This window comes from Platichthys flesus, chromosome 8 (assembly GCF_949316205.1).
Source record: "Platichthys flesus chromosome 8, fPlaFle2.1, whole genome shotgun sequence".
NCBI classification, from domain to species: Eukaryota; Metazoa; Chordata; class Actinopteri; order Pleuronectiformes; family Pleuronectidae; genus Platichthys; species Platichthys flesus.
This window is the reverse complement of record NC_084952.1, coordinates 18,719,124-18,790,092: the sequence shown is the minus strand read 5'-3', so window position 1 is coordinate 18,790,092 and position 70,969 is coordinate 18,719,124. Positions and strand designations below refer to the sequence as shown.

At 43.0% G+C, this 70,969-nt stretch overlaps 6 protein-coding genes across 8 annotated transcripts in view; 4 read left to right on the top strand and 2 right to left on the bottom strand.

Moving 5' to 3' along the window:
* The window catches only part of LOC133959294 (charged multivesicular body protein 1b-like), a 9,555-nt gene extending 2,746 nt beyond the window's left edge, over nt 1-6,809 (bottom strand). The window contains exons 1-7 of the mRNA XM_062394414.1: nt 6,255-6,809; nt 5,344-5,441; nt 5,067-5,213; nt 3,777-3,845; nt 3,570-3,677; nt 3,407-3,450; nt 3,037-3,109 (exon numbers count right to left, since the gene is read on the bottom strand). Coding sequence (XP_062250398.1) covers nt 3,037-3,109; nt 3,407-3,450; nt 3,570-3,677; nt 3,777-3,845; nt 5,067-5,213; nt 5,344-5,441; nt 6,255-6,270 — 555 coding nt within the window. The 5' untranslated portion in view covers nt 6,271-6,809. The remainder of the gene's footprint in view (nt 1-3,036; nt 3,110-3,406; nt 3,451-3,569; nt 3,678-3,776; nt 3,846-5,066; nt 5,214-5,343; nt 5,442-6,254) is intronic.
* A 4,219-nt stretch (nt 6,810-11,028) lies between these two features.
* On the top strand, nt 11,029-16,771 carry LOC133959240 (mucin-2). Its single transcript, XM_062394359.1, has 3 exons — nt 11,029-11,034; nt 11,305-11,619; nt 11,986-16,771. Exons 1-3 carry the CDS (start codon nt 11,029-11,031, stop codon nt 15,313-15,315), a joined length of 3,651 nt encoding a protein of 1,216 aa, XP_062250343.1. The 3' UTR covers nt 15,316-16,771.
* Nucleotides 16,772-25,798: 9,027 nt separating this feature from the next.
* Nucleotides 25,799-29,141, bottom strand: hmgn6 (high mobility group nucleosome binding domain 6). Of its 2 annotated transcripts, none has more exons than XM_062393781.1 (6): nt 28,982-29,141; nt 27,986-28,012; nt 27,787-27,816; nt 27,080-27,130; nt 26,870-26,989; nt 25,799-26,779 (listed from the first exon to the last, which is right to left on the bottom strand). In XM_062393781.1, exons 1-6 carry the CDS (start codon nt 28,994-28,996, stop codon nt 26,732-26,734), a joined length of 291 nt encoding a protein of 96 aa, XP_062249765.1. In that variant the 5' UTR covers nt 28,997-29,141; the 3' UTR covers nt 25,799-26,731. The 2 variants fall into 2 exon arrangements, with proteins under 2 accessions (XP_062249765.1, XP_062249766.1); XM_062393782.1 differs by having other exon boundaries at nt 27,080-27,127.
* A 952-nt stretch (nt 29,142-30,093) lies between these two features.
* sh3bgrl (SH3 domain binding glutamate-rich protein like) lies at nt 30,094-42,887 on the top strand. The gene is made up of 4 exons (XM_062393867.1): nt 30,094-30,335; nt 39,397-39,582; nt 41,637-41,717; nt 42,111-42,887. Exons 1-4 carry the CDS (start codon nt 30,291-30,293, stop codon nt 42,144-42,146), a joined length of 348 nt encoding a protein of 115 aa, XP_062249851.1. The 5' UTR covers nt 30,094-30,290; the 3' UTR covers nt 42,147-42,887.
* Nucleotides 42,888-44,023: 1,136 nt separating this feature from the next.
* Nucleotides 44,024-47,374, top strand: si:dkey-237j10.2 (uncharacterized protein LOC568721 homolog). Of its 2 annotated transcripts, none has more exons than XM_062394510.1 (2): nt 44,024-44,147; nt 44,868-47,374. In XM_062394510.1, the coding sequence occupies exons 1-2, from the start codon at nt 44,057-44,059 to the stop codon at nt 45,548-45,550; spliced, it is 774 nt and encodes a 257-aa protein (XP_062250494.1). In that variant the 5' UTR covers nt 44,024-44,056; the 3' UTR covers nt 45,551-47,374. The 2 variants fall into 2 exon arrangements, with proteins under 2 accessions (XP_062250494.1, XP_062250493.1); XM_062394509.1 differs by having other exon boundaries at nt 44,024-44,219.
* Nucleotides 47,375-50,606: 3,232 nt separating this feature from the next.
* On the top strand, nt 50,607-57,569 carry LOC133958395 (transmembrane protein 182-like). The gene is made up of 5 exons (XM_062393155.1): nt 50,607-50,981; nt 55,488-55,614; nt 55,939-56,037; nt 56,556-56,693; nt 56,987-57,569. The coding sequence occupies exons 1-5, from the start codon at nt 50,808-50,810 to the stop codon at nt 57,205-57,207; spliced, it is 759 nt and encodes a 252-aa protein (XP_062249139.1). The 5' UTR covers nt 50,607-50,807; the 3' UTR covers nt 57,208-57,569.
* Nucleotides 57,570-70,969: the final 13,400 nt, after the last annotated feature.

Here is a 70,969-nt window from a genome sequence, read left to right as displayed (position 1 = left end):
TGAAACACCATCAACCTCGAGCTCTGCCTCCAACATAGAGGGCGTGTTATTCGGATTCAGGAGTTCCTCAAAGTGTTCCTTCCAACGTCCGACAACCTCCTCAGTTGAGGTCAACAGAGTCCCATCCTTACTGTACACAGCTTGGATGGTTCCCCGTTTCCCCCTCCTGAGGTGCCGGATAGTCTTCCAGAAACACTTTGGTGCCGACCGAAAGTCCTTCTTCATGACCTCTCCGAACTTCTCCCACACCCGCTGCTTAGCCTCCGACACGGCAGCAGCTGCAGCCCTTCGGGCCTGTCGGTACCCTGCAACCGAGTCAGGAGTCCTCCAGGATATCATATCCCGGAAGGCCTCCTTCTTCAATCGGACGGCTTCCCTGACCACCGGTGTCCACCACGGTGTCCGAGGGTTACCGCCCCTTGAGGAGCCTAAGACCCTGAGGCCACAGCTAGCCGCCGCAGCTTCAGCAATGGAGGCTTTGAACACTGCCCACTCCGGCTCAATGCCCCCAACCTCCACAGGAATGCCAGAAAAACTCCGCCGGAGGTGTGAGTTGAAGATACCTAGGACGGGGGCCTCCTCCAGACGTTCCCAGTTCACCCGCACTACTCGTTTGGGCTTACCAGGTCTATCCGGAAATTTCCCCCACTCCCTGATCCAACTCACAACCAGATGGTGGTCGGTTGACAGTTCCGCCCCTCTCTTTACCCGAGTGTCCAAAACATGCGGCCTCAGATCAGATGACACGATCACAAAATCGATCATTGATCTTCGGCCTAGGGTACTCTGGTACCAGGTACACTTATGAGCACCCTTATGTTCGAACATGGTGTTTGTTATGGACAATCCATGGCTAGCACAGAAGTCCAATAACAAACGACCGCTCGGGTTCAGATCAGGGAGGCCGTTCCTCCCCACCACGCCTCTCCAGGAGTCTCCATCGTTGCCCACGTGGGCGTTGAAGTCACCCAGCAGAAGTACGGAGTCCCCTACTGGAGCCCCATACAGGACTCCATTCAGGGTCTCCAAGAAGGCCGAGTACTCTGAACTGCTGTTTGGTGCATACGCACAAACAACAGTCAGAGTTTTCCCCCCTACAACCCTTAGGCGCAGGGAGGCGACCCTCTCGTCTACCGGGGTAAACTCCAACACCGCGGCGCTCAGCCGGGGATTTATGAGTATCCCCACACCCGCCCGACGCCTCACGCCCTTGGCAACTCCGGAGAAGAATAAAGTCCAACCCTTATCCAGGAGTACGGTACCAGAGCTGAGACTGTGCGTGGAGGTAAGCCCTACCAGATCTAACTGATAGCGCTCCACCTCCCTCACAAGCTCCGGTTCCTTTCCCCACAGCGAGGTGACGTTCCACGTCCCCAGAGCCAGCTTCTGACGCCCGGGTCTGGTCCGTCGAGACCCCCTACCTTCGCTGCCACCCATGTGGCTGCGCACCCGACCCCAACGGGTCTTCCCACAGGTGGTGGGCCCATGAGATGAAGAGAGGGGGGGTGCCACGTAGTTTGTTCGGGCTATGCCCGACCGGGCTCCGTGGCAAACCCGGCCACCAAACGCTCGCCATCGAGCCCTCCGTCTGGGCCTAGCTCCAGACGGGGGCCCCGGGCTTCCTCCGGGCTGGGTCCCATCTCCTCTTTTGTCGATATTCATTGAGGGTTTTGAACCATTCTTAGTCTGGCCCCTCACCTGAGACCACTCTGCCATGGGAGACCCTACCAGGAGCACAAGGCTCCAGACAATACAGCCCTCAGGTTCACGGGGACACGCAAACCTCTCCACCACGATAAGGTGACGGTTCAAGGAGAGGACTTAGTAACATGTGAATTGTTTTTATGTCATGGTGTTGTCTTACAGGAAGCTGAAAAAGCTCCAGCAGAAGCTGTGCACCCGGTGATATTTTAGTGCAACACTTAATGTGATGAGTATGGTGAATATTTATATCGATGGGGGAGACGTGTGTGGAGCTGTGATTGAAAAAAATCCTCTGGTAATTAAAGGGTTGTGTTCATTGTGGAAACATTGTTTCCTATATATTTCAAGCTGTCCACAGCCACTGTTAAAAGCTACAATTATTCAACACTTTTCACTTGTAGAGGGGGTGAGTGTTTCAGTGGAGCATCACTTTCTTTAGTTCTTTTATTCTAACAAAATTGGTGAAACTACTTCATGTAAACCGATGAGACCTACTGTGTGATTTGTAACACCCTTTAATTATCAGAATTGGGCTATATATCGCAGCCCAATAATCCTCCCCTCACACTGAATGAGAAATAGAAATTGTTATAAAACATGACAAAGTTGTCTGTTTTCTCTATTCAACTTAATTTGAAGCATAAACGAATAATAACTTCTGTGTGTTCTTGTTGGAGGGAGAAGTTCGTGGTTACATGCATGTTGAGGAATTCTGACCATCCTCACACATTGCTGTATATGGGCATGCTGGGGGAGACATCCTCAGACCTGGGGGTGATGCATCAAGTCTACATTACATTTTTAGCATAAGACATCAGCTGCTGCCTGATTTCTCCTTTCACCGGCTTCCAGAAAAGTTCCATAAAAATACTGAACACTTACTCTAGCCCAATCTGTGATACTATGCTAAAATTGAGGCCAAAATTCTGCTAAAGTAAAAGGTGGAATATGAAGGTCGGGGCTTGCGGACACTTGGGTGACACCACACCAGCAGTATGGAACTTAATGTGTTTTCTGTTCCTTTTCATTATGTCTGAAGTGTAAGTCGCCACTCACTTCAATTGTATAGGACTCGGCTGGAACAAAGTTGACCCCGTAAACTCCTGAAGTGTTTTGTGTACTCAACCACCCCCCCCCCCCCTCCATTTGCATAGTGGTAAGTAAGTATATGATGAGAGTGAATTTTCATTTTTTGGTGAACTACCCATTAAACCGTAAGTTACGTACTTGAACAATATGAGCAAAGACAGTAAACTTAACATGAAAATTCTGTACTGGGATACAAAACACATCAAATAGGGAAATTCACAATGATAAGATTGGATGTGTCACCTGCTCTGTTGAGGCCACAGACGAGGCCAGTGATGAAGTCTGGCCTGAAGGAAGCTCCAGGTTAAGATCCAAACTGAGAAAGAGAGTAAGAGACACACACAGGGGCAGTTTTACTATAAATTATCTTTGGCTACGATCAACAAAACAGAGATCATTAAATCACTCTGACCTTACAACACAGCTTATTTAAAACTGCAGCAATAATCATTGAAATTAAATTAATTGAAATAAAGCTTTTAGCACAGCCTATTCTGACTTTTAAAAGTTGTATCCTTCTAGATTTAAAGAGTAGGTATAATATGTTTTTATTTCACTGCATTTATGTTTCTGCGTCATTCATGCGGCGCTTAAAAATAAACACCGTACTCACCCTGCTTCATCAGCCATCTCATGCAACAGCATATCCACTTCATTCTAAATAGCAAACAGGAATTTTAAAATGTTTGATTAATTCTGGAACAAAAAGGTCCTAATAAGCAGCAGCAGGAGCACAGACGTTTCCTCTTCTTATGACAAACGGGGGGGCTTGTTACCTGCGGTGTCGTCAGAGTTGTGGTGTTGCCCATCGTGTCTTCCATCTGAGCTGTCTGCACGTCAAGAGTTTCAAATTGCTTTTCAAACTTGTCCATTAATGCAGAGACCTGGTGAAGAGGGTGGAGGCACAAAACAAAGTTTCAAAACTCTTAGAGAAAAAGCATATAACAATTTCCCTTGGTCTTGTGTATAGGTTAATACTTTACCTTCTCCAGGTTCATGCTTTTCAGTATAGCATCCATACTCTTGACCACCCCGGACATGGATTTAGATACCTGTGTAGAAAACACATGAAATAGAGTCTTCTTTATTTCTACAAGTCAGATTTTTCATGATTTAAAACAGGCTCAGTGAAATTTGATGTCAAACTTTGATATGGCTAATGACAAGTCTTATCTTAAAGTGCTGTATCCTAATACTTCCACTAGGTGTCACTTTTAGCTTTTTAACCAGATACTTTATCAGGACAACCTCTCATCTTGACACCATCCCTAACGTTTCAAAGATGACCCTGGTTGAGGATTAATCTTTGCAAATCCAAAACATTAATAATTGATTTTAGTTTATGATATTAAAGGGCTATATTATTCACATTTTACAAGACAGGCAGCAGCATTAAAACAAAATACAGATGTTCTAAGAAGTGTTTTTTTCCACTATACCATCTCATGCTGTGCTTCAGTTTATAAATATACTATTAATCTCTATTTTATGAAAGGAGCCCTGTCTCAGAGTGAACTTGCACTAAAGCATTTTACAAGAGGCTGACACTCATCTGAGAGCGAGATGCTAATAGCACAACATCTGAAGCACATTCAATGACTGAATGTAATTGGTGGTGCTTTGCTTACAGATCAGTCTCCTTTTCAAAGAGTTTTTTCAGAGTGAAAATCGCCTATGGACTTTTTGCCGGGAAATGGTTACATCGTGTAGCTCTACACCTTCTGATTTAAGATGTACTTTACAAATAGTAACTGTGATAAGTACATGCACAGTGAATGGCATTATCTGGTAAATATCAATACATATAGCTATGACAGAAGGAGCACATATCGGTTACAGCCATTTCATTCCTACATCTCTGACCTAAAAATACAGGGGGCTACTCTTAAGATACAAACCAAGGAGGCAGTAGGTGGCTGGGTTGAAAAAGTGTATGACTAGTGGCTCGGTCGTTTTGCTGAAATTACATGGTAGGACCCCAAGAATGAACTGTAATGTCCCTTCTTTGGATCAAGCTGTCTCATCCTCATTTCTATTCATCTAATTTATCAAAATCTCATCAAGACAGAAAATTCCTCAAAGTAAAATGACAAATATGTTATAATGTTGACCAGGCTAGTAATAATCTTACATTAGGAGACATGGTTGGGTTATCATTATCTGGAAAAAACAGAGGGAGTAGGTTTGGTGTTTTTCTCTGATTCTCATAAACCTGTTTCCTCTCATAAAACAGCCCAAAATGCCTCTGTGACTCATTGTCATTCAGTCCTGACCTGGTTCAGTGTGACAGCAGTCTGGACCCTGGACGCCACCGCATCCACACGGGCGCTCATCCTCAAGAGGTTAAGGGACTGATGCTTTTGACGGATGGCGTTCTCTGCATGGATCCTGGCTGCCTCCATGTTGCCCTTATGGATGGCCTTAGAAACAAAGAAAGAAGAAAATATATATATATATATGTATACACATATAATAGAATGTAGTTATTCTGCATTTCAGATTGGCCATGCCTCCGCGTCTCTGGTAAATGAACAAATTATACAAACCAACCCGCTTCACTTTAGCCTTTTCTGCCTTTTCCTCTTTGTCACATTTCTTTGAGTTGCGCTGTAGCTCCTTGGCCGCAAACTTGAGGTTGAATAAGTGTTCTTGTGACTAGTCAAAGGATCATTTAGAGCAGTAATTGTAGAAATCACAATTATATTGATAATGGATTAGCATTGGACAATATGGCCCAACATGTTCTGCAAATGAAAAGATTAATGATCAAGTCGATAACAATAATCATCACAATAAATGTCCCTTTCTTTTCAAGTTTGCTCTTGAGTGAAAGCTCTGGTTTTAAACTCTTCTTTACGGGAAAAAACACAAGGAGCAAAACATTTTAAAATCTGGCAAAGCTCAATCATGTGAATGTTATATGTGTGTGTTATATCTCCTCACTGTGCCGCACAATGCATAGGCATTATTTTTGAATTACAGTAAATTGAACCTTTGATATATTGCTGTTGAGCAAAATTTGTTTTATCACCCAGTCCTGCACTGGACATATAACAATGTATGTAACGACATTCAGCTTATTCAAACCAACACAGTGAGTATAATAATAATTATAATAATACACTTTATATATATATAGTGTATTATTATTATTATTCTCTGCACTGTGTATATATATATATATATACACTAGCAGGTGCTTTATATATGTAATACCAAATAATACATGTAGTGCAATTACAAAATTAAACAATTTAAATACGAATTGATTCACTAATATAAACTCAAATTTAAACACGTGTCACGGGTATGAGCTCGCTAACTCTCCTTGTTTTCCTTCATAGCTAAATGACTGGGCAAAAGTTACAAGCTACGTGGTTAGCTATCAAACTAAACTGATATTTAGCTAGCAGCTACCTCCACTGATAGATTACTGAATACCATTAGCCAGGAAAGGATACTCTCCATATGCGACATGATGAGGTCTGATACAAACAGATATATATATTAGAGATAAAAACAGTTTGCAGCCTCTAGCTTCTTTCCCACAGTTGTTTATTTGGATTATTCAGGCTGCATTCAAGGAGAGGAGCGAGGCGAGATCATTCACTCACGCGTACTTCCGCCTTTGTTTAAATTCAGGGTAGCAGCTCGACACGACTGTTTGACAATGCGCGGAGTGATTTTTCTTAATATTTGAGCTAAATCTACATTTTATTCCCAGTTAATTGTTATTATCTTTAAACGAAACCATATGAAATAGAAAGGGCTGCGTGGCATATGATTTCTGCTGAACTAGATAAGGATTGCTGTTTAGAAAGCGGCACAGGAACTATCTTCACTTAATCTTCATCTTTGGACACAAATCGCTAATACCTCTCTCTCTCTCTCTCTCTCTCCCTTGTGTGTCCCTCCCTGTGTCTCTCTGTCTCTCTATCTCTGTGTGTCTCTCTGTCTCTACCTCCCTATCTGTGTCGCTCTCTCTCTGACTCTCTGTCTCTCTCTCGCTGTCTCTCTTTACCTCCCCCTCTGTGTGTGTGTGTGTATGGCTCTCTCTGTCTCTCTACCTCCCTCTCTGTGAGTATCTCTCGCGCTGTCTGTCTTACTCTCGTCGTCGTCACGTCACATGGTCACGACTTTGCATGAGCGTGGACGCGCCTCTCTACGTCACGAGCGTTTGAGAGACGATCGGGCTGCGCGTGTCCACAGCAGACAACTTCCATCCAGGCTAAAAATAGTTTGTTCCCGGTTTCGGTAGGTTGTGGTACACGTCTAATGACGTCATATGTGCTTTTTTTGTAATTGAAAAAAAAAAAGAATAGAAAGGAAAGGAGTAAGCTGACCTTTTTTTCTCGGGAGCCACCCACTGCTCGCCTCAACACAATCTTCTGTAACTTTATTTCTGAGTAACGCGTGCAGGGCCTTGTGTGGTAACATCTGGGGCTGATGTTTTGTCGCGTGCACAGAGGCACAGGCAAAACAAAGGGAGAGATCAAGCTGGTTGGGGGTGAAGAGATGGAGATGCAGAATGGAAGAGAATGGAAAGAGAAAGAAAAGGCTTCTTGTGTGTACGTGCACCGGCCAGTGGAAGGGACCGCGGTTGGGGTTGGGCAGGGGGGGGGGATTAACGGCTGGGTCAGGGGGAGGGGGCATGTATGACTCATGCTGTATCTGCTGATAGTCTGTATATGGCCACTGCACGAAGATATAATGATTTGTGTCTGACGTGGATGAGGAGTGTTTCAGAAATGAAGTGTTTATTCATTATTAGAGGGTCCTATGAGGGGAGGTGGTCTCCGCATGATTAAAATGGGTGCATAAACCTATAAAGTTCTGATGTTAACCCCTGCATGACCAGGGGCCAACATTTGGATCGTGGCTTTAACCATTTAAGTAAATTTAAACATACGAACACCAATTCAATTTGTGTTATTTTGTGTTTTTATAGTCTTTATGGCCACTGAAAGTGCTGCAGTATAGTTTTACCATTCACACACACACACACACACACACATACACACACGCTGTGTGTACATTTCTCTATCTTAGTGAGGACCTTATTCAAATAATGCATTCCCTAGCTACTTACCCTTACCATCAAAACTAAATGCCTAACCCTTACCATACCTAATTCTAATCGTAAACCTAGTTCAATCCCCAACCCTAAACCAAGTTTTAACACTGAATAAGGCATAAAAAGTCAGAAACAGGTCAGACAGGGAGGAGTATCACTCAATAGGTTGTAGGCTCAAAATGCCCCTCACAAAGATATCTATACACCGACACACACAGTGTGTCTTTGTGCAGCACTTACGTTGTCACACACTCTCACAGGGAAAATTTGGTGCTTAGTATCTTGCCCAAGGGCACTTCAGCACAAAAGGGTTAATCTCCATTTACAAACACAGTGAAGAGCGTTTCCACTTACGTCATAATGACCCTGAGAGTCGTTTACACTCGGCCTTTAATTTTGACTTTTACAACACAAAGTCTGGACTAAAGCTTCCCTCGGAATTAAACTCGTATTTTCAACTTTTTTTATTGTTATTTTTGTTAGGGACAATCATGGAGCTCCTGCACATGTTAACGCCACCACCATAACAACTAACAAAGCCCCAAATCACACACACACACACACACACACACACACACACACACACACACACACACACAAGCAGTCACAAGTGAATGACGGCAGGTCGCCATGGAAACTGCGTTACGCTCCGGGCGGTCGGGGTAGAAAACAAGAAGAGAGCGAGGACTCGTCTCGGTCCTCCTCATTTTCAGCACCACGCGCCCCCCGGACAGCGCCCGCCCGGATGAACTCTCGCGCAGTCTCCAGCCCCACGCGCCTCGGAAGCGACAGAGCCGCGTCAGCACCGAGTCTCACCACCGGAGCGCACCGGGACTTCAACAGCAAAACTAACCTGAGAGGAGACGCGCACTCCGCGGACCCGAAGCTCGGTGGATACCCGAGGTTTTAAGTCCCCCCGATCGAAGCCGGTCGCTCCATCACAAGCCACAGCAACAGGTAAGACCCCTCCAACACCAAATAATCAACTTTGGATGCATAAACTCATAAACTCAGAGTATACTCAGTTTCTTAATCCGGCAGGTACTTAGCTGCGGTTAATTGCGTTCATGTGGCAGATCTCAGGTGTAAGTGCGTTATTAGGTGATTAGAGTGAAGCCCAGCAGGACAGAGTGGAACTCAGCGAGGGATCGAGGATCATTCCCCTTAAATCTTGTAAGTAGTGACGGAGTGTGAAACTGCACAAGAGGTGAATTATAACCTCCAGCTGATGGGGTTTCCACTCCCACTTCTTAGAAAAGTACTGCCAGGACCCAAGTTTAGAAGAGGATATTTAAAGATCCTATTCTCTATATGTTTTTACAGTATATAGTTAGTCATACACCCTTATAGGACAAGTGGTATGAATATGGTTAGACTTTTAGGCTTGCAACAAATGTTGAGCTTAGGGGAATAGCAAAGAAATAATGATATTTAGATAAATGCAGATACATTAAAAGTGTACATATTACAGCTCCATCCACTCTGTCCCATATGTAAAAGAAAGCCCCTACATACAGACAAAGAAGTCAAATATTTGTCTGGTTCTATTATATAATTTAACAGAGACTATAGGAAACCATAAGTTCCCAGGGAATGATTTCTTTGTTTGTTTTAGATCTATAGCCTCGTGTCTATGAGAGCCTTGGATTTGTTGGGTTGTCATTGGCCATAGATTATGTGAGAGCTGAGCCGATACGCCTGGATGAGTCACTCAGGCTGCAAGTTTGCAGAAGCATGCGAAAGGGGAGGGGGGGGGGGGTAACAGGGACAAGCAGAAAAACAGTCCTGCAGTGCCTCCCTGCCTCCTCAACACATAGTTTCACTGTATATATACATATATATATATATATATATATGAATGTGTTTATATATATATGTATATATACATGAGAAGTGTCATCATCTGTATTTATCACATCACCTCTCATGTATATATACATGAGAAGTGTCATCATCTGTATTTATCACATCTGGATGATTTGAAGTTCACCTATGTGTCAGCCAAAAAACCTTTTTGTTATCAGGCTCAACTTCTTTGTCTTGTGGTAAGGATGCCCCGTTTTGAGGTTTAGTTTTGTAGCTTTTACGGAGGTTATGGAGTAAAGTGCTGTTTGGGAAAATTGTGCGAATGTTCGTGGTTGTAAAGGACAAATGTATAGCTCTCTGGTGACTGACAAACTGCTACCAGAAAGCATCCCATTACCACTCATTAGTATCCTAATGTTTACCCTGCTAGTATTGACAAATCATAGCAATCAGCAGCATTCAGCTGTAGCACTGAGTGACAACTATTGATTAAAGCAAACAATAGATCATAATGGGCTGCTATGAACCACAGTGGCACACTCAAACACAAGCACTCTCTCTCTCTCTCTCTCTCTCTCTCTCTCTTTCTCTCTCTTTCTCTCTCTCTCTCTCTCTCTCTCTCTCTCTCTCTCTCTCTCTCTCTCTCTCTCTCTCTCCTCAAAACACTCCAATATGCGCCCACTAACACACGCTCAATAATCACATAACAGAGACTCGTTTGACTGCAGCTCAGTTTTGGCTATTAAAAATGAGCCTTATTTGCAGAGATTGATTGATGGAGTCTGGATGCGGAGTGCTGCGTAAGTAACTGCCAGGAGGATTACACATGTGAGAGTCAAACAGAGAAAATAATTGGCTGGTGTTAAATTTCCCTCTATTTCGTTTTGTCTTGCAATTTAAAAACGGGGTTTGGTAAAAAAGGTTGCTCTCCCTCACAATGAATGTGTGCGCCACTCATTGTTCCTAATACACACACATCATGTGCTGCACAAACAGACACGAAAACAGATGTGTGTCTTTAATTAGTGACGTTAGTGTGATTAATGCAGTCTGCTGGTGATGACTCATTCAGCCTAACCCTTGCTCCTCCGGTGAAAACAATCAATAATCAAACATTCAGTCTGGTTTTACATGTCATTATAATAATGATGATAATAGTAATTATATCCTCTTACACAATAATTATTTATAAATGCATTTTCATTATTTGTAATGATAAAGTGCTGGTGTTGACCCTGATCCAGATATTGTATCTGACTGAAATGGAGTGTGTGATCAGTATTAAGAAAAAAAACTATAAAGAACTTGATCGAATAAAAATCGAGTCAAAGCTATGATGAATGTCAGATTGTATGATGTCGGTGAGCATTGCAGGAAAATGCTTTCAAAGCAAATCTACATGCTCTTCTCCAAGTGCCAGCTTGTCAACACAGCATTTACATTAGCATTGTGGAAAAGCTGTCAGCCAAACTGTGACTTCCAGACAGCAGACTGGCAGTGAGCGTGAGCAAGCGCTACGTGTGTGTTTGTGTGTGTGGGTCTGTGTGTGTTTGTGGGACAGCAAGAGAGTTAAACACATAACACATTTGGTTGGTAGAGTTGTAATAAACATTTGTTCTCTCTCCCTCCAGGGCAGCAGCATGTCTGAAACCAAAACCAGCCAGCGGTTCCACAGCCTGAATGCCGAACAGGTCGAAGTTCTCCATCAGGTCCTGTCTGAGGTGGTCCCCATCCACGGACGCGGGAACTTCCCCACGCTGGAGCTGCGTCCTCGAGATATCATCATAGCCGTAAGGACCAGGCTGCAGAAGCAGGGGATCACTGTGAGAGATGTGCGCCTGAACGGCTCCACGGCCAGCCACGTCCTTGTCCGAGACAACGGGACAAGCTACAAAGACCTGGACATCATCTTTGGAGTGGAGCTGCCCAGTCAGGAGGAGTTCCAGGTACGATTATTGCAGTGCTTAGTTGTAAGAAGGAAGCAGGTAAGTGTAATAAGAGGAAATCATTAGGGTTCATTCTGCTGTAATATCTGTTAACATGGCAGTAAATGTCTAGTCTCTCTGGGGTGTTGCAATATTGATTTTTGTTATGCTACAGTAATAATGATGTTCTTGTAATCGTAAAGATAATCAAATTGCAGAATATTTTACATTAAGGCTGATTCAATAGTAGTGATTTTGTTTCTTTAACTTCATTATACAGAAACCACAAGAGTATTACACTATTCAGTTTAATAATACAAGCAAAACTGCACAAAGATTACACTCATTAGTTGTGGGTGTCATGTTGATGACCTCCTCTTTTCCCAGGTTATTAAAGAGTCCGTGCTGTGCTGCTTGCTGGACTGCCTGCCTGCCGGCGTCAACAGAGAGCGGATAAGCAGCTCGACGATGAAAGAGGCCTACGTCCAAAAAATGGTGAAGGTCTTCAATGACAATGACCGCTGGAGCCTCATCTCCCTCTCAAACAACAGCGGCAAAAACCTGGAGCTCAAATTCGTTAGCGTGTTGCGGAGGCAGTTTGAGTTCAGTGTTGACTCCTTCCAGATCATTCTGGATCGCCTCCTGGAGTCCTACATGCAACAGGAGTCACGGCAGAGAAATAATAGAGTCGAGCTGAAGCAGCAGGAGAGGCAAAGTAAAGCCTCTCATTCTCCACTCAAACAGGCCACTGCTCCAGAAACAGATAGGCCTGTTGGTGGAGAGTCCTCCAGCAAAGAGGGGGATCAGGTTAGCCAGACTCAGCAGAAAGATGAGGTGCATGAGAAGGAGTCACAGACAGACCTCTTACAACAGACTCAAAATTCCAATCACACAACACAGTCTAAAGTGGAAGAAGACGAAAAAGACAAGAAACCTGCAGAGCTGAAGGAAATGTCACAACACAGGGAGACAGACATCTCTGACCAGACATCCTCAAACCCTTTGTCGGAGACCTCTGAGAAAACTGAAACACCAGCTCAGACTGAACTCACAGATGAGTCAGAGCTCTTGGATAAGACCAAACGCTCAACACAGGTAGAAGAGTGCGAGCAAACCCAGACCTGTGACAGCCCACAACCAGCACAATCAAACCACAAGGAACTCCCAGTCCAGAAAGAACCGTCCGACCACACAAACTCCTCAGACGAACAGATAGATCTCACAGAGCAGATCGGACAGTCTGAGTTGCCAAAAGCCTCAAACAATAGGCAGGCAGAAGTAGAGGAATCACACACAACAGAGCGCACTGATCAATCAGACTTCTGTGAGGGTTTCAGTGAGGATCAGAGGAACAATGAGAAAGATAACGCAGAACATGTGTCTGCTCCAGTAACTGACACATCTCTACATGCTAAGGAAGAGACACAGTCAGCAGATGAAGGAATCGTTGAAACTGAGACAGGCGAGCAGATACAGCTAGAAAGGAAAAATGGATCAGAAACTAGCGAAGAGACAGAAGAGGTTTCAGCACCAGAAGCCAAAAACATAGAAGACACACAGGGAATTAATTGTTCCTGTTCATTCTCTTCAGAATCTCTAACATTTCACAACACACAGCATACAACAGAGATTCAAAGCACAGATAATTCAGAAAAATCCCCCAGCGTACTTGACGCCGCTAACCCTACAGATACTCAGGATATTTCCCCTGTATTTTCCAGCCTTAGTTCTGACATAAAGACCTCCTCCTCTCCTCCGTCCTGTAAGTCCTCAGAGAGACTGTCTCACATGGTGGTGCTCAAACACTCCTCCCCCAAACCTCCTCGCAGGATGTGCAGGAAGGTTACCCACAGTCCTTACCCCACTCATGTGTCTGAAAGTGAACCTATCACAGTGTTCTGTCTAGATCTCATCTCCTGCGCCAGCCCTGAACTTGAGGTAGCCTTAAACCCAGAGTCGACAGCTCCAAGTTCAGATGCTCCAACTACCACATCAACCGGTATCTCTGTGAAAACAACCCCTGAGCCTGAATCCATCCCTTCCACCAACCTACCCTCAAATCTAGAGCCTACCTTAGCTCCAGATGCAGCCCCTGATATCACAGCAACTGCTATTGAACTCATGTCTTTACCCCAAGAGCTGCCCTCCTTGTCTCAGCCGGTCGCAGAGGGTTCATGTGAGACATGTATTCAGAACTTAGAGGAGACACCATCTACACATGAGGCGTTTGATGAGCAAAGCCAGTCCTCGCCTGGAAAAACTGTCTCAACTCCCAGCCAATCAGAGCCTCTGGACTCGGAGGACGGATCAGTTTCACACACTGATGCATCAGCCTCAGGTTCCCAGGAACCTGCACATACCTCAGATGTTGAGCTCAGTAATGAAGATGAAGACAGAGAGACCCAAATTTCAGATCAGAATCAGCCCAACAATAACCCACAAGCGATGGCACTCACCCCCGTTACCTCTCTCACCCCTCCAGTACTCAGCCTGTCCCCTCCCTGCTTCACCCCCTTGCCCCTCAGCCTCAGCCCTCCCCCGTGTCTTAGCCCTCCCCCTCCGTTGCCCAGCGTCGTCAGCCTCACCACTAGCTCTATCTCCACGCCCCTGAGTTTCAGCCCTACCTCATCCTGCCTCAGCTCGCCTCCGTACCTCACTCCCCCTATGCTCAGCCTTAGCCCTCCCCCACTCTGTCTCACCCCACCTTCCCCCTGTCTCAGTCCTCCCCTCCTCTGCCTCACCCCCCCGGTGGAGTCAGAGGATCTCGTACCTCAGGTATCTCCAGACACGGAGCCTTTGATATTGAACACTGACAGCGAGGAGCAGATTAAAGAATCATCCCCTCAGCCACAGGTTAGTCTACTGCAGTTAGAGGATAAAAAGGATGATGATTATATCTCGCCGTTGCCTGGGGTTGCAGAGCCTGTCTCTTTTCCGATCACCATCGCGAGCTCAACCTTGCCTGTGCTGCCTCACTCTCAGTCTGGAAGCCCAGGGGAATCTAGCCCTCCAAAAGCTGAAGAGGCCTCCAGCTTGGTGCCTGAGATCAGAGAGGCCCCTGAGCTAACCACAGACTTTCCTGAACAGAGCAATGCTCCTTGGGTATCTGGCTTGGTCCCTGCTGTCGAGGTCCTGGCAGAGAGCATGTACGGTGACTTCAAAGCAGCCATGGACCACCTTCACTACCGCCTAATCGCCACCAGGAACCCAGAGGAGATTCGGGGTGGTGGCTTATTAAAATACAGCAACTTGTTGGTCAGGGACTACCGACCGGCCAGCGAGACTCAGATAAAGACACTGGAGCGCTACATGTGCTCACGATTCTTCATTGATTTCCCTGATGTGCAGGAGCAGCAGAGAAAGATCCTATCCTACTTGAAGAACCACTTCATTGGCGAGGAGAGGAGCAAGTACCAGTACCTGATGACGCTGCGTCGCGTGGTGGATGATAGCACGGTGTGTCTGATGGGACACGAAAGGCGTCAGACACTGAATATGATCACAGTGCTGGCGCTGAAGGTTCTAGGAGAGCAGAACATAATTCCCAACACAGACCATGTGACATGCTTCTACCAGCCTGCCCCGTACCTTGCAGAGCACAGTGCCCCCTATCTAGCAGAACCCAGCTACTGCAGCTATTACATACCCCAAGGGGGATCAACTCTGCTTTACCAACCTTACCCCTTACACCTGCACACACAAACTGGACTAGTGTAAAGCACACACTCACATATACAAACACACACACACACACACACTCTCTCAAACACGCATAACACAAGGGGAAAGGTGCTTGCCATGACGAAAAAAACTGGAGAATGGAAATATTTTCCAGGGATAAACTGTTTGGTCTATAATAGACCTATGCGGGCAGGATTGAGTGGGTTTTACAGTAAACTCCCAGAGTTCTCTGTGAGGTTCAAACATAATTATATGTAATTATCTGGGCTTTGTGGGAAAATAATAATTCTTCCGATATTGTTAGAATTCCAGAAAATGCTGAATGCACTGCATGAGTCATCGCCCTTTGGTCTCCCTGGGAAACCAACTGTGCTGTTGACATTCACACACATGCACGGACACAAACACACACAAACATACACGTACATGCGCAAACACACTTCCAGGTTCTTGAATTGTCGTACACTTTTTTCATGTTCTTACTGTGTTGTTCTTAATGGCATTGTTCAGAATGTGGACCTTGCCTGTGGTTGATATTGTGCATGGATAAATTAGGACTGTTCTCTCACTGCCAAATACTGTGTGACTACTATGCTTCTTAACCAGTTTAATGTAACGTTGTTATTCTTTTACTGACAGGGGTGTTTTCTGAAAAGATATTGAAGGACAAGTCTGCCGGTGTGTACAGTACTTTTATCAAAATGCACACATGCATGAATAACAAAAACACACAAATATACATGCATACATGCATACATACGTACATACAGTATATTGTATGCACACAAAGTTAGACAATGCATGAGTAGCTGAATATATAATTCACATCCTGAAGTCGAAGCAAAGGCTTTTAATATAAAACAAATCTATCTATTTTTGCAAAGATAATACTCAGTGGTAAACAGACTGGTTTGTTCCTACAGAAAAATGCCAACAACAATGCCTTTGCAATAGACTGTACTGCTCATCGATTACAGTATATTGTGTGCAAATACACTGAATTGTTTTCAGGTAAATTGTGTTGAGACGTAGTGCTTGATTTCTTTCCTCGTGGAGTCTTTTCTGTAATCACGTGAAGTATTGTACCATCTAGAGATGATTTTTTTTAATGCTAATGTTTACTTAAGTGGAGGTAGTCAGGTTACAACCATCTTTGGGTCACCTCTAAACATGGCAGACGCACGTCTGTCAGAACTTGAAGGAATTCCATTTAAACTCCTCGCAGCCTGAATCAGCATCCTCAATTTAACTCAGTTCAGAATCAACATGTTCAAATCCACATCAAACCTGTTTGAATCTAAGTTGAGATCCGTGCAACAGCAGACTATGACCAAAGATGGTTCGGTAGGGAAATCAAGTGCCTAAATGTGAGACATGATTGGCATGTCTTTATCTCACTGCACTGGGGGTGTTACTGGGGTGGGCTCGGGGTTGGGTTCGGGTGTGTGTTCAGTTGTTGACCCCTGTTATTGCTGCCTGTTTTGATGTCTTCTTTAATGTAGTCCTTTGTTGTAGTTTGTTCATGTACATTTTGATAAAATAAAGGTGATAACTCAACAAAGCTTCAGATGTGAAAAAAATTGAATTCTTTTAATAATTTACTTTTGTTAACTTTTTGCTCCAGTCTCACTCCCCCCACCCCCACCCCCCCTAACCTCTTTTCCCCAAAATGATATGCTGTACCACTTATGTATCCAGCCCGTGAATTCCCATCGCAATGATCCACTTAAGTGTGACCGTCAAATCACGACGGTGCCCCGGAGAGCGCCCCAAAGCTGTGAAATTCTGTCTGCGTGAGGCCTCTTATCGCAAATCACCATCCTTCAGATGTGTTTGGACCCGAATGACGCACGGTCTACGCAACACGGGAGGCTCAACAATGTGTAAATGTGAGGAGAATATGGCTGGTGATGTGTGAGACGGCGAGGGGAGACATGAGAGGAGGGGGTCGCAGAATATGTGCGTGTGTTTTAGTGAGTGCGTTTCAGATGGGAGGTGGTATCAGGTGGTCCCCCTCTCCACCTACTAATTGAAGAGACCCACAGTTTATTAAAATATTGGGGCTGCCTTCTAGCTCCCTCACTGCCTCCCTCTTTTCCTCCCTTCTCACACCAATGATAGGTCATTGCCACATTGGGAGATGGGGGCATCTGTTTCTACAAGGGCTGCTCGTGTGATGGCAAGTAGTGGAATTGCCACACACTATCTATTTACACACACTATAGCGTCGCACTTATGTGCACGAGGTGGCAAAGCATGTGAAAGAGCATGTGATCTAATAGAGTCTGTATCAGTGTCTCACAGACCTCTCAGCCACTCGTGTCCACTTGGGGTTTCCATAGAGACGGAGACAGGCAGCACCGTGGGCGCAGGGAGCATGACGGAAGACAGGGAAGACCCACACACCAAATGAGGGGGAGAGAGAGAGATGAAAACAGAGGAAAAAAGGTGGGTGAAATGAAACCGAGAAAGATAGTTTACAGAGAACGAGTCTGGTTAGGGGTGTTGTGTCCGTGTGTGATTGTGTGTGTGTGTATGTAAGGAGGGGATTATAGATAAAATGAGGCGAGGAGTGGGAGCAGGGGAGTTGATGGGGAGAGCGTGGGAGGTTGTCAGGCCCCCAGTCACAAGGGAGTCACTGTGAGGTGGCTGCAGTGACGGCAGCATTGATGTCAGAGCAGGGGCACACACACAAACCCACACATATATACACAAACACACACACACACACCTAAGCACACCTACACACGCACACACACACAGACGTACAAGTGTGCATATACACGCACAGCTGCATACGCATTCATTTTCCTAATGGCTTGCCCACCCGTCCACCCTCAACAAACAAACTCACTTAGACCATAAGAAGACATCACCCACGCATCTGTCTCTTCATCTCTCACACATTCAATCTGACTTTTCTCCTCCTTGAATCATCTTCACACAGGTTTTAAAGGTTTACCAATCCAACCTTTTCATTTCTACATGTGTGCAGGTGTTAAAATAGGAATAGCCTTTGGGCACACGCAGCCTCTGGAGTATAAATGGAGACAAAAGCATCAAGTTGGTGTTTGTATTGGAGCTTAAGAGATAAACATGTTGCTCCAGTGTGAATCAAGATCATTATGGCTGCCAGACAGTTTATTTGAAACCCTTCATCATGTCGTGCAACTTAATTCCTCTGTAACTTTCTGTCGATCTCCAGCCCCCTTTTAAAGTGTCATGTGAGAGTGTTATATATGGATACCATTAACCATAAAATAAAACTGGGATTACCAAACACTTGCTGTTGCATAGTTAATGTAGAAACTGTTATCATTTGTGAGGATTTTATGCTCCTTCTCCAACAGAATTTCTGCTTCTGTGACTGATGAACCCTGGGTAATGAAATGGATGCGTAGTATTCACCATTCATAATTTTTTCGTTCACTACAATATCCCTCACCCCTCCCCTCCCCTTAACCCATACCACCCACGTCCTCTACCTTTTCTCCTCTCTCCCTCACTCCTTCCCTCCCTCCCTAGCCACTGTGTTTCTCCCACCTAACTGCTTCCTTGACTGCTATGACTCAGTCCTCTCCCAACCGAGGGTACAAGAGGATAAAAACCCTGATGAAAAACAGCCAACAAAACCATTTCACTCACACAAATGGAGCAATTGCCAAAGAAATTTGCTGCTGCATCTTTGGTTCCATGATGCATCCTACAACACACACACACACACACACACACACACACACACACACACACAAACACACACACACATATTCACAAACGCCTCCAACCCTTCCTCAACCATCACACACACCTCCACCTCATTTAAATCGATACACTCTCACTTTATCAGCTAATTCATCCTTTAAAGCAACATTGGGGAGGGAGGGAGGGAGGAGTGTTTCAAAAATAGTTTTTCATTTCTCAAGATAGAAGTCTGTGTCGTCACGACTCTGTGACATGGATGAATGATTTCTTAAAGGCGAACATGCTCGCAACGCATGGAGCCTGAATCAGACAACCTTGAGGAAGTGAACCTGTCATTCACACGGCTTTGTTATTCCTCATACAGCTTCCATCCATCCATGCTATATCCAGGCTCAAATTGTACCATAATTGCTTAAACTCCTCTTGCATCAATCCACATAGTGCACCGAGTGTAGTTTGAGATGATTATGTCTCCTGAATGGTGTCTGTACTATCTGTCTCTTTGGTATTGAAACCATTCAGCAGCCTGTGGGTCGCAGAGACCTTACTTTGTTAATTATGCAAAATAAATATGCAGCATAATGGATCATAATGGTGGCCATGTGACACAGATACAAGCTTACATAAGAGGCGATCAATCAGGCGGACAGAAAGGCAGATTAACAGCGGAGCGAGGGGTACACTTTTGTGAGCGAGGCAGTACAGCTGTACATGCGGCTGAATGGTGTAGACATTTAACAATTATTTAACATCACAAAGCACACAGTGTTCCTAGAATGTATTTTCCTGCATCATGTGGTCCTGAAATTCTGTCACAGAGGATTAACTCCAGATTCACTTTGTCCTAAGTGGTAGGACAAAGTTTATAAAGACACACACCTGTGGAAGTACCTAGGGCGTAATTTACCTGGTAGTTTGGATTAGAACCCTCCCAAATAATCAACTCCCCCAACCCCCAAAATTATCAAACCATCACACCACATGAAAAATATTAGTAAAGACGATAAATATTGGTTTTCTTGATACAATTTAGTTCGCCTCACCAACAAAGAATAACTTATTTCACCCCAGTTTTAGAGTTGCTTCTTTGGCTATAGCTAGTATAGCAAGGTAGGTAATCTCTTGATATTTTTAAAGCATGTCAAGAGATTATTCAGAAATTATCCTTTGTATGGTCCCATAATTACACCACATGTCAGGGCACAAACCAAACCATGAAAGTCCAGGGAACATTCGGCAAAAATGTGATGAGGTATAGATCAGGTTAAAGGTTTAAAACCATATCTAACACTTTGAATGCTTCCAGTGGCTTCAGTATCTCTCAAAATGGAAGAAGTTTGAAACCACCAGACTCGGTCCGAGACGTGACCGAGAACTTAATGTTCTCTTGTGCTCATCACCTGGGTAACAACCTCCCTGCAGTGCAGCTTGGGGTTGGCTGCATCATGGTATGAGGAGTTTTCTGAGAAGCAGGGACAGGGAGACTGGACAGAGGTGAGGAAGGATGAATGAAGGCAAATACAGTGAGGTCCTTGCAGAAATCCTCCTCCCAACTGCATTCACCTTGAAATTAGGACGATGGTTCACTTTTTAGCATCACTATATCCTCAAGTATACAGCCAGAGAGATACTGGAGTGTCTGTTGGACAAGTCTCTGACTGACTCAGAATGGTCAAGCCAGAAACTGGAATTATCTTCGTTTACAGATGATTTCCAGGGGTTCAAAGCCTCTGGAGACTTTTACCAAGAATATCGAAAAGTGTTAATACAGCCAAAGAGGCTTCTTCTTAAATAATTTTAAATAGAAAGATTTCAGTTCTTCTTCTCATCTTGTCTCTGTGGATTTTTGACGATTATTGGGAGCAGATTAATTTCCAAAAATGTTATCTAGAATAACATGTACAGCACAATAACATGTGAATGTTAGGGGGTCTCTGAGTCCAGTGCACGGCCTGTAACATATCATTTGTTTTATTTTTAAAGTGCTATTTTTACTTCCCTAAAGGATCTGAGTGTCTCTGTCTTTTTTTTTCTGTATGACAGACAGAAATGATGGACTGACATCATCAGCAAGGTCAGGGATGAAAGTCTGATTTGTGTGTTTGAGTGTGCGTATGTTCATGTTTGTATTGGTGGTGGTGTGTGTGTGTATTGGGGGGGAGGGGGGGGGTACGGCGGCTGTTTGTGTGTGCTGCTGTTTATGCCTGTGATCCGTAGCACTGCTGCTGTTTGCACCGAAGCGTGTATTAGCATGGGACTGGGAGAGAGGAGGGGAGTGTCTCTCTCTGTCTGTGTGTTTGTGTCTGTGTGTGTGTGTGTGTGTGTGTGTGTGTGTGTGTGTGCGTGTGTGTGTGTGTGTGTGTGTGTGTGTGTGTGTGTGTGTGTGTGTGTTTGTGTGTGTGTGTGTGTGTGTGTGTGTGTGTGTGTGTGTGTGTGTGTGTGTGTGTGTGCGTGCGTGAGTGTACGTGCTTGTGTGTGTGCATGTGTGTGTGCGTGTGGCTATACTGATTGACGTCACGGACGCCCACTCATTTCCATGTTGTCTGCGTGTGGAGAGAAAAGATCCCCATCTGCATCCAGCTCCAAAACCCCCCCTCGGTACTCTCTCTTCTTCTCTCTCTCCTCACCCTGCCGCTTCCCATTCACTCGCATCTTGTACGTCCCGGCCCAAAAGAGTGAGTGCAGTGGGCCTGGCAGATAAACAAGACAGCTGAACGCAAACAATTTAAGACAGCCAGACAGCAACATCCTTTCGGAGCAGCACGCCGGAGAACCGTGCCACCACACATCTGTTAATCTCAGGCATCGCTGAGGTCTACTCTGGAGGGATGACATTTGACTCATGCCTTTTCACACTAAATGTGACTGTGTACCTGTTGGCAACTCGAGTGCGTGTTTGTGTGTGTGTGAGCATGTGTAAACACAACAATTGCTCATCCACATTCACACGCCAGTATCCCTGGTGACGACAGGACATCATTTAAAATCACTTCCTCGTAAAAGGTCATCTTCTTCCTTTACACAGAGAATTCTCTCCCTCTCTTCATACTAATTCACACACCAGCGCACATGCGAAGGTGTGGGTGGGTGCATTTACGCACAACAAACAACCTCTCACACACACACAAACACATTTTCACTCGCCCCCCTCCTGTGTGTGAGACCTTGACCAGAATGATGTGGACAGTGGACGTGGATGGGTGAGTGTGGGGGAGGAGACGGGCCTGGTAATGCGTGGGATGACAGAATGGGATATTTGCATGTTTAAACAGGGAAAATGGGCTATTTTAGTCAACATATCATAACCTATCAGAGAGACGAGGGTGAACACTTGTGCACGGCTGGGTCACAACTCCCTTGGGATTACTGCAGCTAGACAGTGAAAGGAGACAGGAGAGGATGGTGCAGGAAGACCGGCAGATGGTCGGACAGACAGATAAGCTCGCAGACAAACATTCAGTACAGGCAGAGCAGGGAGAGAGAGAGCATACACACACACACACACACACACACACACACACACACATATATTAATACTATAGAGTGATTAGCTCTTAGACGTTTCATCTATACGTCTGCATCTTAGTATGAATGCAGTCAGGAGATAATAATAACAATAATAACAACACTAATAATAATAATAAACTTGATATGGCATATTTCAAAACACAGCAACAAGATGCTGTACAAGTAAAAAATTTGAATTTGCAGGCAATCAATGGGAAACTGTTTAAAAGGAGATCATAGATTGAGAAAACGGAACCTTTACACATGGGAAAACAGTAAAAAGAAGATAAACATAATACAATGCTTACAGGGAGTTTGAGTCACATGGTTTCTGCTTCTGAGCACAGACCCTGATAGCTTCCCACAGTTTAAACTTTTGCTTGGTTCTCTTTTTCCACTTGCCTTTAAAACCTATGTACGTGACAATCACAAATTCAGGGAACAGCAGTCATCAGTGTAAATAATCCTGGACCAGCTGAGATGCAGACACTTGTATATATCTATATAATCCCTATATAACTATATAATTTTATTAAACATGGCTCCTCTGTCCTCCAATAGTTATCAAAACAATTTACTCATTATTTATGTGTAGTATAATTCACTGAGGTGAGATGTAAAGAAGGGTTAAGGAATCAGAACTTAAGGAGTTGGTAAGATCAGAACTAGGAGAAATCCCACCTATAAAAATGAGTCAAGTTGAGCAGGGCTTAACGGAGCACCTCAGGAGACGACTGGATACATTTGGTGTCAAAAGATCCTAAATGTACTTCCGTGCAAGTTAAGAACGGGCTTTAAAAGTCAATGATAAAATCTTAAAATCAATAATATTTTTTTTTGGAAGCCAATGAAGATAGGGTAAAATCGGTGTAACATGCTGCTCCACATGGCAAAAAATGTTTGGCCCAGATGCCACATCCCATAACTGGCCCACTGGCCTGAGTAGAATGATGGCACTTTGGCGGTCGGCTCCTGTTTGCCAGATGTGGGCCACAAGTAAGCCATAACAACACTGCATGTCAAGCAAAAGAGAAAAAGGTGGACCCAATATGTTTAACGATATTTGGGCCATATTCACCATTCAACACCGCTCCAGGTTTACATCCAGATTGCTCGTTGCCTAGAGCATCTCATGTATGCCAAGAGTGGCCCGAGTTTGTCTTGGTATATTTGGGCCACATTTGTAAGTTTACAACTTTCGGCTCACTTCCACAAGAAGGTCAGATGTGCTGCCTCATTGCCTGAAGTGGCCTACATCCGTATGCTATCTGTCCTAGCAGATTTGGTGAGGAGTCTAGCCGCTGTGTTTTGGATGAGATGGGATAAATGGACGGATCAGTGAAGGTTTCAGAGCTGAGGAGAATCATAAGATGAAAGAAGGTGGCGCAGAAAAGAGGGGCCACCGTGTGTCTGAGATCTGAAACATTCTGCTCAATCAATAATCTTCAGATTCCCTTTGCATCACTGCACTTTATCAATAGATCCTCACTCAGGAGAGGCTTCATTCTGAGCATCAGAGCTGGCTCTTAATTGAACTGCTGCTTGGAAACAAGAAGAGTAAAAGCAAACAAATCAAACAGATGATGCTGAAAAGGGGATTAAAAGAGAGTGTGAAGGAGGATGAAAGCCTTGAGGGATCCATATCAGAGTGTTTGGCATGTTCTTCCCAATTGAACCTGTAATGATAATATCCCTCAGGCAAAAACAATAACACTTTAAATCAATCAGCTGATAAATTGTAACTATAATCAAAGTTGGTGCCATGAGCATGGCAGCTCCTCAGTGTTTGCAGGGCGAACATAAAGATAAGTAAATGCTGCCATCTAGCGACGGCGCTGTGCAATAACGCTCTGCACACATCAAAAATAATATCGACAAAATGGAGCCCGGTGCTCGGCCATGACAATGCAGGTCAGAGGAGCTTCAGGTGCTGCTCAGAATAGCGGGAGACAAAGACTTAAATAATGAAAATAGCTTTACCTTGTGCGGAAAAATGCAGGAAGTGATTTACAGTTAAACTGGCACTGCAGATAGTCTGTTGCAGCCAGATGCTGCAAATCAAATGCTTAAAGAGGGTTATTATGCAGATGGGGTCACCAATCGCACTCAATATGATCACATCAAAATATCTCTCTGCTTATTTGATGCACAGAAAATTCAGGTTGGGGCTTGAAACAGTCCGGCAAACACACAAGTGCTGGAGGCTGGTGCTCACACAAAGCTCTGTGCAAGTCCTGCATTTGCTGAATCAACGACATGAATCTATCATGTCTGCAGCTTCTACCGTGAACTCATGCATGCAGCTTTTGTGTGCCATAAACTAAATATTCCACCGTATTTAACGACGTGGCTAACATACAGCGGTGATACTGTTGTCGGAGGGTTGAGTTGGATTTAGGTCACGGCGCTCACGCTTGAGTTCATGTAGAGTTAAATATGAATGTGCAAAAGCCTGAAGGAGAGGGAAGATGCTGGGTGGATAGACACTTATGGCGTGTGCTGTATCTTCCAGCAGTCTCATGCTGCTGGAGGACAAGACAGGGCCATGAAATATAAAGGCTTCACAAGAGGCCTTGGTTTGGTTATTTGGTATTTCCTCAATTTGAAAATGTAAGTGATTGAAGGACAAATCCTTAAAGATGATGAATGAAAGTGCCAATGCCTCCTACTGTCGGGGAATCTTGGATTTGCGTCCCAGCTTGTGACCCTTTGCTTCTGTGACCTCACTACGTAGCTGAAGTAATACATATGTGGAATAAATCACATTTCTGGGAAGATCTAGATACAGATCCTCAGCTGATTTGAGTTTCAAACTTCCCCTGTCTAGGATGAATTGCCCCTTGTAAGAACCTAATGTGTTTCCTTAGGCAGCATCCTTAAACAAGGGATGTGTCTGCAGGGAAATTACTTCAGAGATGTGTTTTGTCTAGTCGGAGGTCATGGCACCATCCTGTTGTATAAGTCCCACTTCTACTCAAGTGAATGCAATGGTGTGCGTTAAAGGTGTAATTATACATGTCCTCGTACAGTGAAAACCTCTCACATGTTGTTAATAATGAAGATTGCTAAAAACACCTGGTGGAGACCTGGTTATCATGCTATGTAGCTTTGATTTTTAAAGATAATACATTAATGTATTTACTAATGAAACCAGTGCTGGAGCTTTTAAGCTGCACTGTGAGCTATCCCTGAAGAGGAATGTGGAGGATACATGTTAACGTTTACAATTTGACAGTTTGGTAATAATATAGAAACTACAACTATCACATAATAAAAAGGTGCTTTTAAGAAACAAACAGGAGACACTCAGTTCGAGGAAAATTCCCAGGACTTCTTTTTATTAAGAGAATTTCAGAACATAAGAGAGGGACCAGACACCTGCATTTGTCAGAGAAGGTTTCCAAATTTGATCGTTTTAAAAAAACCAGAGTGTTTAGAAAAGCTGACATGACAGCGTGGATGGAGCAGGAGCTGTTTTGTCACACGCAGGGTCGTCTTAGGAGACGGAGTCGGAGGCAATCGCTGTTCCCGGAATGTTTTCGCATGTTCGTCTTCCTCTTTCTTATGGACAACACTCTTCAAAACGCTTTTAATTTTTTTCTTTTAAAGCACGATTTAAATGAAAGAAAAAAAACAAACACAAAAAAAACAAGACCATGGGGCGGAGGCAAAAAGGGAAACTCACTGCACATTTAGAGGTCTAAAAAGAAATCACCCACATTAACATGGCTAAAACTGTCGATAAAACATGGATAAAAAGCTGAACTGTCAGGGGGGAGGAAGGTCTAACCTGTGGAGGGAGAATAGGGGAGGAGGAGGAGGAGGAAGTGGAGAGATCGGGGGGCGGGGCGAGCGGCGGAAAAACATAGGAATACACAACTCACGACGTAGCCAATCCAGCAGGGACACACTTTCTACACCAAACAAGCCTTCGACAATCATGAAATGCCATTTAAAAAAGATTTTAGTGTGTTCATCTTGCTTGCAGACACTTGATATGACCACTGCAAATCTGCAAGGCGCTCCATAATCAGCTTTGCTTTTTGTGCTAAAAATCTGTACGGATACTTATAAAATCATTGATAAAAATATTCCTCTGTTAACAATACGCCTTGGAGGGAAGCCGTGTGAGAGACTTGGGGCGGAGGGGGGGTGGGGGGCTGGCAGGTTGGCTGGGGGGATTTGGGGTCGAGTGGGGTGTGGGGTAGGTGTAGAGGAGGAAGAGGAAGCTTGGGCAGTGGTGCTACTCGGACTTGGCCTCCTCCTTGGCCTCCTCGGGGGCTGCCTCCACCTGTGGGACGAAGACGACAGGGGTCAAAACTTTTCTGAAGTCTGTAATACCGGACTTCTCCTGCGGCGGAGAACTCTGCCGTCCGCTCACCTCGTTGGTCTTGGCCTCTCCATTCTCGGAGTGGTTTTCCTCATTCGCCTCTGCCTCGGCGTTCTCCTTTGCCTTCTTGGTCTTCTTGTCCTCTTTCTTGTCGTTCACAGCCTTTTCTTTCTGCAGTGGCAAATAATGAGACGTGTTAGTAGGTTGAATTTGCACGTCTACCTGTGTCTCGCATTGTTTTCGGGCCGAGCGCCTCCTTACCTTCGCTGCCTTCTTGACCTTTGGCTCCTGCTTGGCTGCGGCCGGTTTCTGCTGAGAGAAAAGGGAAAATGTGCAGGTAAGACCTCGACGATTTGCCAAATTGCAGTTTTTCTTGTTATTCTGAGAACATCCGGCTCAAATCAGATACTTTTTGTAAAGGATGACCAAGAAACAAACGTCCAAAATCTTCTCTTTTATTAAAGACTTTCACTGAGCTTTTATACACATTTTATTGATTGTCTCAATTGTTTGAGGAATTAAAACAACATTAAGACATGAAATGTTGGAATTCTGAGAGCCTCTATTGGTATTTAGTTAATACTACAAATAGATACATGTTGAGTTGTGTTTAGAAACAGATCCTGCACTTTTTACTTTTTCTGACATTTATATATTTTTTAAACTTTACCATCTGTCTATCTTAAGCTTTCCAACTTTATAACGCTTCAATGTAGTACATAAATGTGTATTACTAATTCTTGAGCTTGATGTAATAAATATTATGTGTTTAGCAGTTTTTTGTCAAGGGAATCAGTACTTTTGATAAGACAAATTCTTTGTTTTTGTGTCTCTAAAAGCTACGTTAGACTTGATTCAATCAGTATTGTGTGTGTGCGAGCTCTTTGAAGAATTACAATAGGTTTTACATGTTAATGAACTGTATCTGTTGATGTAAATTAGTGTAGCAACACTGTGTTTCTTCTTACCGCTGATAACCGAGCTGATCTCCTCTTGGGCTGAAACAAGACACAAGACTGTTATCAGGGGGTCATTGTTTTGATTGAGACTGTATTCACAAAACACACATGTGACTTTGATATTAAAGTATCACCTTTAAGAAATAAACTGATCAAAATGATTTCTTATCTCATGTGTTGTGTGCTGCTCAGTGTTTCGCCCTCTTACCTCATCCTTTTCCCCTCCTTCTGTTCCCTGTGAGTGAAAAACACAAACAGAACAGTTAAAATAGAAAAACTATAATATACAACATTATTATCAGTTTAATTGTGTTTATACGAACAGCAAACTGCTGTTTAATGCTTCAGGTGCATATTATGGATAATTACAGACCTGCTGAAAAAACTTTTGAGTTTGGTGTCAAAATAAAAATGTATCCTAAATAGAGTTAGATTTAACGTATCACAGCCTGGTGGTGTTGTGGCATTGTGTGATTTCTGGATCAGGCTGTGAGGGCTGAGCCATGCGGGCCCCTGGAGCCATGTTCTGAGGGCCCGGGCCCCGCTCTCCCCTCTCATTCCCCCATCTCCTTCTCCCATTCAGTGCATGCAGCTCGGATTTGAAAGCTGGCGCGGGAGTCTCCGAGAAAGGGGGGAGGGACTCTGGCCGAGGCTGACCGCGGGCGCCACCGGGCGGCGGCGCGGCGCCATCGCAGCCATTTGGGACCACGAACAAAGAGAGAAAATATATAATTTTACCGAAACGCGACGGCGAATGTTCGCTTTCGCGGTCAAAACGCAAAGTAAAAGCACCGGGGCATTTTTTGGCGCCGTTCGCGGCCGGTTCGGAGCGCGAACGGCGATAAGCGGGGCGTTTGTTCTCGGTAGGTCGGCGACGAAGGTGGACGAGAGCTGCAAAGCATGGCTGCTGCTTGTGCTTTAACTGCATGGAGACCGAGAGAGACTTCTGACTCCCCCAAAGGACAGCGGCGCACACACTCCGACACCAATTACAGGCCGTTCGCGAGCAGGAAAATATTCACAATAACACACAAAAAATGCACATTATATCTGGAACATAGGCAAAAATTAGCAGCGAGGAAAAACCGTCACACATTGCGTTATAATTAAGTAATGTCTCAGAGGGACGTCTTCCCGGTCGTTTGCATTGCTCTAGGAGCTGAGAGGCGCCTCAAAGTGTTTGGATGGTTTGGAGGATACGCACCTTTCTCTTGGGCATGTTGATCTCCTGGAGCTGCTCTTGCAAAGACAACTAAAACTGTTGTTCTCTGTGGGTTCAGTGCATGTGAAGACGAGTGTCTCCCTTATGCTCGGCAGTGTAGTAAACACACTGGAACAGAGAGGCGAGTGGTTGAATGGGGGGAGGGGTGCGGCTAAAGGCATGATTGATAGGGCCTCGGCCAATCGGGTGACGCCATTCGGGGCTGCAGAACACTTGGAATTTTTTGGAGCCGGTGATGTTTCTCGGAGTCTGCTCGAATGGCTCCTTCTTGCAGGGAGCGATTGGAGGAAGCCTGCGAGTATGGGAGAGGGCAGCACCCCGGCTCCGGCACCGAGTGGTGCTCGCCGTGCACCGTTAGGCCCGGAGGCTCACAGCCGGGTGCACCGTTACACAGGCCACCGGCGGCAGCCCAACGCGCCCCGGTGCTTTAAAGCCACACATCCACGCTGGCTGCGCCTAATTAAACAGGCCGGGGGCGCACATCTGCAGCAACCCCGCGAGGAGACACCTCTCCACAAATACACTTTGAGTCCAATATGGCGCCCACTCCTCTCCCGACACATTTTTTTTTTGTTTGTCAGTCGGCTTTCCTAAATTCATGTCAGGGGGAACGAGCCGGGCGCCGTCTGCTCCAGACGCCTGCAGGGGGCCCACAGAGCCCGTCTAATGATGAACGAGGCTGCACAAGACGGTGCTTCCACAGGCTGTGCTGTTACACAAAGCGCGCGACGGTGTTCACAATCATGGCAGATTTATACATGTTCACACATATGGTGCAACCACGCCTGTGTTTACCAATAACACCTGCAACCGTGCGTTCGTTCCATGCGTAAAGGGACAATGGATGGGTGTCTGGCGCGAAGACAATGGGTTCGATGCTAAAAATTCAGACTCTCACTGTGGTGCCACCATGATAGGCCAACTGCCCCTCTCGCTCTCTCTTGCTCTTTGTGAGCGTGCGTGTACGTGTCTCCAAGTGTGTCCTCTTCCCCCCCACACACAAACACACACACACACATTCAGAGAGAGAGAGAGAGAGGGAGAGTCTAAAAGGGGCGGGGAGGCGGAGGAGGAATGCCAAGCTCCATCCAGTGTAGAGAAGCGGAGCGTTTACGCACATAGTCTGCGCTGCCTCTACAGCTGACACAACGGAGCGCGGTGAAGTTTCGCTGTTGTTGTCATTGTTGCGTTTCTGCCTCATCACCGAGCGACCCGAGCCTGCAAAGTGTCCGCAAAGGGCCGAGGACATCCAACCAACCAACCGGACTCGAGTCAGCATCGGGGATTTACCATGGTGATCAAAGTGTACATAGCATCGTCCTCCGGATCCACCTCGGTAAGAGACACAAGGAAAGCATCGTCTGTGTGTGCATGCGTGTGGTGTTATGTGCAGCCTCAAGCAGAAAGGAGGCTGAACTTTTACCGAGCTCAATAAGTGATGTCCAGCCGACTGTGAGCGACTCAGTCTGGAGCGGTCTGACTCATCAGAAAGCATGCAGCTCTGCCCTTCTCAACACTCTATACACAAATGGAGTCTCTAAAAGTGTCTGCCCTGGTCCCTTTCAAACTTTGTCACACAGGCAGGGAGGAAGTCTGAGGTGACAAACCGATTAGAGGACACATTTGTCTCTCTCCGCTTCCTGAAGTGACAGAGATGTGTTTCTGCAACTGGAACCAGACAGAAAACAGGAAAGGCCATGTGGTTCAAAATCAATACACGTACTGAAAGTTGTCCACACCCTGTCACCTGATGCCTGCGCAGACCGCTTGTGTATTTGATGAAGGAGTTGTGATGTAGAGACTCGATTGTTTGCTGCGTTGTTCTGCAGCCTGCAGCTTCAGCTTCATTTTTATTGCCAGTTTCTCCCAGAGTGGGGAGGAATGATGGTGATGCAATTCTCCAGGGCCCCCTTTTCAGATATGCAGCTGCAGCCTCGAAATGCTTAGGCACTGTTTAGGAATCATTGGAGGTCTGGGTCAGAGTAGACTTACGCTGTGCAACAGTAGAAGTTGAAATCTGGCTTTAGTGTGTTGCTTTTTTGCATAAACCTATTAAACCTATTCAACTCAAGGCTATTGCAAGATTCTGGACATAAACTGAGTTTCTAGCATCCAAGCATTGTCTCTCATATATTTAAGGTTGTTATTAAAACATTAAATATTGCACATTTGAAAGGGCTGTGATGGAAATAGCAAAGAAATAACAGACTTATATCAAAATCCACACGTTTTCCCTACAAAGAGGTCACTGAGAGTAAAGTCCCTTGTCACATTTAAGATGATTGACACTCCTCGAGCAGCTCATTTTCATAGCTCATGCACAAAGGAAATTATCAAACCCAGAGCTTGTTTTCAGTTTGACAGCAATGAGTTATTTAATTGCCCTTACAGTAAATGACATTTATCAGGACTCAGCAGCAGCAGCAGCAGCCTTACAGGACAGGAGCCTGCTGTAAAGTCGAAATTTAGAGTCAGTGATGCCATCACCATTCTGGAGCCCGTCTTGGAAAATGCGCTGTCCCTCATTGATTTGTCTTTAGTAAATTATGCCGGAGTTGGTGGACGACGATATTTGCTCTTTGCACTGCAAGACTTCCACTCACATTATCATCTACAATCTGCATCAGTACTGGTGTACTGATTTAATCGAGCTTCTGCACAGTTAATGCATCATTTCTGTTTCCTTGGGATCCGCTCCACTGTGTTGACTAACTTCTTTGGTTTCATTACCTACATGTTTTTGTCTCTTTATTTGTCGGCCTGGATTATGTCAAAACTTGATGGAAGGATGTTTAATTGTTCAGGACAGAATCCATCAAATGTTGTTGTGGATCTGGTTCAAGGGTCAGATCCAAGAATGTTTTTTTCACATTCTGTAACAAAGGGACATAGGACATTTTCCCAGATTTGTCAGTGAATATGGATCTTGATGAAACAATCAGACATGTTTCGGGAGCTAGAATTTATGGTTTCGTGAGGTTTGGTTCGGATCCAAATAGAAATCCCGATCTAGTAATTTTAAATGTGGTTTCATGAGTTGACTGTTTGTCCTCGGTGGAGGCTTGTTGTCCCTGAGTACCTCTCTAATTTAATACTGAGATGTGCTGTCCCATTATAGAGTTTATAGGACTAACTCTTCGTCTGACTTACACAGTATTTAATTTAAAAATGTCTTGAGAATGTGTTTGATAAGTGTGGGACGGTGGAAACTCTGACCTCCTCCAGGCTTGTAGTTAGATTTCATCAGTGACCACACACAACAATGTGATTTGCATTCCACCATCCACCAGTGTCCACTGCGACATGAATCACTCCAGTCTAGTTAATCATGTGAGTGGAACAAGAGCCACAAACTGGGAGACCAGGAGGAGGATTTGAAAACCAACAATTCAAGCTCAAGCTTGACTTGGGTAATGACTGCAGTGAAGCGAAGGAGACAGTGAAAAGGGATCCAGAGGGATGTGTCAGATTCAGCAGATCACATGGTACAACAGTAAGAATTATTCAGACCTATCCATTTTCCAAAGGCTTCTATTTTGTGGACAAACATTTTAGTATAGCTTGTATTTCCATTGATTTTCTGAAGAATATGAATCATGTAACAGCAAAATGGTATGGCCAAGGTTTAAGAAATAACTCAAATTTTCTATTACAGTACAACCATTGCTGGTGCATAAAATATGTGTACTAATCCATAAAGATGAGTTACAGAGAAGTACAGTATGGTAATAACAGATAATGAAGAACTTAAACAAGCTGCTGCATTTCAACATGATTGTTCCTCAATGTGCAGATATGGTGAAGAGATTAGGTGGGGCGCTGGATCTTCTTCCTCTTTAGTATGTACTTGCTGCATGGAGGCTAATATCATTCCTGGATCAAATGTTACCTTTCAAGCTGTAATATGAAGAAGATTATAGCAGCCTTATAACATAAAGCCATTTAGTAAAACACTAAATAACAGTCTCAGATTATTCCCATAGACTGTATATAAAGTATGTTTTCGGTATTGTGGAATCAACCCGCATAAGCTATAAAGACAAAGGTTTATTGCCATCGCCAGTGAGAGTGTTTCTAAGCAAAGCATTGGTTGGCAGTTAATTCCCCCCCCCCCCCCCCGACCTCTGACCCGTGTTAATCCTACGAGGACTGTGTTATCCCTGCAAACTGAGCGAGTGCTGGCATCATTGCATATCCAGCCACTAATGAGAAGCAGTGAGTAGGAGTCACCTGAAGAAAGGTTGCTCTAACTCGTTGTAAATTTTCCGGAGACGCATCTCACCTTACCGCAGATGGTCATGTAAAGATTAGGTCGTACTACATACACACATCCTAATATAAAGCTTACACAATGTTCTTATGAGATTTGTATGAACATGTTTGAGAGTAGGTCCATGTTTTCCTACTTCACTTGGTCCTGTGGTTACATTCAGGATAAATTTCATTAGCAAACATAGAATTTCTTTTAAATTACAAATGTAAATAAATAAACTGCACATGCAAACACACACACACACAAACACACACACACACACACACACACACACACACACACACACACACACAATCACACACACACACACTCTAAAGAAATAAATACAAGCGCACAGACAGACACACATACAAAGTACATCACATAGACTTGCATTCATTCTCCGAGAGATCCACAATACTTAATTACTCCCACAAGGACATTTTATTTCTACAGTCTATCCTATTCTTGAGACTTTCTCCTCAACCATTACTTGACTAACACTTAACATTAAACATGCATTCCCCTCAAAATGTAATTGATGACATCATGGGGTCTTGTTCTTTGTCCATTTAAGGGGAGACAAGTTCCCATAATGCGACTAAATGGGTTATAGCTAGACATAACACACACACACAGCCGTTTATCTTGACTAGACAATTAGGCCAACTAGACTTGCTGAGACTCATTGTGTGAAAACACATTTACGGCCTGCAGCCAGATTGTACAGTTTCCTCATTGCCACAGTAAATGCACCAAGACTCAGCAACAGCTTGATAACACTCTGTGTGAGATTGTGTTCCAATGTTTTATCTGTGTGTGCTTTCAAGTCTCAGGCTTTCTTCCCCTCAGTAAATCTCAGATTCACTGGGCGGTCTTCACTGTCTGTTTGACATTTATGGTCTCAAGTTGGCTGAGAGTCAGTTGGTTTGTACAAGAGGTCAGGTTTTAGGCCTTTTGCTGTTGTTTCAACATTGGGCTGCAGTGAAGGAACCCGGCCAGAGCAGCAGTGTAAGACGCTGTTCTAATGATGTTTTAATGCTGACTGAGCACAGGATTGGGTAGAGGCTACTGTTGCTGCTTTAGTTCGAGTACAAGACAACAACTTTTGTCTCTCACTGTCACAATGAGCTGGGAGTGATTGTTTCCTCTGGTCCAGAGAGAGCTCTTTCCAAATTAGAATGCTGGACTCCTGAAGGATTAGAGAGGTCATTTAATCTTACAGTATCAAAAACATTAAAAAAAGTTAACTCCTGTGCGTGTGAGTGAATCACTCTCAACCACAATCAGTTTCCCCTGTATTGATCGGAGCCTGTGCTGTGGATACAGTGCTTCTAATCAATGTCTGCCTGATGATGTCAGCGTTCTGACCCTTATTCTGGGATTGATCAGGTCTGAGTGTTATCTCAGTGCCCTGCTGCCACACTGTCAAATGATGATGATGACATGATGTGGAACACAACCCAAACACAGCATGGTACAGGTTCCTTTGCCATGGTTAACACAGGTTGTGGATTGTCCAAAATAATGATCAGTGCAACAATAGGTGAGTTGAATTACACCGACCTCTCATCTCTTGTATCTGTTCTTGTGTGCTGTGCTGTTTATAACAGAATGGGTATAGAAAGGATTCATTGAATGAATTAAACTCTGCAGCTCAGAGTGTTGCAGGAGTAAGAAAGGCACGTGTGATAGTTCCATTACTGACTGATCTAAATCATGTTGAGATGCAGCAGTTCTTTCTTCTTGTGTAGTAAAATAACGGGTTTGTGTAAAACATTGTTAACAGTGTTCTCTGGTATCGTGTGAAACAAAATCAGGAAGATAACTTTGAAAACAGATTAGTGCAAGTGATAATGTACATGGCAACATTTCCCCATTCCTAATGTTAACTTGATAACACAGTGTTTCAGCAGGTATAATGTTTACTAATATTTAGCACTTTGCTGATTTGCACTCAATTCAAAGTACAGCAGAGGCTAATGGGAATGTCACTAGTTTTACATGTTTTTGTCATAAGATTTCAATTCACAAAAGGAATCGGGTGAATTCAAATTGATGTGATGATGCCATTAGATGAGGAGTATGAGAATCTGTTCATCCACAAAGTTTCCAAGTTATATTGACACAATTACAAACGTAAAAAAAAAAAAATGAATTCCCTTAGGTTGTTACCAATTGAAGTAATGTTTGAGAGTTGTTAAAAAATTTGATTTTTTCAGTGCAAGAAAGTCATGGGTTCATTAAATACAGTAGGGTTCATCGTCTGGGAACAATGAATGTTACTGCAGAATTCAGTGTCCTTCTATCCAATAGATGTTGAGATATTTCAGCCAGCAGAAACTTATAGGGAAACACACATTTGTAAATTAGAATCAAATTAAATATATCATGAACACAAATAATTGACTTTGATGTTAAGACCCTAGCAGGCAGTAGAACATCATGGAAGCAGTCCTATAGTTAGATGCTAAGTTCAGACACTAGTAGAGTGTATCATGACGGGATTCTGATTGGACGGTTGGAAGGGAGATGACCTTGTATCCAGATCATAGGTGGTGCACGGGCCGAGGTGTGTCGCTCAGTTATGACAGTACTGAACCTTAGACTTTTAATAAAAATGACCCCCTCCCCAGATATGTAGCCAAAATATCCCAGAATGAACCTTTTCATCTTGCGTATTTGAGCAGGAGTGACGAGGGGATGGGGCATGACATTTCACACCATTTTATATCACCAACTAACTGAAACCACACTTACCAGAACAAAAAATAGCATTTGAACATACATCCCTGTGATGTGAACTGTCTAAAATGTGTTTTGTTTTGTACTTTTGACCTTTGGTCCATGTCCCATACACTAACATGGAGGAGATGGGGTTTAGCGATAGCAGGAACAGTGCGTATGTCTTAGAAGACATGCGCAAGAAGACAGTCTCCCTGATGTGTAAAAACTGAGCAGCTGGTGGGCCGAGAGGAAAAGTCACTGGATCACCAGAGTCCTCAGGATTTATCATCTGGGGATCCTGAATGTCTGTACAAAACTGCATTAAAGTATATTCAATAGTTATTGAGATCTTTTAGTCAACAAGTTGTTGATCGACTGGCGTAGCCTGGCAAAAAACTCTGAGTAGGGGTTAGTTAGTGAGTGAGTGATTTTAGAGACAACCACTGTCTATATTTGCATACATTGGCAATGGGTTATGTAAATCCTAATGAGGAGTCCAGGTCCTGTCTGTTGACTGTCTGCAGACCTGACTCAGGCCCAACTCTTTCTCTCTCTGTCTTATCTAGATGGACTTAGCTTCCTTCACTGAAAGACAAGGGTGAAATGTGAGGAAACAAGAGAAGAGTAGTTGTTAAAAAACACATCCGATAGTGACAGTTTGGATTCTTCCAATTTAAAGAGGGAGGAAAAAAATGTACTACAAGACACTGGAGCATAAAGCGAAAGGTCTAAACAGGGCCAAGCTGAGAACTCTAACTGTGCAATTACAGTTAGGGGCAGATGGCATGAGGCCAGTTTGCCCTACAAATTAATTTTGCTTGGCAACAGTACAATGCAGGCTTGTTAGGGGAACGGTCAGGGGGCACACGTGAAGGAAAAACAGGGGCTTTGCATCTTTATGTATAACCTGTCATTTTAGCAATACAGGTTCAATGTTTTGCACAATGCAAAAATGCAAGTTGTTGTTTAAGTGTGGAGAGGAGCCTGAGCACATCTTTCCATCAGAGAGAGGCTCGTCTTTTTGTGCGTTTGGAGGGACGGAGAGAGGGGATGTGAGTTTGAGAGCTTGTGGCGTTCCACTCGGCTGCTTTGTCCCAAGCAGGTTGGGAGGGAGCTTGTTTTAGGACTTTGGCCTTGGGAGTGAAACTGCTGTCAATCTGTGCCACAGCTAATCTGCCAGCTCCCTCATTTCCATGTCTCGGTTTTGTTTCAGCAGATGGCTGTTAAATAATCCACCTGTCCCATCTGCAAAACCATAAAGTCTAGTGGAGACCTCGCATGGACTCGTCTGGACTGATAGGAAGAGAATACATCCATTATTACACACATAAAGTGTGTGAGTGTGTGTGTGTGTGTGTGTGTGTGTGTGTTGAAACACAAGCTGGTTGCGTGTGTCCCCATGCAGCAGGCCTTATTTGGCTCGTGTTTGACCAGTTACCTCCTCTCGAGTCCCAGAGGAGCGCTTGTTTCCGTCAGGCCTTGTAGGGCCATCCTCCCTGTGAAACACACCCACTGTCAGCTCATTGGACCACAGTTTCATACACTGAATCATAAATGCATATCCTTATAGACAGAGGCAGAATCAGGAAGGAAACATTCAGTATACTGAAGCATCTTTATGGTCTTAAAGTGTGTAATTCTAGGGGTTACCCGTGATATAGCAACTTAAAGGGATAATGAAATAGAGAAATTCACACATTAGCCACTCACCACTATGCCGATGGAGGGGTGGGTGAAGTGTTTGAGAACCCTTTAGGAGTTTCAGGGGTAACCAGCATTGCAACCAAACCCAATCCAATAGAAGTAACTGGGGAAAAAAAAAACTCCATACTGCTCCTGTGGTGTCATTTAAGAGTCAGGAAGCCCCAACTTTTAAATTTGACTCGAAACAGTGACACCATGTTTTTAGCCTAAATGTCCTCTGATTTCCTCCTCTGCCGCGTTAGCACGCACACACTGCACACAAGCTCTTGCCCATGGGTGCACACTGGGTATGTGGTAGCATCGCTAGTTCCGGTAGCATCGCTGCATAACTGCAGTTACTGCTAAGTATTGCTGATGGCCTTTGGGCGAGAACAAACACGAACGTGGCTCCAAGCGGGAGAATAAGAGAGATTTAGGATAAAAACACAGTGTAAATGACGCTGTGTTGCGTCAAATTCGAATTTCGGTGCTTCCAGACACTTGAAGGGCAGGAATAGTATGGAGGCATTTAATGTTTTCTTCTGTTGTTTTTTAGTGGTCACCATTTACTTCAATTGCATTGGATTTGGCTGCAACGCTGTTTATACCTGAAACTCCAAAAGTGTTTGTGACTCTTAGCCCAGCCCTCCATTGGACTAGTAGGTGATAGATAATGAGTGAATTCTCTTTTTTCGGGGAACTATCCCTTTAAGGACAGACCTATATTTCCCTGTGAAACAGGTGAGAGCCCACAGGATGTCACTGTTATTCTTTATAGACTTTCACATCTCTTTGAGTTTTTGTACAGGCAGGTTTTGGTACCAAGTATAATAGACTAGTTTAAAAGTTGCAATTTTATTCGTGGATAGTTTCACAAATGGTTGCATATTAATCTAAAATGTTCCTCAGTAGAACCTATACCTCCACCAAGGCTCCAAAGTCTCCTTAAAAATGCAATAAAGCTGCACTGAATTGTTGATTCAGTGCAGGCCAGTGCAGGCTGATTTTCACTTAGAGAAATCAGCCTGATCAACATTCTTGAATGAAGGCCTTGGAAATCAGTGAAAATTACCAAAGAAATCCTATCTCACAATGTTGACCTACTTTGGGATCTGCTCCCTGATCTGGACCCACATACAACTTTTAAGAGTTTTTCCCAGACCCATACCACATCCTTCCAACAAGCTTTGGGGTAAACTTCCCTTTCGAGTTTGTGCAATCATGCTAACACACCAAACAGACAACACAGACAAACAGTACAATATCCCATAAAGTGAGAAAGACAGCTACTATTGTTTGAACTGTCAACACATATATGCAGGGAGTATTTCTCACTTCAAATTAAAGTATGCAGCGTGTCACAAATGGTTTTGATATGGTTCCATTTGAAACTATGGAGAGAATGTTGGAGTCCAGTCTTGGGAGTTGCCGTCCTCCTCACTATCTGACATTTTTCTTCCAGATAAAACACAGTCTGTCCCGGCCGAGCTTTGCCTGAGTTCACCCTCTTCAGTACTCTTCTACCACCTCATTCACTTCGCAGCAAATGAGCTGTAACTTAGTAACAGCGCAGCCTGCAAACCTCTGTGGTGCTATTACTCACAGTGGAGAGGCACAGTGTCGTTATTGTTGCAACAGACTGACGGCAGCACGCTGAACCCTTATGTTTCCTCAAGTTAACACATGTCTAACTGACAACTTCCCCTCTCTCTCTCTCATCTCCCCCTGCACGCAGATCAAAAAGCAGCAGCAGGATGTGTTGGGCTTCGTGGCGGCCAATAAGATCGATTTCGAGGAGTGTGACATCGCGGCCAACGAGGCCAACAGGAAGTGGATGAGAGAGAATATCCCGGAGGAGTGCAGGCCAGCGACGGGGAACCCTCTGCCCCCACAGATATTTAATGAAAGCAAATATTGCGGGGTGAGAGACACGCAGACAAATGCCCTGAAATGTTGGCAAATGAGTGTTGCATGTAATTACAGTACTACTCCTACAGAGCTGGAGTGTGTCCTCAGTACACACAAATCATGCATGCTGGGTTCTGAATGCTGAATCTGCTTTTAGAGTAAATATGTAAAAAGCTGCACTTATTCATGTTTTAACTTAATAACAGATCAAATAACTGTTTAATGCTAAGTGTCGCTCATAGTGAAGAATCCACAGAGACTTATCACCCGCAGTCTACAGCTCCCCCTCGACTTTATAAAGCCTTTCACCTCCTGTTAGCTACATATTTTTCTTTTTCTTTTTATGGCCCCAATTAAGCACTCTCATCAATCTGATGAGATGCAGCAAGCATAGAGTGGCCCTATTTTCAGCTGGTCACCTTGTAATGCCATGTGTGTGATAAAACGTAACAGTTTTGTTACCTGGCAGCTTATCGAATGAAGTACTTCTCTGGCAGTTCTTTAGATTATACCGATCTTTGTCAAAAAGGCTAAGGGTTAGCCTACTGATAAAGAGTTGATAGCGTCATGATGCTGGCTAATGACGCCTAGCAACAGCCTTCACAACAACCCTTTGATTGATAGATGCACATACAGATTAATCAGTGTTGAATTCAGAGTGTGGTGTCTTATCTTTAAATAGAGATAAGTAATAGTAATGATAAAGGTTCTCACAAGCCCTGAACATTTGTGTCATAGTAAAATTATCATTTAATTTGAGGTGACAGTTTGGTTGTGAATGCTGAAAAACATGACAATTTGAAATTTGATATCTGAAAAAAATGTTGGTTAGCATGTTTGTGATGACGACAATGTTAGCGAGTTAATATCATTTTGAGGGATTTTAAACTTCTCTAATAACATTTCTCTTGTTAAGGTCTCAGATCAGCAAATTAAAGGAATAATTCAACAGTTTGCAAAGATCAACATCATTTTATCTCGTGAACATTAAGCTGGTTACCTTAGCTTACAGACTGGAAACAGAGAAATGGCTTAGCTGGGCCTGTCTAAAGGTAAAATAATCTGCCTAAGGTTTAGGACATATCCATTTCTTTGATCGTCACACAAATCTGAGTGAAAAAAATAGGGAAATCCCTTTTAAAACTCATAAAATGTTTAAATTTGTGAGCTTTACTGGGGCTGTTTCCCCCCTACTTCCAGTCTTTGCGCAAAGCTAACTTTCAGCTTGCTTAGGTTAATACATCACAGACACATATGAGGCTGGTATTAATCCTCTTATTTAATTCCCTGCAAAGAAGTTTATTTAAAAATGCCAAACTCTTCTTTTAAACCATCGTTTGAGGAGACAAAATTCACTGAACTGAAAAATCACACGGTATATTTTAACTATTCAGAAAGGTGCTATGGGATTGCAAAGGAGGATTTTTGGACATTTGACCTCAGCATTTCTAACATCGTGATGATGGCCCTGCTCAGATATACTCTACCACGGGCCCTGATGTTCTGTCCTGTCCCACTGCCATTAGATAGACAAAGGGTCTTTAGCCTGCTTGCTCCGAGGCATCATGCTGTGCAGCAAATTGATCGCTGGAAGTCAAGTCGTAAATGCAGGATGGGCTGTATTAGATGTCACAGACAAACAGAAGAGCATTTCCCAGGATACTTGTCGCTGTGGTGTCCCTTTTTGAGAAACCTGTGTGTGTGTGTCTGTGTGTACTGGAATGTATGTGTGTGTGTGTGTGTGTGTGTGTGTGTACTGGTATGTGTCTGTGGGAGAGAAAGGGGAGAGAAACAAAGGAATGAGAGGAGTGAAGAAATGAGACCGAACAGTAACTTGTTTACTCTGTGTTTTACTCTCAAAGACAATACCCCGCTGTCAGGCTGACTACTGAGGCCTGTCCTTAGACAAATAACACAACCATGACTGTTTCTCACAGACTTGTGGCATTTGCTGTTCGGACTGACGCCCTCGGGTTCTGCTCCAAAGTCTGTTTTACACTTAAGACACCTGATCCGCTGATCGATCCACTTCTAATTGTCTCTCTGCGTCTCCCTCTCCTTTCTCAGAACTATGAGGCCTTCTTCGATGCCAGAGAGGACAACGCTGTGTATGCCTTTCTGGGTCTCACTGCTCCCCCGGGCTCTAAGGTGAGCTTATAAACACAAACAAACACTGATCGCTTGTCCTTTGAATGAACTGCATTCCAGCAGCTCAACCATATTTCCTGTAAAACCGGTGCCTGAATATATATTTATCAACGCAGTTTGATTTCTATGCAGTAAAACACACACATTACATAATACATCTGTTCATGATAATCTAAGGCCAAAGCAGGCCTCTACCCTTTTTCCTCTTACTCCTGCACACTGGTGCCTCCTCTCTGTCTTAACAGGAACTGCAGGGAGGTGTGCCAGTTACCATAGAAACAGAGGGGTTTTCCTTTGAGTGGTGGCAGGGGATATATGAACCAATATCCTCCATTTTAATATAAAATACTCGGTCCCCCTTTTCATCTGTTCTCCCTCTTTGTCTCTTCCCAGGAGGCCGAGGCCCTACTGAAGAAAGCACAGCAGTAGCAGCTTTACACTGTTTCTACCTGAGACCACAGGCTAAGACCTGGACCCAGATCTGGACCCAGACCTGGACCCAGACCTGGACCCGGACTGACCTGGAAACGGTCCAGGAAATGGAAAAAAAGAAGCAACAGTTCACTTAGCTTATAAATATGTTGATGTTCGGTGGTTTTCCCCGATTGTTTTTTTTTTCTATTATTAATTTGTGTTCAGCTGTGCCTTGTCAGCTGTAGTGAAACGAGGTACTGCACCAGAGCATCATGGGTATCTAAAAACAGCTCTGCGTCCTCCACTTACCTCAATCTGCTCAGCCTTCTCGGCCTAATGGCATGTCAATCAACCATTAGCATGAATGTGTAGCTTACTGTCTGAGAACACATCATTACACACAATAAAACGGGCTCACCTTGAAAATTGTAACACTGATTTCATTGTTCGGCCAAAACAGAATGTTGTCCATGTTGACACCATTGTCATATGTGTAACTCAGCAGGTTTAATCAAGCACAAGTCTTATTAGTTGAATTCTGAAAAACATTGAGTAAAACGTTGTGCTCCTTACCCACCACTCATGTTGTCGACCAAACACTTAGCACCTTCGCTAGGAGTTAGCTATTACAATCCCAGTCCCTGTGTTCTTATTTACTTCATATTGTCTTAATGCTGTTTTAATAGCAAACGTTTTTTCTATAAGATGATATGTCTAAAAATAATAAAACATGCCAAAATGTATGCAAACACAGAAGGATGTGAAAGTTTTTTTATTTGCTGTGTTTGTTGCTTATGGGACTTGGTTGTTGCACTTCGCTTGTGGCCTTTTGTTTCACATAAATTCCTGTTTTATATAAGTTGGTATCTTCCCCAAAATAAAAGAGAAACAAGACTCCAAGCATGACTCTGGATTCGTCGTTACGAAACAACAAAGATTCCATCGACTCATCCATCCATACACGCATTATCCAAACTGCCCTTCCTTTGTGGGTCACAGGGGGAGCTGGAGCCAATCCCATTGCACGAGAGGCCTTGGACAGGTCATCAGCATATGGCAGGGCCAACATACAGAGACAAACAACCATTCACACTTGCATGCACACTTATTTAGAGTCAAGCTAAACCCCAATCTGTGTGTCTTTGGATTGTGGGACGAAGATGTAGTACCAAGAAAAAAAACATGTTGACACGGGGAGAACATGGAAACTCCACAAAGAAAGATCCTGGCCAAACTGCATTTCAACTGGGAACCTTCTTGCTGTGAGGCGACAGCACTCACTGCCGCATAATAATACTTTATTCTTTATATCCAATAGATGGTGTTACATCCCCAATTTGGTCAAGGGTAAGGGGGAGTAACAAAATACCAGATAAAAATATGTCATGAGTAAAGTAGGTCATTTAAGGTTGTTTACGGCCGGCACCGGAAGCAAAATGACTTCAGATAGAGCCTAACCAAAATAACAAACAAAACTCATCCATAACTAGAACAAACACACTTCTTTCTAACAAAAAGAAAAGTACAAAAACAAAACCTCTCTAGCAGCACTTAAACAGGAGAAAATTGTGTAGAAACAAAATGGCTAAATTAGGGCTCCAGGTGTACAGAGGCACCACCCACTGCAGAGGCGGAGCTGGGGCCTAGGAGCAGCACACACACAGCAGCATCAGAGAAACATTTATGATCCTCAGGAGAATGTAACAGATATCTACAGTAGAGTGCTTTTTTCAGTGTATGAACTTTTCTCAGCGTGTATGTGTGTGTTCCGTTGCACATAAAGGAAGTATGAAGTTGGGCTGGAGGGGGCCCCTTCTCAGTTGCAGAAGTGAAACAGGCTGTGTCACAGTGTTATGAGCACTTTAGACTGACAACCAAAAGAAGCAGAAGGAGAGACATTGAAGAAGAGGAGAGTCGTGTCTGCCATGCTGGGCGAAGGTTTTCTCAGAGTGCAGCATTACAGGGAGGAGAAGCAACTTGCCTCTGCTTCTAGACGAGACAAAACACAGACACATGGTACGGATCCGGTCAGCTGTATTCTCTCCAGCTCCGACTCTAAAGATTCACTGTCGTATTCAACTGAAGCAGGTAAACAGCTTCCTTAACTGTTCTAGCATATAAACATAGTGAAAAGTCTAACTTAGCATTATGGTTTTATGTTTTAATTTTAACTGTCTACTTCCCATTTGCTAAAAGGGTCAGGAACATCACATTTGAACTCTATGAGTGTTGTTGAGTTCCAGAGAAAGCCCGGTCACCTTGAGTAGTCTGCCTGACCTAGGGACAGCCAACAGGGACAGGCTGGCCGATCTGAGGTCACGACCGGGATCATGGGGAGTAAAGAGCTGCGAATTGTATATGGGGCCGGCCCATGTTGAGCTTTAAAAGTTATTAAAATAATCTTGAATTTAACTGGTAACCAGTGATGGGAGGCGAGAATTGGCCTGATTCGAGCCCCTGTTTTTGTTAAAATATGAGCAGCAATGTTTTGAACAAGCTGCAAACGAGTAACTACGGTTTGGCTGAGGCATGCACCCAGGGCTTTGCAGTAATCCAGGCGGGAGAAAACAAAGGCATGTTGTAGTTTTTCTATGTCCAGGAGAGATAACACAAATTTGATTTTGGAAATGTTTCGTAGATGAAAGCAGGATGTCATAATTTGATTAACATGTGTTTTAAAGTTCAGATGAGAATCAAACTGAAAGTGAAAACAACTAGTTTATTTTGTGCAACCAGATCCAAATCAGGAGGAGTTAGACTCCACCCAACCCCAGGGACTGAGAGTTGGGCCTCCAGGCCCCATAGGCCTCTCAATCCCTGGATGTCCACCTGCCCTCATCCTTGACCAGGACTTCACAGTTTGCATAGACGACTGTAGCCTGTTGGAACAGTATCCAGACCTACAGGTGGCCGACGCAGGCCGCATCTCGCACAACCCGCTGAGAGCCACCATCGCCCAGCATGGTTTGTACAACCCTGTCTCTGAAGTTCAGCGTCAGGCAGAGCAGGCAGCCCAGCAGGAGCTGCAGAGGGAGCCTGTTTCATCCATACCAGACCAGGGATATATGGTCATGGGGTCCAGTGTGAATGTGAGCCTGGGTCTGCCTGGATCTGGCTTGGAGCCCATGTCGAACTCCCTTCTGAACGGGATGCTGGAGAAACAGCTGGAGGAGGTCTACATGCAGCACATGACTGACAACTTGGCTCGATGCAACTCGAACATGGAGAACAGCCTCCTGCGCGGCCTAGTGCTGCCACAGGGGCCCGACTCACTGGAGGTCAGTCTGGAGGAAGGACCAGGAGGAGGAGCCGAAAAGAAAATCAGTTATCTGAGCACCCAGAACTTAGTTCCCTGCTCGTCCAACTTCAGCTCCCCTGTGCTGAGGATTTCAGAGAATGATAATACTTATCTGAAATGAAACATGAAGGAACACATCCTGCAAAATTAGATAGATAGATAGATAGATTACTTTATTCATCCCAGAGGGGAAATTAAGTCGTCATAGCAGCCGGTACATTTGAATACATTAAAATACAATACAATAGAATAAAATAAAAAAATATAAAATATTGCGGTAGAAAGAATAAAAACAGAAACACAAGATAAATAGGTAGATAAGGTGCAGTGGCAGATGATGGTAATAGTACTGATTATATGATGGTAATGTTATTGTTGACAGTATATAAAAAATAGTACAGTATATATAGTATATAATATATATTTATATATGACAGTAATTATACCAATATAATAGCAGTATATAGTAATAATAGCAGCAACAGTATATATAATAATAATAATAGTAAAATATAATAATAATAACATGTACACATGTATAAATAAAATATGTGTATATAGACTTATATATACAAAGAATATACAAAGAGTATGATATAATATATGATATATAGTACGGGTATAAATATAAGTATTTGGCGATACAATAGATAATATAATATACTGTGAGTGTAAGAATATGTAGACAGAGTGTGCAAAAGACAATATTATTGTATAAAATGATGAATTGAGACAGGTATATTTAGTGCAGTTCTGTGATGGTGGCTCTGACAGAGCAAATGTAATTGACTCAATTGCTCTTTCTTTCTATTGTTACTTCTGTTATTCACAATTACGGATATCAGCAGATTGTAAAATGACACAGATCAGTAAAGAATTATATTTTCTTATCTACATCATCACTGTTTACTTGCTTGATAAGAAATGATGCCTCAATTTGACCTGCTTTCATGTGCCACCTGCTGGTTAATTGTTGTACTACACCACAGTAAGTTCATGAGAAGGTATTTTCCTGACATTTACATAGGGTGTGTGTAAGGCAGGTAATATAACAGAGCAAAGTGTAAAGCCAGTGTTATACTGCACCCTGGAGAAACCTTGTGTACGCATTATCGTGTATCTGTCTGTAAAGTAACCCCCCTGCTGTAAACCAACTCAATGAGACAAACATTAAATCATCAGTGATCTTAATAACAGGCTGTCTGAGCTCTGACACATCCACAAACCAGGGAACACAGAGCCACATCCAGGCTGTAACATTAAATATGGAGATCAACAGCAGCTGTTTGCACATCATTTCCATTTCCAATACCATAGTTAGGCAGGAGGTATGTTATAGAACATGAGCTAAAGCCCAAATGTAAATGTCACATTGCATGTTGCCAAAATACAAAAATTATTGAATGGGGGAGTGGAACCTGATAATTTACAAAACATAATTCCTCAATCACATCTCTCATTCTTTCCTGTTTCATGACAAACCTCTAAATATGCAAAATGATCATTCTATTTAAACGGATCAACTACAGCCAGCGTGATGGTACCAAAGGGTAATATTCATATTTTTATATTTACATTATGGAAATATTGCCTGTGTAAATGTAAAATGGACTGTGTATATATAGCTTTTCAAGTCTTATTAACCACTTACAATACAAGTGGCATTCACTCTTTCACACACACATTCATACAGCACTTCTGTACACAGCACCTTTTCTATCACACATTTTCATCCCAGCCCTCTCGGGAAATTGGTGTTTCAGTGACACCTGGGAATGCAAAGGGAGCTGGGGATTGAACAACAAACCATCTGATTAGTGGACAACTCATTCTATCTCCTGAGCCTCAGCCAGTCAGGAGCTAAATTCTTTATTTTTTACTTAGCTGTAAAATATAAAAGTAACTTATTGAGGAGCTGTGCCCATTAAAAAATGGTTTATTTCCACCATGTTGACGTGTTGAGTCTGTTTGGAGTCAGCGGTTCTTTAAAATGCACCTTCAGATCACAGTGAGGACCAACAATAATCGACAGAGGCCTGTAGATTTATGATGCATCTGCCTGCTTGAGGTTGATTTTTGAAGAGGGAGGCCTAGCTTCTCATATCTGGGCCCCTCAGAGCACATGTAGTGAGGGAAGTGGTGAACTATTAACGTGCACTGACACACACGTTGGCTTTTCGGAAACCTGAGCCAATTCACTCATCTGTGCAAAAAGATGTCAATCTGTGATTATCAGACTAGAGACGATGGTGTCTCTAAGGCTTTATACAAAAAAAAAATATACAAAGCAAGGGAAAAATAAATAAGAATGAATTCTTTGGAGATGTTTAACCTAATCAGCGAGCCCAGCTCCCTCACCGGGACACAGCAGGGCCATAAACTAGAATGACTCTCAGTAGAGTGCATACCTCTGCCAAGGCCTTACAATCACCTTATGAAACCACATTTAAATTCACTAGATACAGATTTTTATTTTGATCTTTGACCAAATTGCCCACAGTCATAAGTATATATATATATATATACTTTCCAGTCTTATAGTTGCACTTAACCCAAGAGCTCTACATACCTCAGCTTCTTATATTTGTAGGCCTCCTCAACTGCATCCTCCCAGGGTACAGTAGGCTCGATGATGTAAACAAGCCGGAGTGAGGCCGACCATAGCACAAGGTCTGTTCTGAGGTTGGTTGCAGCGATCTCAGCCAGGAAGCAGAGTCTCTACCATATGTCTGCTCCCAGTAATTAACTCCCAGTCATGTGCTCCAACTAGGTGCCCTGTGTCTGGTCTTGAGGTGGCCAGTCTGGCATGACCCTCACCTTCCCAAAAAAATGCTGTTGCAGCCCAGCAGGGTGAAGGAGGAGGAAGGGCATTGACTCTCATCCGCCAACTTTCTAGTACTGCCAGATACACCGCCAGGTATCTTGGCCTTGAGTAAGGCTGGTTTTGTTAACCACCAAGATGTGTTTGATTGTGACTGCCGTCATGCAGAGAAACCATGTGGGGTCTTCTCTGTACCACTGGCTGAGCTTTTTGGGAGACAGCAAGACATCATAGATAGATACCTTGATGGTTAAGCTTGCTCTGAATGTCTACATCTCCAACAACTCCTTCTGAGACATTTCCCTTGCTCACTCTCTCCCATCCTGACTTAGAAAAGCTAATACATGCCTTAGTTAAACCTTAGTAGCTTGTTTGCAGCTTGTTCAAAAGGCTGATGCTCGTATTTTAATTAAACGAACAGTAAGTCTCATATCAGGCCAAACCTTGCATCCCTTCACTGGTTGCCAGTTAAATTCAGGATTGTATTAAAGATTCTTTCAATAACTTTCAAAGCTAAACTGGCCCCTACTAACATTTTACAGCTCTTGACTCCCTAGTATCCTATTCGCAACCTGAGATCAGCTAGCATGTCCCTGTTAGCTGTCCCTAGGTCAAGGCTGAGTACTCAGGGTGACCTGGTGCTTTCTCTGTCAGGGCCCAGAGGCTCTTGAACTCCCTAACTGGCGAGATTAGGCTCCCCACCTCACTACCTGTCTTTAAATCACTGCTAAAAACATTTTTATAGGAATTCATTTTTAACATGCATGCGATTTGTGACTCTGGTACTACTGTGTCATTTCCTTTATTTATATTTATCTTAGTTATATTACAACCGCATCGTATGTAGTTTCAGAGTTGACTCTGCTGCCTATGAGAATAGGTGTTGTGTTTAGTTAAAAAAGGCATAGAGGTGATCTGAGCAGCTCACTGGGCCTTATGGTCGTCATAGCACTGCCATACAAACCAGTAGCCAGTCAGATTAACTTTAGCCTAACATACTGTTTGCCATGTGCCAAGGTGGCCGACATCCTGGTTAAGATCCCCAATCTGCTGGCAAAACACCCCTGCACCCGCAATGTTATACTTGTATAACATGTAATAATAATATAATATAATAAGAAAAACAAAAGTGTTGTGCTGTGGACATCTATTCATTAGAAGTATAAGCAGCTCTTAAATTTGCAAAGCTGTTTGTTTTTTTTAAACTAATCAATGAGTACAGTATAGTAGGGAGTATAGTTGTGTCACCTGCAGATGTCTGCTGTCTTTTCCAGGCAGCTCACACATTAAGCCCCCTCTGGCTCCACCATGTGGCTTGGTGGGCCTCCTACTACACAGCCTACTGCTTGTCTCAATAATCCCTTTAGTGTTTAAGACTAGGATTGATTAATTTACACAGCAGAGGTCTACTCCAGCAGCAAAAACGATATCACTTGAAAATGATGGTCCCACAAACAGATCGATGTGTGAACAGACCGGTTTTTCCTTGTGTTTGGATATGTGTTCATTTTCAGTTCTGTTACCCTATTTTATTGTGAAATTCTGCTCCTTGTGTGTCTGTAACTTAATTTCATGCCTTTGTCCTGTTTCCCTCCCCTGTGAGTGTCTGCATCTTTTCCTCATGTGTCTCATCTGTATTCAACTCTGCCACCCTTATCCCAAGTCCCTGTGCCTCTCTTTCGTCGTCGTTGGTTTGTCACAGATTTGTCTTGTTTCCAGAGTCTCTGTGTTTTTAGACTTTGTACGTTTACTAAAGGACACTTTTTGTTTTACTACTGAACTTTGCTTCTGCATTTTTGGGTCCACCTGCACACCTTTACTCTGAAAATTAGGCTGTGCGAAAAGCAGAAATGACCACAGACTGAGAAAGAAAACAAAAAAGGCCGGGGGTTAATGTAAAGCAATGACTTCAGTGTGTTCAGCTACAATATTTTGGCTCCATTAAATTATAAGTTACTGCTTGTGGGGTGTGGAGACTGGGTTTATGAAGGATTTTTAGCAATTTCAAGTGTTAAATATTTCACCTTTCGGGCTTCATTATTTGTAATGTTTGCCAGTGACAAAGCTTTGCTCTGCTTCGTGTTTCTCCTCTTGAACAGCTCTGGTTTGAGGGTCATTTGCATCTGCAGTCTAATTTAATTTCTAAGTGCCTCCCCAAGAGTTGCACCCACCTTAGAAATACCTTGCATCCATAAACGCTGATACAGGCCATCCACACTGTAACACACATACACACAAATCAGTCCTGCCTCTCCTTGTTTTCTTTATGAATGCACAGCACACCCAGTGGTAATTTGACAAGGACAGCCTCCTAAAAATAGCCCCCCCACCATCCACTCACCCACCCCCACTTTGACCTCCTCAGTTGCTGTGGTCTCTTCTCCCACCACAGCTCCTGCAGGGAGTGGCTTGGAGATCCACACTGTTTTCTTTAGGACCAGTGCTGGGGCAGAGGGCTGCACAGTGGACACCGGTGAGGGGTCTTGACGAGTCACTGACCTGAGGACTGGAAGCTGAGGAGAGAGGGGCACAGAGGAGGAGATTTTTAGCCGGAGTCATGAGGGTGGGAGCTGCAGCCTTGGCTGGGGGGATTTTTGGGGCAGTGGGGACCCTGTGTTTCCTCCTGGCCTTTGGTACAGACTACTGGCTGTTGGCCAGTGACAACTGTGGACCACATACATGGCCGACACAAACAACCCAGACAGGGGGGAAAGATGTCAATGGGACTGAGGTAGGACAAATGTGTGTGTGTGTGTCAGTCACGTCGTGGGTACCGGTTGCGGTGTGGGGACCAAAAATACAGTCCCCATAAAGATAAACCTTTTAAATAAATACACGCTCTACTCTGAAGGTGCCTGTGAATTTTTAAGCACTGGCCTTTATGGCATGTTTTTTGGTGAGTCTGTGTTTTAGTGTGTGTGTGTGCGTTGCTCTTTAGTGCCCCTACTTGTTTCTGGCTAGTACTGCACCCACTGCTTCACACACACACATCTTCCAAATATGGTTGGGTACCACCGATTTCCTGGTCTTCATTAGGAAGGATTTAATTAGGGTGGACATTTTCAGCATTACAGGTGGTAACATAGAAAAAGAAGATTATTTGATGGAGATACCAGCTAAGAAGATAATAACCTGTGCAGAGGAGCAATAGTGAAGCAACAGGTAAGCAAATTTGTATATTTTCTCCTGTCAGCCCCAATGAGCCAATGAGAGAACACAGCAGGAGATAATCCGAAGGATTCAGAGCCAGTGAGTAGGCAAGTTCATAGCGTTTCTAACACCCCACAGGTGTGAAGCTTGGAGAATACAAATAAAAAATGTCCCTTTTGACTCTTTGTTGTCCATATATTATTAGCAGTGGTGTCAAAGCAAAACTAAACATAATGACTTTTCTTTTCTCATCATCTTCGATGTGCTCTAAACAAAAACACAATGCTTCTGCTACTGAATTCGAACATCATGTCATGCCTCTGGCTAGCCCTACCTAGGTGCCTCCTCCTATCTGAATTATTCTGCTGTGTTCTTCTCAACAACATTATTTGTACTCACTTTTGCCTCCACCTTTGACGAACATCTTTTTTTATACCATTCTCCGTTCTTTTTATCGTCCTCACTCTCACTCACTGTATTATTATCATCAGCAGCAGTGCATCAGTGTATTTTCGTTATTAAGGACATCACCATCACTAATGAACACATCGATGTAAGTGTCAGAAAGTTCCGCTTCCTCTTCTCATTGCTTGATGCCTTGATTCACAGTAGAAACCCATCGGTCACCAGGATAATTCAATATTCATGTTTGTGCTTTGCATTGAGCATATATGGTTGAATGTGGGCGTGTAGAGGGGGGGGGGGGGGGGTATGAGGCAGATTCGCATACGAACATTTCCATTTGGACTGTGATTTATTAAGTGAACATTGCATGTGCAAGGTTTTATAAATCAGATCTTTTTTTGGGTACGCCATTTTATACTGAGTGGATGGTTACATATTTATAACTAACAGTATTACTCCTACTGCAAAAGCAACTAAACATAATCACCATCACCATTTGGATCCTGGATAAATCGATCCAACAGATCCTAAGTTTTATATATAATTTTTAGTCTTCCTGAAAGATTTGAGAAATTGATGTCAGGAAAGGTGAGCCAATGTCAGTGATTAGAATAAACAATTTATTTTTTAACATAACACCGTATGTACAGCTTATAAGAAAATGTTTTCCTAATAATTTCCTCTTTCCCACTGATCATTTCAGGCAGAAGGCACAAATCAGTGTTTGCCTGGCAATGTAATTATATATACAGTTAAGAGTGCATTTTTTATACTTTAGAAGCTAGTATACACTGTGTAGGATTTATAACTTTGGATCAGAATTTTAATAGACACACACACTTTGGTATGCTTGTCAGTACAAATTTGTTTTTCTAACCACTTTAAGGTACAGCTGCCCAAAAGAAGAAAAACCCCTGGAAGCAGACAGAAGTGAAAGCAGTGGAAAGGCACATGAATCGATACGTATGGCTGATACTACCTTGGTCCTACTGGTCTACTGAAAATGTTTATTTACTAAGTTTTAAGAGGCATTTGAACATTTTGTATATATTGTATATAATGTTCTGTACCAAACTGCTAATAATGCCCAAAATGTATACGATTAAAAAAAAGGAAGGATCAGCTAAACTTGATATTTGATTTGAGGTTCATTCAACCAAGTCTTTTGAGTTTCTTTGTGAAGTGGAATTGATTAAAAGTGAGTTCTCATGGAATTGAAGTGGCAGGTGATGGAATAGGAGTATGCTGTTGCTCTGTGGTTAGCTGAAGTTGAAAAATATTTGTAAAATATATTTTTACTGAACAAGATGTATTCTCTGTACAGATACAGATAGCCTGTCACAGTTTCAACTATTAATATTCACTTCAACCACGTTACACTGAACTTTAATTCTGCTTGATTGTGAGGATGAATATATAAGCAGCACAAGATTTTCTGTGCAAAGTGATGGTTTTTCATCCCTACCACCATTTATTGGTTATATATCAACATTATCTACTACAACTGAGCCCAGATACATTTTGAATTGTTATCAATGTAATACTGCAGTTTATTTTGGTTTCTTTTTTGGTTTATACTTTGTTAGTTTTAAACAAACAGCTCTAACAAATGTAATAATCGAAGGACTTACTTGATATAGGTTGTTTATCAGTAATAATGCGCTTTATTGCATTAAGGTCCCCATTAGTCTAATGACAAGTTGTGTGTCATGTAAATAATATGCAAATGAGGTCCCATCAGCCATGCTTACAAATCTATTCCCCATTATGGGGTCAAAAACACACTACTAGTCAAAACACTACTTCATCAATTTAGATATTTGAATGTGTGTAAAAACTAACAGTTATGGTTAGTGGCCCTGTTTTTGTCCCGACAGGTGATGATAAATAAACCATGGAAACCAGTATGTGTGTGTGTGTAATTGTTCACTTCTACAAAACAAATACACATACTGAATGCAAACCTTGCAGCTGGCTTTCAGAACTGTTAGGTGATCTCCAGCTAATCACTTTCATATAATAATAGTCACAGCAGTACATTATTTTTAACTGTGACACATCAAGTGTGATAACCACAAAAATAACTCTGGGGAACCTGATCAGGGGTAGACAGTGGGGTGCATGTCACAGTAAGATATTTATAATTAATTCTGAAGTGAATTGGTATTTCATTAGATACGAGAACATGCAGCAGAGACTCAGACATCCTGCTTTTTAGTCTGACTTTAGTGAATTGTAGTAAGAGTCAAAAACACTGGATCTTAGGCCCAATCCCATTTTGTCCCTTGGCTCTATTCCTTAGCCTTTCGCCTACGTTTTGCACGTTCATGTCTAAGGGTAGGTTGTCCCAATCCCTGTTGGGATGGAGGGGTAGGGCCAAGGGGTAGGGCTTTAGACCCCTCAAAACTGCAATTTTTCATATCCACACCTCAAACCTAGGGGTACCCAGAATGCTTTGTGTGATTCATATGTGAAATAATGCAGAACATCCAAGCTTTTTAATTTCAAATATGATTGATTCACGTGAATTAGCATAGATGTTATTTTGATATTATAGGTTTGTCACTTTAGTAACTGCAATCAATAGCATTGGTTTAAGATCTCAACAATATTATTACAATGACAACCCCCGGCAAAACTGTCTTGTCTGTTTACATCGACGACTACTGACGTGTCACAATTCGTATTCCCCTTGTGACTACGTATCAAGGTGCATGATAACCCTCAATAACAAGGGCTAGGGGTAGGGGCCAGGACCACTGTTTGCCTGCCTTCGACCAAAGCCTGCTCAAATGTGATTGGTCAAACTAGAACCGGCAACCAGAAGACTTCTGGGCCGGCCCCTGAATCGTGTCCCACACTTACAGCTTCTGCATATTCACATGTAGAGTTTACCCATCCACTAACATGGAAGAGGTGGGGTTTTTGACCTATAGGGTGATAGAGACACTTTTGGGAGCTGGCATTTCGTCTTTCTTTTTATACAGTCTATGATTTTTCCCAATGCTTTGAGCTAAATGCTACCATCAACCTGCTACCATTCTCACCATAACAATGCTAACATGCTAATGTGGTTACTATCTTAGTTTATTAAGTGAATATTTGGTTGAATTCTCCCAAGCTAAAATAAAACCAGATGACACCACCAGGGTTATTTTTCTCAGACGTGACCACACTCTTTTAGAGCCATGAGAATACAACTGCTTTCATTGGCTGACTCCCCCGTGGCGAGTCACCTGATCTTCCTGTGCTGCCCGTTAAAGTTTCTTAAATTTTTCTATTCTTCCGTGCCACATGTGTGAAAGAGTTCACAAAATGCAAAGTAAGGGATATATTTATAAAAGCTAAATCCCCGGTGAACGACAAAGTCTTTCATTTTCAATAAAAGAGGATGATTAAAGTTGCTGTGTGTTATTCAGCGCCATCAATCATGTTTTTGACAAGCCAGCGGAGAGTCTCACTCATGCGTGTTTCATAAGTTCCCCCTTGAAAATCCCTCACGGAGCAGCAGGCCATAATCAGAACCACGTTTAAAGCCACAGCTCGGCTGAAGCACAGACTCACGCAGAGCGGCTCACAGACACGTGTTGACAGATGATGAAACATATAAAAGTTCATCCATCTTGAATTATTTTTCTAGTGTCTGTCTGTGTTTGTCTACAATCTGCTTCCCCCCTCTTAGGTCCAGTCAGACGTGGAAGCAGTCACTGTTCCTCAGAGGTTGCTCACCCTCCACCATGAGGGCTTCTTCTGGCGCTGTGTGTTTCAGGTGGAGCCTGCAGCACATGCAGTCGTGGCCACTCTCTTCAGTATGTAGAACAAACAAGGTTTTTGCTGGAGCTTGTCCAATGTGGTTGAATGTCTCATGCTCAGTGGTGTGGTCTGCTTGACACGCTCCATGTGCAGTGAGGAAAAATGTCTATAATTTGGATATTTGACAGAAAACATACAGCAGGAGAGTAATACGAATATGTCGGCATTTATTACAGGTTATAGGGTTATTTTCTTTTGCACTTTTGTGGTGTATCTTAGTTTTTGCTGTACTCAACCGCATGAAGTCATTGCGAGAACCACATTGTGTTTTCCTTTTAAGGTTTTGAGCTTTTAAAAATACCATTACTTTTTAACTGTAGCGAACCAGCCAGAGTCCAAGTTGTGTAGCCACGGTTACCTGTTCCCTCTGCCTGTGGCACTTGGACAGGTGCCTCATCCCAGTTATGACGCCACAGCAGGTAAGTCCCAAACACAATCACAAAGATACAAGCCAGTATTTCAACAACTTGCACATGTACACACATAGACAATTGACATTAAGGCCATTTACATTATACAGTTACTAAGATAAGCTAAGATCACATCCTTAAATTTGAAATAGTGAAGTCCTTAAATGTCTCCCCACAGCCAAATTTTGTTGGAGTATTAATTGGAGTATTAATATTAATGTATTTGGTTTATTGCTCAATATTTTCCTAATATTAAATTCCACAACACTAAGCTCTGAATGCTGTCTCTTTACTCTGCCAGTTATATTTCTGGAGTTAAAAAATACAAAATATTGAATTCATTCCTTGACCTATACATGCACAATTTAAGTGTAGAAATAGTGTTACCCGCCAGTAAAACAGCCTCCATGTGCAAGTTCTAAAAAAATATCATTGATATGACCTTCTGGGCATTAGCCTAGGCCCAGTTTACACACAGATAGATAGGTGCACCGCTCTGATGGCTGCCTCGGCTGTGTTTCCCGCAGTGTTTCGGGGTTTCTGGACCGTGCTGATAATCCTCGGGCTGGTCTCAGCTCTGGCTGGAGGCTTCCTCCTGGTCTGTGGTGTCCCCTTCATCAGCCCTCGACTCTACAAGCTGGGTGGAGCCTTCCTCATCGCTGCTGGTAAAACATAATCTGCTGTGCATACACATGAGTTGATTTGAAAATACACTATCAGGGGAGTAGGTGCATGCACAGACACAAAGTCATGTTGCAGTCATTGCTGCTGTCGGCTGTTTACACTTGTCACACTGCAAATACATACCCTTACACGCAGTGCAGCAGATGTCACCCTGCAGCTCGGTCGCTATAACGACAGCAGCTGCTGTGGCAACAGTAGAGATGAGTAAGGGAGCTGCATTCCTCTGGTGCTGCTCATGGCAGTGACAGGCTCTGACACTCTCCATACCCCACAGCCTGCTTGTTCCTGTTCATGCTGCTGCTCTACGTCCTGTGGATGGAGGTGGTGGACGTGAAAAGCTACGTCCTGCAGGAGAGGGGAGAGGCCTGTCCAGACGCCGAGGTCTCTGTGTTCTACGGCCTGTCGTTCATGGTGGCGGTTGCTGGCGTGCCCCTGGAGCTAGTCTCTGGGTTGGTTTTCATGCTGGTGGGCCGGGCGCTGCATGCCAGCAAGTGAGCTCACCATCTGGACCGGAGGAGAAGAGCGGACTGACCTTTTTATGTCCTGCGCTGGGACTCGGTGGCACACATGTGGGATGTAAACACCCACTGGAAACACACAGTCAACATTACTGCATCACCCCTTTGGACGTTTATCTGCCTGCGGTCAGAGATACTGGTTTGGTTATGCTGTTTTCTGTAACTTGCCTTGCTTTATTTCCATAAAAATAACCAATTACACAAGAGGTCAGCAGTCGGGTTTATAGATGTAAACATGTGATATCTTGCATATTAACCAGCAGTATAAAATGTGCTGAGACTCTTTTTTAATTTTTTTTAAAGCTAAACTCTGAGAATATAAATATTTCTTCTGCTCAACTGCATCCTTCAGTAATTCTGCCAACTGCTGCTTTTTATTGATGCTGCAAATGATGATTCCACACAGTGGAAGGTGAGGTACGCATGGGTGAGCCAGCTGTGTCCCCCCCCTGTCCTGGTTTTGGCACACGATCAGAGTGGGCTGTTGCCGGAGCAGGGTGAGGTGGGAGGGGATGAGAGGCTGGATGGACGTGAGACAGAAAGGGTAGGGTTTGGATAGAGGGATGGGGGTGGAGCAGGAGAGGGGATGTGGGTATATAGGGGGGTATAGGGAAAGAATTGATGCGTATAGGGGTGGGGGGGTACAAAGGGGGCTTTGAGAAATGAACAGCTGTTTGTGGGATTGGTTGGTGTACAGCGGGCCGGCCACCTGCCTCCTTCACCCCAATCATATTTCACTCCCTCATTCAAATCCTTCTACTCTCTCTTCTCTGCCTCTGGATCCCACCCGACATGCAAACACTATAACCAGTCTGTTGACAAATTTCCAATGCATTCAGCAGATCACCCTTCCGTTCAGCCCTTCTTTTCCTCAGCGTTGTCCAAAGGAGAAACACAGGCTTGTGATTGTATCATAACTGCTACAATATTAGATCACGCTCCCCTTTCATTGGTCTGAATGGGCGGAGTGTGGAAACAAGCAAGTGGACGCTCAATCACACATATCAGCCACATCTACGGCTGTGGGGGAGTGGTGCTGGGGAGGATGGATTAAACACAAACACAGACACACACACAAACACAGACACACACACTTGACATGTTACGACTTGTAGGTGATGCTCTGAGTATCATTCTGCCTCTGGTATATCGCAGCTTTGGTCTTTAACATAATTATTAATGGTAACTGTATGTGTGATTATATAATGTGATGTATATTCATTGGCGTGTGCATCTCATTAAAATTCAAAGTCGCTGACAAAAATAGAATAAGTTGTTTGAAAATATAAACTAAGGTCATCATTTGTTTAGTTCTTTTGAGATCCTCTGTTTTCTTCCTCACGTCACTGTATTGTAACTTAATCGTTTCCTCATCAAACAACTTTTCTTGGCTTTGGGATCTTCAACCTCCACAGATACAAATATGATTTAGCTATTCTAAGCAGGTTATCCTGATTGTGGTAATTAAAAAACGTTTGATCAAAACATTTATTCATTTTTATTATCCTGTACCATCATTGGCCTGTAGGTTGAAAGGCCAGGATCACCAAAATAGTTAGGAATCAAATGGTGAATGTGGCAATGACTATACAACCAACATAAGAGAAATCAAAGAATGTTTCAATGACATGACAAAAACAAAAATAACCCCCCCAGCTCCGAACATCAACATCCTAGGTCGAAGTCAACAATCTTGGAGGAGCCAAGACACATAAAGACTGTCTTTGCTGCAGAACACAGTTTATTCATACCCATTTATGTAGTTAAAGTATCAAAATCACATTACCACAGTGAGCCAGCAGATGGCTCTCCGGCTCTCCTCTTTCAACGGGAGAAGCTCCTAAGCATGGATAGACAGAAGGAAGAAGAGGGAAGAGGAAAGGAGAGTAGGAAATGGAAAGGAAAGGAAAGGAAAGGAAGGAAAGAAAGGAAAGGATAGGAAAGGGGGTAATTACGGAGCAAAGTATTGAACTATAACGCCGGCTTGTTCAATGACTGTAGCTCTTTCTAATTATAGTTAATTAACTCTTATGTCTCCTCCCCTGTCATCCACAACAATGGAAACACACTATCACATCATTTAAGGAAGAAATAATCTTGCACTTGAGGTGTCAGCAATAATGGCATTATAATATTATGCATATGTCATAGTGGGCATCATGTGAATAAAGACATGACATGATAATAAAGTAATAAATGCTTTGCAAATTAACCCCAGCACACCCGAGGAACCCAAAGAGCATACGTCTTGTTGATTAGGCGTAATGGCTGTGAATTAAATGTACGCTACCAGTTAGAAGTTTTTGAGCCCTTATTTCATTTTACATAATTGAATGTCTCTGTGTTTCTGAAATTAAATAATAGAATTAATAAACGATTGGATACATGAAGTGTGGGACCTTTACATGTAAATGAACGACAGTTACTTTAATGCCAGATGCATTCTCTCAGTACTGTTTAAATCTATCCGCTACAAGTCAAATTGATGTAAAGTGGATTCAGTATCAAGCAGTGTGTTGGAACCTATGGTGGAAAATCTTTAGAAGCTTCGAAGAATTTCGTTACTGGGGCTTTAAAGTATCATCATGTACATGAGTCATATTTAAGAATACAAAAAAATCTATCGGTTGATGTCTTCTACATCCTCAGCCAGTGTGTCAGTTGTGACACATGGTCACAACAAGCGTATGAAGACATAGATCTTTATTTTACTATACTGATAGTACTGTCTGTAAATGATGAAACTATTGTACATAATGGGAATATTGGATATTTGATTGCACAGAGGGCGAAATTATCTTACAAAGACAATATGGATCATACTTCTGCTAAACTGTAGCTATTATTTACCATGACTAAATAATGAAAGCTGAAGCGAGTACCCAGAGGGGCAGGTTTACCTATTATGCATGCATCATAAGTGTGCGTCAACAGTGTTTGTGTAATAACTCTCTCTGCCAGGAGGGAGAGACAAAGTTTTCTTCACTACAAGTTTTTTTCAAACAAGGAATCAACAAATCTTTGTGTTGAAATAAATTTGAATGCTTTAATGATTGACTCATTCAGCAGCTGAACATATATATGTGGCGTTCAGTAGTTTGCTTTTGCTTTCACCTTCTGTGCAGTTCATCTCTAAACAGAAGGGCACTCAGAGTGTGCATACCTATGCCACGGCTGATTGTATACATAAATCTACAACTCACATTAAACACAAGGAAAGTATCAATTACTTGATATAGATGAAAATTATATTTCTCTCTGTGCAGTAACTGAATACAGATCACACTCAAATATTTTTGGAGATTCACAAAATCTGGAGCATGATCCCGATTCACATCAAATATCACCTGTTAATAGATATTAGTGCTCTACAGATGCCTGACCTTTTTAGATATCTGCAAGTCACACAAATATTCAACAAATTTACTAAAAACACCCCCTCACAATATTTAAATAAAGTGACCAAAGATTCCTGTATCAAAACCAAAATTGAACGACCTATACCACAATAGTCTGGTAACAACCTGCCTGCTAGTTTTACATAAAGCTGCTTACAAACAAACACACACAAATACAAACAAATACAGATGAAAACATAACCTCATTGGCCGAGGTTACCAACTCAGTGATGATGGATTGGGTCTGGCTCTGTTCTTTTAATGTTTTGGTGTTTCTGACCAACCAGACTGTCTTCCTCTACTATTTGTCCTATCCCTAAAATCTCCATGATGTCATGAACTGTTTTAGGCCGTTTACCTCTTATCTTTGTGCCATTGACAGTTATTCACTGGACTGGAGGTGTTTAAAACCTTTGACCAGTAGTACATGTCTAAGCATGGATAGGGATATTTTAAGGTGTGGCAGCATTATTTGCTGATAATCTTCGAGTATTTACTTAAGGTCCCATGTACATTTATGTCAGACACCAAACAGCAGGATGTGGTCTCACACTAAGTTGGGGGAAATTAACCCCTAGGTGGAAATTCTCACCCCTCTGTCCCCCCAGAGCACCTGGACTGAATACTTGCTGGATCTAATCCAGTCAAAGAGGGGGATACACTTGGTGAGAGATCTTTCCGTCCCTTTTCTAACCCCCTAACTCTCCTAGTGAGCCGATTACCTGCTCTGTGTGTGTGAGCTCAGGCCCACCAGGCACTGAGCACAGCTCTTTGTGTGTGTGTGTGTGTGTGTGTGTGTGTGTGTGTGTGTGTGTGTGTGTGTGTGTCTGTCTGTCTGTGTGTGTGTGTGTGTGTACGCAGACGGACACAGTTTCTCCCAGATAAAGGCTTTTCTCCTGTCAAAAATGACTGCCCTGATAAGAGCTGATATGAGAGAATAGCAGGCCTTATGGCATCACTCTTGCCTTTTTGTTTCTTTTGTACAGCCAAAATCCCCAGAAAAGCTCCCCCCCCCCCCCCCCCCCAACGCACACACACACACACACACACACACACACACACACACACACTAATCTGTACTGGGGAGAGTATAGTTGATGTAGAAAGGGAGCAGGTGGAGGAATAAAGAATAGTTGCTGTGGGTGATTCTTTTTAAATTTTTGTATAAATCACTAGTGTTGTTATTAAAGACACCCCCCCCCCCCCACCACACACACACACACACACACCCACCACCACCCCCACACGCACACACACACGCAGGCAGGCAGATTATGTCTGATACAGTCAGAGTTGCTGCCTTCAATTAACCTCACAAAGACAGGATCACTCACACACACACACTGTGATGATGATAGCAGGAGGGAGACAGCACAGAGTGAGTGTGTGACTGTACAACACAGTCTCTACAGAGCACGGCATCATACGATATGACTTATGAGTGAATGACAAATCATATGCTCTTTTCTTCTGAGAGAAAACATCTCAGCATGTTCACGCTGTTTATTATAATGTCCTTTCTAATGTTACAGCCAAATCGCCAGATGTTGTTTTGCTGCTGAAAAGAGAAGAGATTGAAAATGTATTGTGAAATGTTTCTGTTGCTGTTGTTGGGAAGTGCTGAATGTTTAGTAAATAGAAACAGCTCAGTTTTACATTTGAAAGGGAAATTACATAGTGAGGTGAGGGGCAGAGGAGAATACCCTAGAATTAAAGTGCTGCTAGAATAAGAATAATAGACACAATATCATTTTGCTTATATATTTGCGTTAATATTAGAAATGGATGTAAAATGTATACATGTGCCTAGTGTGTTTGTTTCTGCATAATACCGCATGTGAGGGCTAATGTGGATAATTGGGACAGGTTTTGTGTAACAGCACCTGAAACCAATTCTCAAGAATGTTGCTGACTTTGGCCAAGACAAATGGCCACAACTTAGTGATTGTAAGGCAGGAGGTAAAATTGAAAATTATTTTATCCAGCTTCATCCATAAGTGTTGTCTGTCATTCAAAGTTGAGGGATTTTTTGCATCATGACGAAACAAACACCTGAAGAACAGAGTTGTTGACGAGTTGGAAATCACTCTGATATCAGCAGACTTCTTGATAGCTTTTCTTTATCAAGCAAAGTAAAGTCCACATACTCTTTAGTCCACTTTCACACCCTCACAGAGAAACTTTTGTAGCCCTCTAGTGGTTTTGAGAGTCTCTACCTGATAGAACTAGAGTCAGCTCAACATCCTGAATCACAACAGTCCATGTAAACTGCAGCAGGTCCAAACAGACTAATAACATGATAAACCAAGACGCCTCATATAGCAGCATTTGTTTTTGTCTTTGCTATTATCTGATGATGAACCAGCCTCTGGGGCAAAGGCTAATATTTCATGGCTTCCCATTCCCAAGGCAAATATCAAGTCAAGACTTGTTTCTATCATCACACGAGTCGCACCTATTTCCACACACAAAATTAAAACAATGATACTTTTTGAACGTGTTTCAGCTCATTTTGCTTGCATTTTGTTCTGCATATTAATTTTGATACATTGAACAGCTGATACATTTCGGCCAATGTGTTCCACCCCATTTGGTCTCCACACTGACTGTTTACCTGCGGGCAACCAAACACTGCTCAAACATGATTGGTCAAACTAGATAAGGAAAGCAGACAGCTTCTAGCTCCAAAATCGAATATGTGAATATGCAAAATCTAAAGATTTTTTGCATATTCACCCAAAATACTTCCACACATCGCTGCTCATATGCTGGTGTCATGATTGTCCGCCCAGGACGTCTTTGGCTGCCTGCGTCCTCAATTGTCATTGCAAGAAGACATAACATTGTTATCTCACTTTAGGTCAAGAGGACATGATCTAAAGTGACATGAAGATGAAACTCAAATGTACCTCAAAAGCTTTTTGCTGTGTTTCTGTGGTGGGTGTGTAATTCAGGAATCTGACCACAGTGTTGACGAGTCAGCATTTTGAGTCTGGCTGTTGACCTTTGCTGCCTTGTTTTCCAATATCTCTCTCTCCCTTCATTTCAACACCAATTTATCAAGCGACAGAGGACAGCGATGGTGGGCTCAGCAAAACCTGGCACAGTGCTAGCGTTACATAACACGATATTTATCGGATAAGTTGTAGTTATTAAATCCAATTCGGAATGTTTGTTTTGGTGTTCACAGGTCAGCTGCAGCATCAGAGCCGGCAGATTAAAATATAATAAACACAACAGTGTGATGGATATAATACACAACTTTAATCATTGTTGTTGTTGGTGCTGCCTTCTTCATTGCCTTCCTGCTGATCTACAGTTGTTGGCTTCGCCCAGTGTGTGTTTGTGTTTGTGTGTGTGTGTATGTGTGTGTGCGTGCTTGTGTTTTGGACCTGGCACACATCACTACCTGGGTAGGAAACACTCAATGAATGCACACAGATACAAACACAAGCCACTGTGTACATGTGCCACTCACTGCTGGAGCCGTTCGGCAAACAAACCAAATCCAGTGCAGATACAGTAAAATCCGATTGAACAAAAAATAAAAAAAACAAAAAAAATGTAAAATAGAAACAAAGAGTTTAGAACAAAGACGTGCATGAAGCGCTGTGTGTGGACAGACACAACAGAGGAGACACTGCTTCAGGCTAGTGACTCAACCATCCTCTTCCCTTTTCCTCCACTGTATGTCTTTATTTTCCTTTAACCCCCTCCCCGCCCCTCTGTCTTTCATTTCTGCTGAAGGAGAGGAAGAGGAGACTCAATGAGAGGAGGAGGAGGAGGAGGAGGAGGAGGGGGGGTTGCGATTAGTTTCAGGGTTCCAGCCCGTTTGATTGGCAGCTGGCAGCATATGGAGCTGTGAGGAAGGTTTGCCCACGCTCACTTCTGAAGAAACAAATATTTGCCTGAAGGAGAGAGAGAGAGAGGGCGAGAGAGAGAAAAAAATATTAATTAGTTTGCAGACGCACTGAGAGATAAAAGTCGGCAAGACGTATCCATCAAAAGGCTGCAGAGTTAGCTGCAAAATGGAAATTTTCCCCCGAGTTGACAGAACCAGTAGGCTGCTGGCTGAGCTAAGGGGGGGAACACATGCGCACTGGGGGAAAGCACTAAGGTGCTCAACACAAGAGCCTAACGTGGAGTCTACATTAACATCTGTGCACACGGTCACATATTCTGAGTGGAATTAAAATTTAGGCATGCATCTTCCACGCCTGAGAAACATTTCACTAACCCCTCCAATTATTTCTTAATTATCGTTTCCATCGCCGAAACAGAGCCGGGTGCGCATCAAACAGACACGTATGCAACACATCAGATGCACTCAAGGTAAACATTCACGTGGCAGTCAGAGCATGTTTGCAGTCACTCCACGATTTTTCCAACATACAAGATTAGGATGTTGTGTGAGGACTGACATTACTTTTCGATTATTAACCTATAAATCATTTTGTATGCTTCTCTGCAGACACAGACTTTCTTTGCGAGATACAAAGATTGACATAAATCCCATGCCCGGGTGTCACTGAGCTAGAAGTGTTAGCTAGATTAACATAAAATCTGGAAGCATCTGTGTGGCTCAGTAACAAAATGAAAAATAACAATTTATGGTGATATAAAGTTGTTTCTTTACAAAAAAAAGAAGGTGCAGTGACTGTGCTCAGGTTGTTTCTCATTACCGCTGCCATGGAGGATATTTTCTAAACCCCTGTCTTTCCTTTTGTTGCTTTGTTTTTTTCTTTTTAAGCAAAACTATGCCAAAAACTAATGGTCAGATTACCTCGGAATTTGGTAGAACAATGCAGTGGGGTTGAGGGAAGAAGCCATTATTGTTTGGTGTTGATCCAGATCAGGAGGAAGTGTCAGGATTTGTGTTCAAATTCTTCAACATTGTGCAATTTTAACATTTCTCAGTATAATTCATGGATCTTGATGGAAAGAAGTAAGTTGGTCAGTTTCACTGTTCCTGTTAGTTTTTTCTTCAAGGAGACTTTGGGCCTTGGTGGAGATTTAACAGTTTGTCCATTTTGAATCAATCCAAATGAAGATTAGCCCTCAGATAAAGGGAGAGTCAATATTGTTCAACTAAAATTGTTTAAATAGAGACTGACTTTTTAGATTAAGGCCTTTATTTAAATATTGAGCATTCAAGATGCTGTATCCATATTTCATTTTATATGACAACATTTTTGTTCTCCTCTTTCAAGTCTTCATGTTAAACCAGATTTCCCAGCTCTGGTTCTGTATTTAAAGTAAAGACACAACAGTGGTATAACTCTTATATCCAAAAACATGAAGCTGTTTCTTTAGCATCATATCCAAAAACCAGGCCAGCACATTGTTTTGATTTCATTACTCCTATGACACGTGATGAATTCTCCCGGGGAACAATTAGAATTATCAGAGCACCGCTACACTAAATAAACAAAATAAAACAAACACCTATTTCTATTTGCTCCTCAAGACAATAATTGTAAGTAAAAATAACCAACTTCATCTGCAACCCTAAAACCACTGAATCCACTAATCACGACCAAAATAAAAGCACATGAAAGAGACTTGCTTTGCTTTGATACATGGCGTTCAGACACTGACCATGGGATTATGCAGCCCTGATAAGGTAATTAACCGACTATGATAGTGTAATTAAGCAACATCTGAGAAGAAAGGCTGCTGGAGTGGCATGTTGGTGTGGGTGCACATCAAAGCCTTGTGGCGCTGCTTTAAAGGCAGATGGGCAACGCAGAACATTTGGTCTCCTCAGCGAGAGGTATCGGCAGGGGCTGAAGGAAAGATTGCCGTGCCACTGAGAATTAGCTGACAACCCCAAAATGAAGTTATTGTGATGGAAATAAAATCCGTCTTTTGGAGCAATTCAGTTGTGTAAAATGGTCAGAGATCATATCGAGGGAACACAGAGACAGTAACTGATAGCTCCATTGTTAGAGAGCCAAATGGTCTCTCTCCCGGTGCAAAGTCTCAACAGATTCCACTGAATAAATGGAACTTGCATGAATTCACTTAGTTATTTACCTTGCTTTGCTTTTATTGAGAATGCATCTTTGTGGGATTCGTCGTCGGGCCTCGCCGAGTGCCCTCCCTTCCCCTCCCTCTCCCCCTGCTCCCTCTGTGTGCACTGAACCAGCACAAATTCATTTTTATTGTATTTATTTGTTTATTTACTCTTATCTCTTTTCCATTTCAGAGGCTTCCTATCAGAGACCTGCAAACCTCAGAAGCCGAGTGGCAGGGGAGCGGTGGGTTTACATTTGTGTGTGTGCGTGTGTGAGTGTGCTGTGTGATTGTGTGTGTGTGTGTGTTTCAGGGGATTGGTATAAAATTAAAACACTAACAGAAAGGAAACATTGGAATCATCACTTTTGTTATCGCCTGCTATACGGTTTACAGCTCCCACTGTTAACAAACTCCTCCAGGGTTATGAAACAGAAAGCGCTGAAATGTACTCACTTCATGACTCACAGGATATCTTTTAAGTAATATTATAAACACTTGGCAAAGAGTTCTACTGCAATGGGTTTGAAATTCATTTTAGGAATTAGAGAAAAACAGTATTGCGTCCAGCAATAAAGCGCTTTGCCTATGATGAGCATATTCACAGAGTAGTTTCACATGTTTAACTCAGATCCAAGTCTGCATGAGGAGGTGTCTGATGTCAGATGGTAGTTATAATGCTGATGATGATGCTACTCACACCTGGTTTTAGCCCAAATGACTTGCTCAAACAAATTGTCACCTTTGGTAGTGCAATTCGTGGGTCGCAGAGACAGCGATTCATTCTTCACATCTCCAGGGATCCAATATATTTATTAACTAGAATGGCACTGATATCTTAGCCAATAGCCAACAGTTTAAATTCAGGAGATGCAGTTTTTTAATTGCATCTGCACCAAATTTTCACACACTCGTAAATATCAGTTCCCTAAATGTGCCTATCAGCACTGACCATGCATTATTGCCTGGGAAAATGGTTAAAACGTCTGTTAAAAAAAGATAGCTTCTTCCCTGACCAATTTTACTTTATTCGGTTGCAGCTGCTCTGCAATGGCATCAAGGCTCCTTTGCAAACTCCCCTTCTGTATGGGGTTTCAGCTTCGCAGCTATTAGCTCACACCACAAAAGTTCCCCGTGTAACATTGTCTCTGTGAGAATGTGGAAACCTGTTTGTTGGGAACAAAAACACCACCATAGAGCATTTACTTTATCGGAGGACATATGTCCTTGTAACTTAGTTGCTAAAACCATGTCCCCAAAACGAGACACACTCCCTTTTTTTTTTTTTTTACTTGAACAAAAAATGTATTTATGCAACCTTCCACATCTACTTTTCTTGACATACGCCATGATACTTGATAGAAATTAGACTTCATAGCTACATGTGTTTGGTTCCCCCTGACGATGACCTGCAGCCACAGGACATAAACAGGAAGGAAAGTTAGTCTTTAGAATTTCTGTGTTACTTGTTCTTGTATCTATGAATTATGCTGTGGGCTGTATATGTCATAGACCAACACATCAACCTTATGAACCAAAGGTTTAACTTGAAATTCCAACATAATTTTCAGACTTTCAGGTTTATCATCCACTTTGAAATGACAAACAACAACTCCATCAGGCCTGTGGGGTCCACCAGCTTGTGCCATATATTTATTTCTGGAAGAGCATTTATTTATTATATAACACTACATAAAGCCAATAAACAAGAGAGAAGAGCAGAAGACAAAAATACATTCAACAGAGGTCAGCTTCCAATATCAAGCTGGTGTTGTGATTACATGTTAGAAATGGACCATGTGATAACAAGATGGCTGAAAACATGCAACACTTGTAATATAAGACCAGAGTTCTCAGATCTCTTCATTTTAGGGGAGCATGTTTTAAAATAATCTGTTTCTGAGGGATTAATTATTAATTTAGTGTGGGTGGACGGCCGAACCAGAAAGAAAGGATGCCATGGCCGTGGCCTAAAGCCAACTGTGTGCCCTGAAACGAAAAGGGCATCTAATGGGTTCTCAGACTGTAGATGATTGGAAATTACACAACAGTGACTGTTACCTCTTATGTGTTTGTTTTCTCTCAAACTGAAACAGACTGTGAGTCCACCGGAGAACAAAGATTCTTCAAACAAGACGTTAACTTTTGAACTGGTGTAACTCAATAGAGACTGAACTAAAATTAACCTGAGTCTGCGGCTTCTGCTGCGCTCATTTCCCTTCTGCACACAGATTGGATTTTATTTGGAGTGTGCTCGAATACTGGTGGTTGAGGACACTGCATAAAGTCCCATCAGTCTCTGCCTCATTACCACCACCAGTGACATCCTCGCCAGCCACCCCAAGCACTTCAGTGTATGTGTGCGAGTGTGTTTCGGTGTGTGTGTGTGTGTGAGAGACTCTCTGGTTCACTCAGGAGGAGAGTGCGAGCGATCTCACCAGGATCTGAACCGCCTCTTTGATCTCCCAAAGCCAAACAGAGGGAGAGAGACGCTCGCCCCTCACCGAGAGGATTAAATATCCCTGAGTCGGGACATCACAACTCCCTCTCACCCCCCTCCTCCCCCTCCCTTCATCCCTCTTTCCTCCGCTCCCTTCCTCCTCCCGTCTACCCTGGTTATCACTGAGTCTCCAGAGGGACTGCAGGGAAAGGAGAGCGAGCGAGGAAGAGAGGAGGAGAAAAGGAAGTGAAGGAGAGACTGCGGTTTTTAAAAGCCGAGAGGACATCTGGGTCTACAAGGACTTTGACTGTTTCACCCACACAGGTCAAAGTCTTGATAGGTCACAGATCTGACCCGGAGGTCTTTGAATGGATGTGTGTGTGTACTTGTACTTATATCTCTGTGAGGACCATTATATAAACCTTACAGAGAGAGAACATTTTTGGAAAGTGAGGACATTTTGGCCGTGCCTCACTATTCAAAGAGTTGTTTCAGGGTTAAGAATCTTAAATCTTCATTTAGGTTTTGGTCAGGCGTAGGCATTTATGATGGTATAAAGGGCCAGGGAATACATATGCCAATGAGAGTCCTCAAGGAGAAACAAGATAGGAGTACATGACTGTGTGTGTGTGTGTGTGTGTGTGTGTGTGTGTGTGTGTGTGTGTGTGTGTGTGTGTGTGTGTTTGTGTGCATGTGCGTGCATTCGGAGAGGTATTGTCTGGGTTAGAAGGTAATGGCGGGGATCTCACATGGGGCAGGATTTATTTGAGAGTTCGACAGTTGTCAGAAACAAGAGGATTTGTTTAAGAGAGAGCAGTGGAGACGGGCGGAGGGGAAGAAGGGATGTTGAAACAGGCCGATGAAAGAGTACAGGAGGTCTGGGCTGTTGTGCTAAACCCTGAACACTTGGAGGTGCCCCGGGTGACTATCGCCCCACACACATCTCTGAGAAGGCTCTCCTCTCGAACCAAAGATATTTATTTTCTCCAGACAAAAGTCTACATCTGAGTGTAAAGGGAAAATACCTCTGTTGTAAATAATATTTTTATGTTTTCCTCCTTCGTTTTAATTTCAGGACTATAACAGATCCATGTGTGAAGGAGTCAGGGTTAATGTGCGCGATATTTTGGCAAGATGTCTCGTACGGGGAGTCACTGGTAGATCCACTAATCTGCTCAAATCACCAATGAAAATAAGCCAGCTGAGGTTGTGACTCACAAGGGAAGTGATATGAAGTAGTTTTTAATGTCTGGATATTCATTCTGTGATTATGGTAAATGTGCAGTTTTTTCAGTCAGCTGACGCTGGTAGACCTTGTTTCTTTTAGCTGGGCCTGTTGTATTACTCCTTTTTTATTTCTGACCAAAAACAGACACATCAGAAAATGAACACCTTACAATATTTAGAAGTGTACAGCCAATTCACTCAACACTAGACCGAAGCTAGTCAACAGAGAGCATGTCCAACTCTTATTAGTGCTGAAAGTGGCTGCAATTCACCAAAAGGAAATTGGCGATATAGATGAAAACATACATAAAACTTAATCTTTGTACAGGAAGGTCCTTTTGCCTAAATCATGCTTGGATTCTACTAAAGCAGTGGTTCCCAAACTTTTTACAGTCCCGCACCCCATCAGACATTCCATCTCAAGATACGTACCCCCCTCCGTTTTTTGGTTCATGTTTATAACCGCTGCCACCACTGATGGCCTTTCAATATCATTTGTAAATGCTTTATAAGGCGTAGATAGTTCTCACTGTAGATGAGGTCATACAAAATACTTGACTAACAACTAGTAACCACCTGAATTAATCATGAATTACAGTATTAATAAGTAGTTACAAAAAAAACTATTAATGAACTCACTAACTGACTAACTAATGATG

Coding starts and splice junctions, on each gene's coding strand:
- LOC133959240 (XM_062394359.1), top strand. Junction 11,620..11,985: donor CCAGTCAGGAGGAGTTCCAG/GTACGATTATTG, acceptor CTCTTTTCCCAG/GTTATTAAAGAGTCCGTGCT.
- hmgn6 (XM_062393781.1), bottom strand. Junction 27,817..27,985: donor AAGGAGGGGAAAAGGATGAG/GTAAGAGGGCGA, acceptor GTCTTGTTTCAG/CCCAAGAGGAGATCAGCTCG. Junction 27,131..27,786: donor GATCAGCTCGGTTATCAGCG/GTAAGAAGAAAC, acceptor CTTTTCTCTCAG/CAGAAACCGGCCGCAGCCAA.
- sh3bgrl (XM_062393867.1), top strand. CDS start 30,291: ATGGTGATCAAAGTGTACATAGCATCGTCCTCCGGATCCACCTCG. Junction 30,336..39,396: donor CGTCCTCCGGATCCACCTCG/GTAAGAGACACA, acceptor CCCTGCACGCAG/ATCAAAAAGCAGCAGCAGGA. Junction 39,583..41,636: donor ATGAAAGCAAATATTGCGGG/GTGAGAGACACG, acceptor CTCCTTTCTCAG/AACTATGAGGCCTTCTTCGA.
- si:dkey-237j10.2 (XM_062394509.1), top strand. CDS start 44,057: ATGCTGGGCGAAGGTTTTCTCAGAGTGCAGCATTACAGGGAGGAGAAG. Junction 44,220..44,867: donor GTCGTATTCAACTGAAGCAG/GTAAACAGCTTC, acceptor TTGTGCAACCAG/ATCCAAATCAGGAGGAGTTA.
- LOC133958395 (XM_062393155.1), top strand. CDS start 50,808: ATGAGGGTGGGAGCTGCAGCCTTGGCTGGGGGGATTTTTGGGGCAGTG. Junction 50,982..55,487: donor AAGATGTCAATGGGACTGAG/GTAGGACAAATG, acceptor CCCCCCTCTTAG/GTCCAGTCAGACGTGGAAGC. Junction 56,694..56,986: donor AGCCTTCCTCATCGCTGCTG/GTAAAACATAAT, acceptor CATACCCCACAG/CCTGCTTGTTCCTGTTCATG.